General features: G+C 45.7%; 4 protein-coding genes and 1 long non-coding RNA gene across 5 annotated transcripts; 2 read left to right on the forward strand and 3 right to left on the reverse strand.

Annotated features, from left to right (window-relative positions):
* Nucleotides 1-30,696: 30,696 nt before the first annotated feature.
* On the forward strand, nucleotides 30,697-34,148 carry LOC109753779 (uncharacterized). The gene is made up of 2 exons (XM_020312705.4): nucleotides 30,697-31,127; nucleotides 33,885-34,148. Exons 1-2 carry the CDS (start codon nucleotides 30,786-30,788, stop codon nucleotides 34,002-34,004), a joined length of 462 nt encoding a protein of 153 aa, XP_020168294.1. The 5' UTR covers nucleotides 30,697-30,785; the 3' UTR covers nucleotides 34,005-34,148.
* Nucleotides 34,149-37,937: 3,789 nt separating this feature from the next.
* LOC109753765 (uncharacterized) lies at nucleotides 37,938-39,419 on the forward strand. Its single transcript, XM_020312687.3, has one exon. It carries the CDS (start codon nucleotides 38,211-38,213, stop codon nucleotides 39,153-39,155), a length of 945 nt encoding a protein of 314 aa, XP_020168276.1. The 5' UTR covers nucleotides 37,938-38,210; the 3' UTR covers nucleotides 39,156-39,419.
* A 7,456-nt stretch (nucleotides 39,420-46,875) lies between these two features.
* LOC109753743 (probable WRKY transcription factor 3) lies at nucleotides 46,876-52,599 on the reverse strand. The gene is made up of 4 exons (XM_020312666.4): nucleotides 51,969-52,599; nucleotides 50,253-50,914; nucleotides 50,034-50,174; nucleotides 46,876-47,510 (listed from the first exon to the last, which is right to left on the reverse strand). The coding sequence occupies exons 1-4, from the start codon at nucleotides 52,380-52,382 to the stop codon at nucleotides 47,234-47,236; spliced, it is 1,494 nt and encodes a 497-aa protein (XP_020168255.1). The 5' UTR covers nucleotides 52,383-52,599; the 3' UTR covers nucleotides 46,876-47,233.
* Nucleotides 52,600-55,575: 2,976 nt separating this feature from the next.
* Nucleotides 55,576-56,437, reverse strand: LOC141022343 (uncharacterized). The gene is made up of 2 exons (XR_012183628.1): nucleotides 56,062-56,437; nucleotides 55,576-55,982 (listed from the first exon to the last, which is right to left on the reverse strand). It is a non-coding gene; the product is annotated as an uncharacterized lncRNA (long non-coding RNA).
* Nucleotides 56,438-56,767: 330 nt separating this feature from the next.
* On the reverse strand, nucleotides 56,768-58,441 carry LOC120964628 (serine/threonine-protein phosphatase 7 long form homolog). Its single transcript, XM_073498611.1, has 4 exons — nucleotides 58,259-58,441; nucleotides 57,836-58,175; nucleotides 57,327-57,740; nucleotides 56,768-57,240 (listed from the first exon to the last, which is right to left on the reverse strand). Exons 1-4 carry the CDS (start codon nucleotides 58,393-58,395, stop codon nucleotides 56,938-56,940), a joined length of 1,194 nt encoding a protein of 397 aa, XP_073354712.1. The 5' UTR covers nucleotides 58,396-58,441; the 3' UTR covers nucleotides 56,768-56,937.
* Nucleotides 58,442-71,570: the final 13,129 nt, after the last annotated feature.

Genomic DNA, 71,570 nt, shown 5'->3' on the forward strand with positions numbered 1-71,570 from the left:
CCGGGCCACTTCCTCACCAATGGCTTTCCGCCTCTCCTCATTAAACCGCCGGAGAAATTGCTTGATTGGCTTAAATTTTGGATCAATATTAAGAGTGTGCTCAGCGAGTTCTCTCGGTACACCCGGCATGTCAGAAGGTTTCCATGCAAAAATGTCCCGGTTCTCACGGATGAACTCGATGAGCGCGCTTTCCTATTTAGGATCCAGATTGGCACTGATGCTGAACTGCTTGGATGAGTCTCCTGGCACAAAGTCAATAAGCTTAGTCTCATCGGCCGACTTAAATTTCATTACCGGCTCATGCTCCATGGTCGGCTTTTTCAAAGACGTCATATCTGTCGGGTCAACATTATCCTTGTAAAACTTTAATTCCTCTGTCGCACAAACAGATTCAGCGTAAGCAGCGTCACCTTCCTCGCACTCCAAGGCTATCTTTCGGCTGCCATGAACCGTAATGGTCCCATTGTGCCATGAACTTGGCGTAAGCCGGCCGCCCAAATAAAGCATGGTACGGGCTTCTTATTTTGACCACCTCAAAAGTCAGTTTTTTCGCCCTGTAGTTGTACTCATCTCCAAAGGCTACTTCCAGCTCGATCTTACCAACTGGATACGTGGACTTACCGGGCACCACACCATGGAAAACAGTGTTAGACTGGTTGAGGTTTTTATCAGTTAATCCCATACGACGGAAAGTCTCATAATAGAGGATGTTGATGCCACTGCCTCCGTCCATGAGTACCTTAGTGAATTTATACCCACCAACTTGAGGAGGCACCACCAAGGCCAGGTGACCTGGATTATCAACCCGGGGAGGGTGATCTTCCCTACTCCATACAATCGGCTGCTCAGACCATCGCAAGTAACGTGGAACTGTCGGCTCAACCGCGTTTACAGCCCTCTTATGAAGCTTCTGGTCTCGCTTGCACAAATTGGTAATAAATACATGATACTGTCCACTGTTAAGCTGCTTTGGTGGGTCTGGTAACCCCCTGCTGCTGCTGATTACCCTGGCCAGATTGCTGGTTAAAACCACCTTGATTACCTTGAGAATGCTGAAAATTGGAATTTGAACCGCTGCCCGGGCCATGAAAGCCGCCGCCACCTGAGCCGCCGCCCTGCCCATTGTTACCGTTGAACATGTTGGAATTCTTGAAAGCTTTCATGATCGCGCAGTCTTTCCATAGATGAGTGGCCGGCTTCTCCCTAGAGCCATGCCTTGGGCAGGGCTCATTTAACAATTGCTCAAGCGTCGGCCCTAACCCGCCAGACCGGGGAGGCTGTCTCCCCTTACGTCGGTGACTGTTACCCTGCGTGTTGGTGTTGGCCACAAACTCCATACCATCATCGGCCTTACGCTTATTACCTCCCTGACTCGCCGGGTTATGCTGAGGGCCCTTGCCGTTGCCATTCTTCTTTCCCTTCCCTGTCTTTTCCTCATTAGACACGGGATCCTTGGTACTATCAGAGTCGGCGTACTTGACCAGAGCCGCCATCAGCGTACCCATATCGTTGCAATCGCGCTTGAGCCGCCCAAGCTTCATCTTCAGGGGCGCAAAACGACAATTTTGCTCCAACATCAAGACCGCAGAGCCGGCATCCATCTTATCAGACGAATGTATTATCTCTTTGACCCGGCGTACCCAATGGGTTGTAGACTCGCCTTCTTGCTGCTTGCAGTTAGTCAAATCCACAATTGACATAGATTGCCTACATGTATCTTTGAAGTTTTGGATGAACCGGGCTTTTAGCTCTGCCCATGACCCGATGGAATTGGGTGGCATTCCCTTTAACCAAGTGCGAGCAGTCCCATCCAACATCATGGTGAAGTATTTGGCCATTGCCGCTTCGCTGACCTCCAGCAACTCCATAGCCATCTCGTAGCTCTCAATCCATGCCCCGGGCTGTAAATCAGCCGTGTAATTAGGTACCTTCCTAGGTCCTTTGAAATCCTTGGGCAAACGTTCATTACGGAGAGCCGGCACCAGACAAGGGACACCTCCGGTCCTCGTAGCTATGCCCGCCTCGATAGACACCGTCGGATAAACCGAGAGGGGTTGGTAAGCTGTCAGCTGAGCCGCCTGTTCCGCCTCTTGACGTGCTCTATCTTGGTCTACCGCGTTAAAGGCTCCATTATGCACCGGGCCATGGCCAGCTGGCAAGTCACGGCACCGGACGTTACTTGAGCCGGTCGCTGAAACCATGTGTCTGCTATAACTTGGGCTCCGGTTTGGACGAGGAGTTGAATGAATCCTGTCTCGGCTATATGAATATGCCTCCTGTTGTGCCAGAGCCGTCTGAAGAAGTTCTCTGACCCTGCGGGTTTCGACCGCCGTTGGAGAGTCACCCTCGACTGGGAGAGCCGCCAGTCGCGCCGCTGCAGCGATCATGTTTTCCAACGGATTAGAAAAATGACCCGGTGGTATTGGCACGTATTGAGGTAGGGCAGTATTCACACAGGGAGGCCCCATCACTTGCGGCTGAACCGGCGTTCCAGCCCCGGGTGCTGTGATTTCTGGCGGGTTACTGGGCCCTGCACCGGGCGTGTTGAAGAGGTTTCGAGGATCATAAACCGGAGGGAGCCGAGATTGAGCCTTCTGATGCCTCCTTCTCATGATCTCATTGGATGCATTCTGATCCATCGTGAGCCGGAAAGACTGCGCCTGAATCAGTTGAGTCTGGGCGTCCAGAGCCGCCCGTTCTGCAGCCATCCTGATTCCTTTCGCTGCCAGATCTTCCTTGGCTCGCGCTATATCCAGCTTTAACTGTGCCACCTCCGCATCATGTTGAGCTTGATCCGCTGGGACGACCGTGGCGGTTAGCAGGGCAGTCATCTTATCCGTGAGATCCATCAGCACCTGAGCCGGTGAGTGCGCAGGGCCTCCTGCCCCAGCGGCGGAGTTTTGAATAGGTTGCGTGCCGGCCATGAAGATTCCAACCCGACTTGGCGGCTCAAAAGGGTCCGGAATACTGTTGCCATCAGAACGACCCCCGAGCCTGCCGTCTTGAAGCTGATACAACGAGTCCGTCTCACCTGTGGATGATTCATCATCAGAGCAGATGGCCGTCTCATCGCTAGATATAGATCCTTCAGAGAGTCCTCCGTGGATGCATCCCAAGCGGGTCTCGCACGCTGAGCCATCTCGATGAGGTCGGTGCCGATGTCCGGCTCAGGGCCCGGCTCGCCGATCTTGCCAATGAAAACGTGGATTCCGCCGAAGGGGACCCGGTACCCGTACTCGATTGAGCCGGCGTCGGGGCCCCAGCCTGCGTCGTTGATGTAGAGCTTGCCGCGACGACTCTTGGTCATCCGGCCCACAGCGTATCCCTTGAGCCCTTCCAAGCTGCCCTTCAAGAACTCAAATCCACCGTGCGCTGGCCCCACGGTGGGCGCCAACTGTCGTGGAATAGTCACGGCAGATGTCCTCGTGCAAGGACTTAGTCGTGGAGCCATCACAACTAGGAAGCTTAAAGGGGTTAAACGGGACAAAGGACACGAGGATTATACTGGTTCGGCCCCTTACGGTGAAGGTAAAATCCTACTCCAGTTGAGGTGGAATTACTTAGGGTTTCGATGACCAGGGAGCTAAACCGCTATGCCTGGCTATCGATCTGATCTTACTTGTCCTGAACCGCCGCTGGGTTGTCCCTTTATATAGAGAGGTTAACGCCCAGCAGCTCTCAGAGTCCCGGCCGGCTTATAAAAAGTGTCCGGCTCGGACTCTTAACTATTCTTGCCTTACACTACAAGTCATGCCTTAACGGCGGTTTATCACTACGGGCCTTAAGCCGCCTCTAGGCCTTAGGCCCATTACCGAACCGCCATCCTCAAGCTTGATATTGGGCTTCATGTGATGATCATCATGACATAACCCGGCCCCTCCTGGGCGGGTGACTCCAGTAGTTATATCCCCAACAGAAGTTGTTGGACGAACCGGAGTAAGCTGTCGGGCCGCGTGCTGCGCCACTAACTCGGCCTCCCGACGTGCCCTAGCACGATCCACCATGTCCTGAGCATCAACACTGCCACCCGCCGGGTTATGGCCATGAGGCAGATTACGATTCTGCGCACTGCTTGATACGGTCGGTTCATCCATATGCCTGTTGTAACTCCGGCTTGGGCGGGGAGTGGAATGAATCCTCTCGCGGCTGTATGAATAAGCCTGCTGGTGAGTCAAGGCTGTCTGAAGGAGCTCTCTAGCCCGTCGTGTCTCGACCGCTACTGGGGACTCGCCTTCGATCGGGAGAGCTGCCAATCATGAAGCGGCGACAACAATGTTATCCAACGGGTTAGAGTAATGACTCGATGGTGTTGGGACGTGCTGCGACAAGACGTTGTTCTGACGTGGCGGATCCATCGGACGCGGCTGAACCGGCGCCCCTGTTCCAGGTGCCTCCGTCCGGTTTACCATTGGCTGATTACTGGTTCCTGCTCCTGGTGTGTTGAAGAGATCCCTTGCCTCATAAACCGGAGGCAGGTGAGATCGATACCTCCTCCTCATGACATCGTTTGACGCGCTCTGATCCAACATAAGCCGGTAAGCATGTTGTCGGTGTCAAAACCGGTGGATCTCGGGTAGGAGGTCCCGAACTGTGCATCTAGGATCGATGGTAACAGGAGACGGGGGACACGATGTTTACCCAGGTTCGGGCCCTCTCTATGGAGGTAATACCCTACTTCCTGCTTGATTGACCTTGATGAATATGAGTATTACAAGAGTTGATCTACCACGAGATCGTAATGACTAAACCCTAGAAGTCTAGCCTGTATGACTATGGTAATGTGTATATCCTTTCCGGACTAACCCCTCCGGTTTATATAGACACCGGGGGGGTCTAGGGTTTACATAGAGTCGGTTACATAAGAAGGAATCTTCGGTCGCCAAGCTTGCCTTCCACGCCAAGTAGAGTCCAATCCGGACACGGGTACAGTCTTCGGCCTTCATGTCTTCACAGCCCATCAGTCCGGCCCATGGATAACAGTCCGGACGCCCGAGGACCCCTTAGTCCAGGACTCCCTCAGTAGCCCCTGAACCTGGCTTCAATGACGAGGAGTCCGGCGCGCAGATTGTCTCCGGCATTGCAAGGCGGGTTCCCCTTTCCGAACTCCAAGATAGTCTTCAGATGTATTGATTGTATGTGGACTGGTGTACACAACTGCAGTGGGTATAATGTTTTACGAGTTCAACCTCCCGACAACCTTTCGATAATATGATATTACACCTGCCTCGGCCATTGTTTGCGAACCTCTTTAGATGGCCCATCGCCCTACGTCCCAAGACGCGATTTTATTGGCATGTCTTATCCAAACGGAGATCATGGCTCCCTTTTTTAAGGGATTCCTGTCAACCCGGACGTGGGTAACCCAACCATCGCTTGGGTACAACTCCTGGGAGATAAGCAAGTTTCGAGGCCCAGGAGGAGACATTTGATATTTGCAGCCTTTATATAGGGGTACAGACCCGTCCTTTTCCTTCACGCTTGCTTCTTCCTCAGACCCTGCTATCCCGGGTTTTAGTTGCCCCAAGCCCCAATTATGTCCGGATCTAGCCATCAAGGCCGGTGGGTAGCTTCTTCTGTCACGGAGGAAGATATTGCAAAGCTTCGGGCGGCAAGCTATTTGACCGCGGAAATCCATCATCGGCTTCCTGCCGAGGGGCAGGTTATTCCCACCCCCAAATCCGGCGAGAGGGTCGTGTTCGTGTCCCACTTCCTTCGCGGGTTAGGGTTTGCACTTAACCCTTTCGTCCGGGGGCTCATGTTCTATTACGGGCTAGATTTTCATGATCTGGCCCCGGACTCTATTCTTCTTATCTCGGCGTTTATCGTCACGTGTGAAGCCTTCCTCCGGACTCCCCCGCACTTCGGCTTGTGGCTCAAGACCTTCGATGTGAAGCCGCAGATGATAGAGGGGGAGCAGGCCGAGTGTGGTGGTGCTTCAATGAGCAAGCTTGCCGGCGCCGTCTGGCTGAAAGGATCCTTCGCCAAATCTTCCGATCAGTGGCAGCAGGGGTGGTTCTATATTACCGAGCCCCATGGTTCCAAGTGGGCAACGGTGCCCGCATTCCGATCCAGCGCTCCAATTCAACTTGCATCGTGGATTAACAAGGGGATGGATTGGGGATCAACGAATGATGTGTGAACTCTGCAGAGCCGCATCCGAAGCCTTATTGAGAAGGGCATCGACATAGCCAACGTTGTTCAAGTAATGCTAGTTCGTCGGACCCTGCCGTGTCAGCGATGGCCTCTCCGCCTGTGGGAGTTCAATCCAGAAGGGCCGCAAACTCTTCAACACTTCTTCGGCACTACGCACGAAGGAATGTGGAGATTATTCTTTGGGAAACGAAGGCAATGGCCGGACACCACCGAAGATGTCGGCCTAGACTGTAACCATCCGGACACCCCGGCGAGTTCCCTTTTACCGAATACCTTATAGTCAGATACTCAGTGGATAGATACCAACAGTATCATCCTTTTTTCAGGGCTGGATAAAGAAGGTGGAGCGGATTAGGTGTCCGGCTCCCCTTCCCGAAGACCCAGCTACTCCCGTGTTAACCAGGATGCTGGCCTCGGCGCCATACCAGGCACCAGCAAGGGAGGGTGAGGAGACCCAAGAGGACCTTGGTTCCAGAGGTAAGTCGGACACTGAGTCCGGGGAAATCGACCTTTCCTCGCCCGAAGACGGAGGCGGAAAAGGACCCAGTATCCCTTCTCCAAGCAGGAGAAACAGGGGCGCCTCCGAAGATTGGGAGGGGCGGTCTTCCAAAAAGGGCAAGATACCGCCGTCGAGCGGCTTGGGTTTGGAGAGAGACGTCGTTGAACAGCTCCAACAAGGGGACAAGCCCTTGACCAAACCGTAAGAGAATCCGAAGTACTTTGATAGGGTCCCGCTCCAATGTCATTGCCGAAGATATACGTAATGCATTTATGCATTTTTACAGGTCGGCACGGAATTTTTCTGGGCAATCCTCTTCTTCGGGGAGTCTCCTCCCATAGATGATGGAGAGCAAGACGCCTCCTCGAACCTCCTCGCCCACTAAGGTGGATGACTCTGAAGTGTCCTCGCGGAGGGTCCCTTTAGATCAGGGGACAAAAGAGGCGGTACCCGAAGGCGGACCTCCGACCATCCGAGATTCCGGGGCCGATGATAATAGGGGCCCCGGACTGTCTGGTTCACAACCGACAGTAATTTTGGAGGCTGGTGAACAGATTCCTTCAAAGGATGATTGTGCTTTTGGAGCAGCTTCCGGAGACCCGGGGACTCCGGATATGTTGCAGGACATGTTGCGGAATGCATCCGTCTCGGGGGGACAGCGTACCTTGATGGGTACAGTGATTGAAAAGGTTTCGTCCGCGAAGAGCGGATTAAATGAAGCCTTCATGAGCCTACTTAAAGGCTTCGAGGTTTGTGACATAATGTTTTTCAGCTATGTTTCATTTGCAAAGATGCGCCTGTGTATAGGTAGTAGCCCCTGAGACTCAGGTTGTCTTCCATTAGGAAGCAAACAGAGGATCGAAAATGATCGTTTTGAGGACTAACCCGATGAGCTTGAACACAGGCTGCTTCCCCCTTGGCCACTTCCCGGACTATGGAAATTGCCGAGCTACAGCGGAAGCTTGACGTGGCAGGGGATGATCTTGCATTAATCAATACGCGTCTTGACGAGTCGCAAGGTATGTATTCGGGGTAATCCTCATACATTGTTTGTGGTATAAGCATGATGCTGAGATTTAGATGCAGGAATATACATGGCTGCAGATGGTGCTGCCGCCGTTGAAGTTCTTCGAGCGGAGCTGGCCCGGGCCAAGGAGCAGGCCCGCCGTAGCAATGCTGCTGCCAAAAAGGCATCGGTTGAATTAAAGGCCGAACAAGATGCACGGTGCCAAGGTGAAGAGAAGATATCCACGCTGACACTCGAGCTGGAGAATGCTACTGGGCGCTGCGAATTTCTGGAGAAGGAGAATAAAGCCTTGACGGCTGAACTGGACAAGGCCTGACAGGAGGCGAGGGAAGCGCGATCAGAATCCAGAGCGATCCATGAGGAGGTTCGGCAGGCGAAGGAGATTGTGGCTGGAAAGCCTTTTCTGCTGCAAATTAAGTTTGGTGACCCGGACTATGCTCAACTTAACCAAGTGTGGAGTTCTCCGGACGAGTATTTGGACTTGCCGAAGAGTTCTTTCGATGCGGCGCGGTATTACCAAGCGCGAGATGGATATGCAACGGAGAAGCTTTTTTGGTCGCAGTTTGGCGCGTCAAAGCGCCCTCTGCTGCTCAATGAACAGATGTCCCAATGGGCTGAACTTCATAGGATATCCGGTGCTGCCATGAAGGATGTTGTAATCCGGTTGTGGCCAACCGAGCCTGCTCCGAATAGCTATTTCGGTTTGGTGCAGAGGCTTGTTGACGCGGTGCCGCGTATCGACGCTGTGAAGCGGTCAACGTGCATCGAGGGTGCATGGATGGCCTTCGCCCGAGTCAAGACGTTCTGGGGGAAGATGAAGGCCATCGATGTTGCGACGAAGAGTCCACCCAAAGGCAAGGACCGTCCGGAACCGGAGCATTATTTTGAAGACGTCCTAGAGGCCGCCCGCTTGATAGAGGGTCAGTGCTCGAAAGACATAATGTTCGAGTGAGATGTATGGGAATTGTAAAAGACAATTTCATAGTTAATCTATTTTTATGTTTTGCTTGAAAGCTTGAATTCCTCCTGTGCGGCCGTTTTAATATAATCTGAAAGTTTTCCAGTCGTCGGCTTCAACCCCCTCGTAGGAAGTACGGGGGTGTTCGGAAAAGCATTTAATCACTCTTTATCCAACGTCTTGGTCCATGAAGGAGGTGATTATGCGGCGAACCAGGCAATCGGACTATAGGGCGTTAACACTTTCACTTAGCCATAGGAGTTTTATTGTGGGGCTACGACATAGCCCCTAGTATGTATGCGGCATAGGGTGCCTTACATTTTTGATCTTGAAAAAGATCCCTCGTGTTACACGGAGAATCGCTAAAGATTCCAAGAAATCGTCAAGTGGTTGACCAGCTCTCGCTGCATCATGACAGTCAGATTTTCGGCTTTCTCTACTGAGGTGCTCATCCGGTTTAGACCAGGGCACAATCGCAGTAGTTCTCCCTTTACTACCCTAGCCGATAGAGCGGAACGTAGGGTAGCAAGCACAGGAGCCGGGCAACCCAACTATTGACCCAAGACAATGATTCGGAGCTGATGCATATAAGGCCAAACTTGCGACGCTGAAGTGCGCTGTAGAGCTATTCGGGATTTTGCTGGCAACTCATTTGTTCCCATACCGAGCCCCTAGCAGGTTATGCCAGGGTATACTTGTGAGGCAAACGTGGCAGCCGTATTCCGTGGCGAGACAACACGGATGATTAGTTCGGATATGTTTTACTGGGAACTGAGCGGTATGCCAATGATTACTTATGATATATATAAAAGCCATCCTCCCGGCTATTTGACATGCTCGGGGTTGGAGGCGGAGGAACAGGCATAGTACAGGCTCGATAAATAGAGAGTGCGGTCTACAAAAATTTATTTTGGACCTCCTGTCGCACGTCTGCGCCGCCCGTCCTCGGTGGGGGGAATCCTTGATGGAAATAGCCCCTTAGGTGAATATACGGATCCGGACTCCGATAGAGCCAGTTCCGACGTTTATCCTGTTCGTCACCTGTTTTTAAAGGATAGCCAAGGAAGAAAAAATAAAAGGGAAAATAAATAAAAAAATGTTACTAGGGTGTTTGCAGGGTTGTCCGTATTGTGCTTCCGCCAATGCCCATGGTATCTTGAGTGCGTAATGATGTATGGGCGGTACAAATTTTGTGGGTGTACGAAGTGGGTGGCGGAAGCCGGGTTGCTATTTCCGTTCTGGGAGTAGTTGATCCTCCGGTGGAGATTGCTTCTTACCCCTGGTGCTTTGTTGGTGAACCTTTCCGTCATCCTTGTTGTCTGGCGGCCTCCTTCCCCTGTGTTCGGCGTTGAGCTTGCCGGCCTGCTTAAGGACCCAGCAGTTTCTGTTAGTATGATTGGCTGGTTTATCGGGGTAGCCATGAATCTGGCAGGGTCGGTCCAATATCCTGTCCAAGTTGGATGGTTCGTCGCGATTCGCCTTGAATGGCTTCTTCCACTGACCGGGCTTGGGATTGCTGAATCCGGCGTTGACCGCTGCATCGCGTGATCTTTCGTTATCATTGCGGCTGTTGTATTTGCTTCGTCGTGGCTTGCCGTTGCCGTCTCGGATTTCGGAAGTGCCCGGGTCGCTGGCGCTGTTGCTTCTGCGAGCGAGCCAGCTGTCTTCCCCCGCGCAAAAGCGGGTCATCAGAGCAGTGAGGGCTTTCATGGATTTAGGTCCTTCTTGGCCGAGCTGGCGTGTCAGCCATTCGTCCCGGATGCTGTGTCTGAAGGCCGCAAGGGCTTCCGCGTCCGACAGTCGACGATTTGGTTCTTTTTGACTAAGAACCGAGTCCAGAGCTCCCTGGCTGACTCTCCGGGCTGCTGGACAATGTGGCTTAGGTCATCGGCATCAAGTGGCCGAACATATGTTCCTTGGAAGTTGCCAAGGAAGGTTTCTTCCAAGTCCTCCCAGCTGCCTATGGAATTTTCAGGCAGGCTATTTAACCAGTGCCGAGCTGGCCCTTTTAGCTTTAGTGGGAGGTATTTAATGGCATGGAGGTCGTCTCCACGGGCCATGTGTATGTGGAGAATAAAATCTTCTATCCATACTGAGGGATCGGTTGTTCCGTCGTATGGTTCAATATTGACGGGTTTGAATCCCTTGGGGAATTCATGATTCATTACTTCATCAGTGAAGCAAAGAGGGTGTGCAGCACCTCTATGTTGGTCCACAATGTGACGTGACTCCGAAGGAGTCCATTTGTGGTTTTCGGCTCGGGCGTGGCTAGGTTTGTCACATCCGAATAGGTAGCCGTCGTCATCTGTCGGGACATGCCCTCACGATCCGTAGATCGATCTTGCGTGTCCTGCTCTACTCTCCAAATCCCGTCGAAGGTCGTCTGTACAACCATGAGCTGTGTTACTCTTGCCTTTACGCGCGAGGTAGGGTGGTCTGGAGTTCGGCTTGAGTTGCCTCTTTATCCGGACCGGATTGTCGTCGACCTGCCCCAGGTTGCGATAATGGTATGGGCTCCAACGCATGACGACAGGTATGGGTCGAATATTCATACCACAATTAAGAAGAATTACATTGAAATTATGCCAAGTAGCACTCCGCATCAAAAAAATTGTTTTCATCATTTACCTACTCGAGGACGAGCATGAATTAAGCTTGGGGATGCTTGATACGTCTCCAACGTATCTATAATTTTTGATTGCTCCATGCTATATTATCTATTGTTTTGGACAATATTGGGCTTTATTATCCACTTTTATATTATTTTTGGGACTAACCTATTAACCGGAGGCCCAGCCCAGAATTTTTGTTTTTTTGCCTATTTCAGAGTTTCGCAGAAAAAGAATATCAAACGGAGTCCAAACGGAAACCTTCGGGAGCGTGATTTTTGGAACGAACATGATCCAGGAGACTTGGACCCTATGTAAGAGAAGCTTCCAGGAGGCCACGAGGTAGGGGGGCGCGCCCACCCCCCCCCCCCCGGGCGCGCCCTCCACCCTCGTGGGCCCCATGTTGCTGCACCGACGTACTTCTTCCTCCTATATATACCTACGTACCCCCAAACGATCAGAGACGGAGCCAAAAACCTAATTCCACCGCCGCAACCTTCTGTACCCACGAGATCCCATCTTGGGGCCTGTTCCGGAGCTCGGCCGGAGGGGGCATCCATCACGGAGGGCTTCTACATCAACACCATAGCCTCTCCGATGAAGTGTGACTAGTTTACCTCAGACCTTCGGGTCCATAGTTAGTAGCTAGATGGCTTCTTCTCTCTTTTTGGATCTCAATACAATGTTCTCCCCCTCTCTCGTGGAGATCTATTCGATGTAATCTTCTTTTTGCGGTGTGTTTGTTGAGACCGATGAATTGTGGGTTTACGATCAAGATTATCTATGAACAATATTTGAAACTTCTCTGAATTCTTTTATGTATGATTGGTTATCTTTGCAAGTCTCTTCGAATTATCAGTTTGGTTTGGCCTACTGGATTGATCTTTCTTGCAATGGGAGAAGTGCTTAGCTTTGGGTTCAATCTTGCGGTGTCCTTTCCCAGTGACAGTAGGGGCAGCAAGGCACGTATTGTATTGTTGCCATCGAGGATAACAAGATGGGGTTTTTATCATATTGCATGAATTTATCCCTCTACATCATGTCATCTTGCTTAAGGCGTTACTCTGTTTTCATGAACTTAATACTCTAGATGCATGCTGGATAGCGGTCGATGAGTGGAGTAGTAGTAGTAGATGCAGGCAGGAGTCGGTCTACTTGTCTCAGACGTGATGCCTATATACATGATCATACCTAGATATTCTCATAACTATGCTCAATTCTGTCAATTGCTCAACAGTAATTCATTCACCCACCGTAAAATACTTATGCTCTTGAGAGAAGCCACTAGTGAAACCTATGGTCCCCGGGTCTATCTTCATCATATTAATCTTCCAACACTTTGTTATTGCCTTTGCTTTTTACTTTGCTTTTATTTTACTTTGCATCTTTATCACAAAAATATTATCCTATCAGATCTCACTCTCGTAAGTGACCGTGAAGGGATTGACAACCCCTTATCGTTGGTTGCGAGGATTTATTTGTATTGTGCAGGTGCGAGGGACTCACGCGTAGCCTCCTACTGGATTGATACCTTGGTTCTCAAAAACTGAGGGAAATACTTACGCTACTTTGTTGCATCACCCTTTCCTTTCAAGGGAAAACCAACGCAGTGCTCAAGAGGTAGCAAGAAGGATTTCTGGCGCCGTTGCCAGGGAGGTCTACGCAAAAGTCAACATACCAAGTACCCATCACAATCCCTTATCTCCCGCATTACGTTATTTGACATTTGCCTCTCGTTTTCCTCTCCCCCACTTCACCCTTGCCGTTTTATTCGCCCTCTCATTTTCGTTCGCCCCTTTTTCGCTTGCTTTTTGTTTGCTCGTGTGTTGGATTGCTTGCTTGTCACGATGGCTCAAGATAATACCAAATTGTGTGACTTTACCAATACCAACAATAATGATTTCCTTAGCACTCCGATTGCTCCTCTTACCAATACTGAATCTTGTGAAATCAATGCTGCTTTGTTGGATCTTGTCATGAAAGATCTATTCGCTGGCCTTCCTAGTGAAGATTCCGCTACTCATCTAAATAGCTTCATTGATTTGTGTTATATGCAAAAGAAGAAAGATGTTGATAATGATATTGTTAAATTGAAGCTATTTCCTTTTTCGCTTAGAGTTCGTGCTAAAGCTTGGTTTTCGTCTTTGCCTAAAAATAGTATTGATTCTTGGAACAAGTGCAAATATGCCTTTATCTCTAAGTATTTTCCTCCCGCTAAGATCATCTCTCTTAGAAACGATATTATGAATTTTAAGCAACTTGATCATGAACATGTTGCACAAGCTTGGGAGAGGATGAAATTAATTATAATTGCCCTACTCATGGTTTGAATTTTTGGATGATTATACAAAACTTTTATGCCGGATTGAATTTTGCTTCTAGAAATCTTTTAGATTCGGCCGCGGGAGGCACTTTTATGGAAATCACTTTAGGAGAAGCTACTAAACTCCTAGATGATATTATGGTTAATTATTCTCAATGGCACACTGAAAGATCTACTAATAAAAAAGTGCATGCGATAGAAGAAATTAATGTTTTGAGTGGAAAGATGGATGAACTTATGAAATTATTTGCTAGTAAGAGTGTTTCTTCTGATCCTAATGATATGCCTTTCTCTACTTTGATTGAGAATAATAATGAATCTATGGATGTGAATTTTGTTGGTAGGAATAATTTTGGTAACAACGCGTATAAAGGAAACTTTAATCCTAGGCCTTATCCTAGCAATTCCTCTAATAATTATGGTAATTCCTACAACAATTCTTATGGAAATTTTAATAAGATGCCCTCTGAATTTGAGACTAGTGTTAAAGAGTTTATGAATTCGCAAAAGAATTTCAATGCTTTGCTTGAAGAGAAATTGCTTAAAGTTGATGAATGGGCTAGGAACGTTGATAGAATTTCTCTTGAAGTTGATTCTTTAAAGCTTAGATCTATTCCTCCTAAGCATGATATCAATGAGTCTCTCAAAGCCATGAGAATTTCCATTGATGAGTGCAAAGAAAGAACCGCTAGGATGCGTGCTAAGAAAGATTGCTTTATGAAAGCGTGTTCTTCAAATTTCTATGAAAATAAAGATGAAGATCTAAAAGTTATTGATCTGTCCCCTATTAAATCTTTGTTTTGCAATATGAATCTTGATAATGATGGGACTGAATATGATCCACCTTTACCTAGAAGGCGTGCCAAGAATTCGGAGTTTTTAGATCTTGATGCTAAAATTGATAAAAGTGGGATTGAAGAAATCAAAACCCTAGATGTTGCTAAACCCACTATTTTGGATTTCAAGGAATTTAATTATGAAAATTGCTCTTTGATTGATTGTATTTCCTTGTTACAATCCGTGCTAAATTCTGCTCATGCTTATAGTCAAAATAAAGCGTTTACTAAACATATCGTTGATGCCTTGATGCAATCTTATGAAGAAAAGCTTGAGTTGGAAGTCTCTATCCCTAGAAAAATTTATTATGAGTGGGAACCAACTATTAAAATTAAGATTAAGGATCATGAGTTCTATGCTTTATGTGATTTGGGTGCTAGTGTTTCCACTATTCCCAAAACTTTGTGCGATTTACTAGATTTCCGCGATTTTGATGATTGCTCTCTAAACTTGCACCTTGCGGATTCCACTATTAAGATACCTATGGGAAGAATTAATGATGTTCCTATTGTTGCAAATAGTAATTATGTGCCCGTAGACTTTATCGTTCTTGATATAGATTGCAATCCTTCATGTCCTATTATTCTTGGTAGGCCTTTTCTTAGAACGATTGGTGCAATTATTGATATGAACGAAGGGAATATTAGATTCCAATTTCCATTAAAGAAAGGCATGGAACACTTCCCTAGGAAGAAAAAAAAATTGCCATATGAATCTATCATGAGAGCCACTTATGGATTGCCTACCAAAGATGGCAATACCTAGATCTATCCTTGCTTTTATGCCTAGCTAGGGGCGTTAAACGATAGCGCTTGTTGGGAGGCAACCCAATTTTATTTTTAGTTTTTTTTGCTTTTGCTTTTGTTTAGGAATAAATATTTGATCTAGCCTCTGGTTAGATGTGTTTTTATGGTTTAATTAGTGTTTGTGCCAAGTTAAACCTATAGGATCTTCTTGGATGATAGTTATTTGACCTTGCAGAAATTTCCAGAAACTTTCTGTTCACGAAAATAATTGTTAAAAATCACCAGAACGTGATAAAATAGTGATTCCAATTGCTCCTGATCAAGAAACAAATTTCCTAGGTCTTCCTATTTTGGCTGATTTTTTGGAGTTACAGAAGTTTGCGTTAGTTACAGATTACTACAGACTGTTCTGTTTTTGACAGATTCTGTTTTTCGTGTGTTGTTTGCTTATTTTGATGAATCTATGGCTAGTAAAATAGTTTATAAACCATAGAGAAGTTGGAATACAGTAGGTTTAACACCAATATAAATAAAGAATGAGTTCATTACAGTAACTTGAAGTGGTCTTTTGTTTTCTTTCGCTAACAGAGCTCACGAGATTTCTGTTGAGTTTTGTGTTGTGAAGTTTTCAAGTTTTGGGTGAAAGATTTTGATGGCTTATGGAACAAGGAGTGGCAAGAGCCTAAGCTTGGGGATGCCCATGGCACCCCCAAGATAATGTAAGGACACCAAAAAGCCAAAGCTTGGGGATGCCCTGGAAGGCATCCCCTCTTTCGTCTACTTCCATCGGTAACTTTACTTGGAGCTATATTTGTATTCACCACATGATATGTGTTTTGCTTGGACCGTCTTGTATGATTTGAGTATTTGATTTTTATTTTACCACAATCATCCTTGCTGTACACACCTTTTGAGAGAGCCATACATGGTTTGGAAATTATTAGAATACTCTTTGTGCTTCACTTATATCTTTTGAGTTATATAGTTTTGCTCTAGTACTTCACTTATATCTACTAGAGCACGGTGGTGGATTTGTTTTATAGAAACCATTGATCTCTCATGCTTCACTTAGATTATTTTGAGAGTCTTAAATAGCATGGTAATTTGCTTAAATAATCCTAATATGCTAGGTATTCAAGATTAGTAAAAACTTTCTTATGAGTGTGTTGAATACTAAGAGAAGTTTGATGCTTGATGATTGTTTTGAGATATGGAGGTAATAATATCAAAGTCGTGCTAGTTGAGTAGTTGTGAATTTGAGAAATTCTTGTGTTGAAGTTTGCAAGTCCCATAGCATGCACGTATGGTAAACGTTATGTAACAAATTTGAAACATGAGGTGTTCTTTGATTGTCCCCCTTATGAGTGGCGGTCGGGGACGAGCGATGGTCTTTTCCTACCAATCTATCCCCCTAGGAGCATGCGCGTAGTGATTGGTTTTGATGACTTGTAGATTTTTGCAATAAGTATGTGAGTTCTTTATGACTAATGTTGAGTCCATGGATTATACGCACTCTCACCCTTCCATCATTGCTAGCCTCTTCGGTACCGTGCATTGCCCTTTCTCACATTGAGAGTTGGTGCAAACTTCGCCGGTGCATCCAAACCCCGTGATATGATACGCTCTTTCACACATAAACCTCCTTATATCCTCCTCAAAACAGCCACCATACCTACCTATTATGGCATTTCCATAGCCATTCCGAGATATATTGCCATGCAACTTTCCACCATTCCGTTTGTCATGACACATTCATCATTGTCATATTTCTTAGCATGATCATGTAGTTGACATAGTATTTATGGTCAAGCCACCATTCATAATTCTTTCATACATGTCACTCTTGATTCATTGCATATCCCGGTACACCGCCGGAGGCATTCATATAGAGTCATACTTTTTTCTAGTATCGAGTTGTAATCTTTGAATTGTAAATAAATAGAAGTGTGATGATCATCATTTAATAGAGCATTGTCCCCAAAAAAAAGAGAGAAAGGCCCAAAAAAAGAAATAAAAAGGGGCAATGCTACTATCCTTTTTTTCACACTTGTGCTTCAAAGTAGCACCATAATCTTCATGATAGAGAGTCTTTTGTTTTGTCACTTTCATATACTAGTGGGAATTTTTCATTATAGAACTTGGCTTGTATATTCCAACAATGGGCCTCCTCAAGTGCCCTAGGTCTTCATGAGCAAGCAAGTTGGATGCACACCCACTTAGTTTCTTTTGTTGAGCTTTCATACATTTATAGCTCTAGTGCATCCGTTGCATGGCAATCCCTACTCCTTGCATTAACATCAATCGATGGGCATCTCCATAGCTCATTGATTAGCCTCGTTGATGTGAGACTTTCTCCTTTTTTGTCTTCTCCACATAACCCCCATCATTATACTCTATTCCACCCATAGTGCTATGTCCATGGCTCGCGCTCATATATTGCGTGAAAGTTTATAGGTTTGAGATTACTAAAGTATGAAACAATTGCTTGGCTTGTCATCGGGGTTGTGCATGATGAGAGCATTCTTGTGTGACGAAAATGGAGCATGACTAAACTATATGATTTTGTAGGGATGAACTTTCTTTGGCCATGTTATTTTGAGAAGACATAATTGCTTAGTTAGTATGCTTGAAGTATTATTATTTTTTATGTCAATATGAACTTTTATCTTGAATCTTTCGGATCTGAATATTCATACCACAATTAAGAAGAATTACATTGAAATTATGCCAAGTAGCACTCCGCATCAAAAATTCTGTTTTTATCATTTACCTACTCGAGGACGATCAGGAATTAAGCTTGGGGATGCTTGATACGTCTCCAACGTATCTATAATTTTTGATTGCTCCCTGCTATATTATCTACTGTTTTGGACAATATTGGGCTTTATTATCCACTTTTATATTATTTTTGGGACTAACCTATTAACCGGAGGCCCAGCCCAGAATTGCTGTTTTTTTGCCTATTTCAGAGTTTCGCAGAAAAAGAATATCAAACGGAGTCCAAACGGAATGAAACCTTCGGGAGCGTGATTTTTGGAACGAACATGATCCAGGAGACTTGGACCCTACGTAAGAGAAGCTTCCAGGAGGCCACGAGGTAGGGGGGCGCGCCCACCCCCCCCCCCCCCCAGGGCGCGCCCTCCACCCTCGTGGGCCCCATGTTGCTGCACCGACGTACTTCTTCCTCCTATATATACCTACGGACCCCCAAACGATCAGAGACGGAGCCAAAAACCTAATTCCACCGCCGCAACCTTCTGTACCCACGAGATCCCATCTTGGGGCCTGTTCCGGAGCTCCGCCGGAGGGGGCATCCATCACGAAGGGCTTCTACATCAACACCATAGCCTCTCCGATGAAGTGTGAGTAGTTTACCTCAGACCTTCGGGTCCATAGTTAGTAGCTAGATGGCTTCTTCTCTCTTTTTGGATCTCAATAGAATGTTCTCCCCCTCTCTCGTGGAGATCTATTCGATGTAATCTTCTTTTTGCGGTGTGTTTGTTGAGACCGATGAATTGTGGGTTTATGATCAAGATTATCTATGAACAATATTTGAATCTTCTATGAATTCTTTTATGTATGATTGGTTATCTTTGCAAGTCTCTTCGAATTATCAGTTTGGTTTGGCCTACTGGATTTATCTTTCTTGCAATGGGAGAAGTGCTTAGCTTTGGGTTCAATCTTGCGGTGTCCTTTCCCAGTGACAGTAGGGGCAGCAAGGCACGTATTGTATTGTTGCCATCGAGGATAACAAGATGGGTTTTTTATCATATTGCATGAATTTATCCCTCTACATCATGTCATCTTGCTTAAGGCGTTACTCTGTTTTCATGAACTTAATACTCTAGATGCATGCTGGATAGCGGTCGATGAGTGGAGTAGTAGTAGTAGATGCAGGCAGGAGTCGGTCTACTTGTCTCGGACGTGATGCCTATATACATGATCATACCTAGATATTATCATAACTATGCTCGATTCTGTCAATTGCTCAACAGTAATTCGTTCACCCACCGTAAGATACTTATGCTCTTGAGAGAAGCCACTAGTGAAACCTATGGTCCCCGGGTCTATCTTCATCATATTAATCTTCCAACACTTTGTTATTGCTTTTGCTTTTATTTTACTTTGCATCTTTATCACAAAAATACCAAAAATATTATCCTATCATATCTATCAGATCTCACTCTCGTAAGTGACCGTGAAGGGATTGACAACCCCTTATCGCGTTGGTTGCGAGGATTTATTTGTATTGTGCAGGTGCGAGGGACTCGCGCGTAGCCTCCTACTGGATTGATACCTTAGTTCTCAAAAACTGAGGGAAATACTTATGCTACTTTGCTGCATCACCCTTTCCTCTTCAAGGGAACACCAACGCAGTGCTCAAGAGATAGCACTGAATTCGAAGATCGATAACCGATCCAACTCGGTATCCGCAGACATACGTGGTTTGGAATTTATTGCCGAAAACGAGTCCGGAATTCCGTTGACGCAGAAATTGCAGGGTGTTGAGTCCGTGTGCGGCTCTAATACCACGGATTCTGTGGCCTCAGACAGTACGATCTGCTCCGGATCTAAGGTCGTTGCAGCAACAGGAACCATCTCCTGGATGTGATCCGATGACAGATTTAAGTCATGTTCATCGGAGCGAGGAGGAGCGATTGTCGCGGTCTCGAACCCATTGAAGATCAAGTCTCCACGGATATCCGCGACGTAGTTCAAGCTTCCAAATCTGACCTGATGGCCAGGGGCGTAGCTGTCGACCTGCTCCAGATGGCCAAGCGAGTTGGCCCGCAGTACGAAGCCGCCGAAGACAAAAATCTGTCCGGGGAGGAAGGTTCCTCCTTGGACTGTGTCATTATCGATGATTGAAGGGGCCATCAAACCTTTTGTCGACGGCACAGTGGAACTCTCAATGAAAGCACCAATGTCGGTGTCAAAACCGGCAGATCTCGGGTAGGGGGTCCCGAACTGTGCGTCTAGGATCGATGGTAACAGGAGACAGGGGACACGGTGTTTACCCAGGTTCGGGCCCTCTCTATGGAGGTAATACCCTACTTCCTGCTTGATTGACCTTGATGAATATGAGTATTACAAGAGTTGATCTACCACGAGATCGTAATGACTAAACCCTAGAAGTCTAGCCTGAATGACTATGGTAATGTGTATATCCTTTCCGGACTAACCCCTCCGGTTTATATAGACACCGGGGGGATCTAGGGTTTACATAGAGCCGGTTACAGAAGAAGGAATCTTCGGTCGCCAAGCTTGCCTTCCACGCCAAGTAGAGTCCAATCCGGACACGGGTACAGTCTTCGGCCTTCATGTCTTCACAGCCCATCAGTCCGGCCCATGGATAACAGGCCGGACGCCCGAGGACCCCTTAGTCCAGGACTCCCTCATCTGCGCCTCTAACTCGGCCCGCTCTACGGCCATCCTGGTATCCTCAGCTGCCAGGTCTGCCTTGGCCTGAGTTATCTGACCTTTCACCTTTGCAATTTCCGTGTTATGCTCATCCTGATTCGTCGGATTAACTTCTACTAGCAAAGTTGCCGACGCATCAAACAAGTCGGACAAAACTTGAGCCGGCGGTCGCGCAGGGCCTCCTGCCTCGGCTGCTGTCGCCACTACTGATCCGGAAATCATTGCCGCTGCGGTTGAAGAGTGGTGCGCCGGCTGTGTACCGGCCATGAAGATCGCAACCCGGCTTGGCGGATCGAAGGGGTCCGGAATACTGTCACCATCGGAACAGCCCCCAATCCGGCCATCTTGCAACTGGTACAATGACTCGGTCTCTCCGTCGATGGCTCGTCATCAGAGTAAACGACGGTCTCACCACCAGATGCCGATCTAACCTCAGATTCTGCTCCGTGGATGACTCCCACGAAGGCACGCTTCATGGCAGGTGTCGGTTCAATATCCGGCATATCTCGTAGTAGGGGTCCTAAGCTAGGCGTCTTGGAGCGATGGTAACATGGACATGGGGTTTTTACCCAGCTTCAGGCTCTCTTGATGAGATAATACCCTACATGCTGCTTTTGATTGTTTTCATATGGGTGTAGTACAGAGTACATTATCTACCACGAGATAGTAGTAATGAATATGAGATCGTCTATTGACTAGCCTGGGCTCGGTTTATATAAGACACCGGAGGCCTAGGGTTTAGGAGAGTCCTTGTCTTGGGCGTCAAGTCTTGTGGAGTCTTCCTTGTATGCGGCAGGGGTTGTCCGAACTGGCCCATGAGTATGCGGCCATGGGGTCCTCGGCCCAATCTAACTGATCGGGAGACGACGTGGTGAGTACCCCCTAGTCCAGGACACCGTCAGTAGGCCCCTGAACCGGTCTTCAAGTTGGGGACGCTCCTCGATTCTTCCGAACTGTTCTTCATCTTCGGTCGTCGGTCTTGAAAACTGGTTCAACAAATCTTCCCATCTTCGATCTTGAGGATCGCCAAAGTGCATCCGAAGAGTTTACACGTCGGGTATCCGAGGAGCCCCCTTAAGTTTATGGCCTTTATCAATGCCTTGTTATTTTCACGCCCACTTCGGGTTTGAAGTTGTCCCCATGTGGCGGTGTCCTCTTGCATCCGAGCTCCAACGCCGGACTGCATTTGAGGTATCTTTTGCAGCCGAGCACCAACGCCGGACTGTATCCGAGCTCCAACGCCGGACTGGATCCAAATTTCAACGCCGGAGAGTATCCGAGCTCCAACGCCGGACTATATCCGAGGTGTCATAGATCACCTTGGCTCAAAAAATTCGAAGGAGTTTAGCCGAGCTTAATGCCAGAAATGCCCTCTACGGAGCCAACCACTGGCGTCCGAGCTTTATGCCGGACTTCTTCCGGGGTGTCTATTGTAGTCGAGCACCAACGCTGGACTGTACCCGAGGTAGTACACCACCTCGTGCATGGGCTGATTTTTATGAATTTAATCTTGAATTTGTGCAATGTAATCTCTGCTGAGATGTATAGCCAGTAGCCCTCAAGGTGCGTGTTGGCCTAATATCCGAGATGCACCTGAAGGGAAAAAAATCAAACCGCTGACCCTAGTAGCCCCTGAGACTCAGGTCGATTCATAAAATCAGCCTGAGGATCAATTCCCAGCTCGGCAGCATATTTAGGAATAGAAACGCGGTGTGCAAAGTCCTCGCGACTCAGGTTGGGTGTGGCCGACCAACCTGAGGATAATGATCTCCTCGAAAACTATATTGCACTTTAAATTTTCTGCATTGGATTGTCAATGCAGTAGCCTCCGAGACACTAGTCGGGTGGCAACACCAGATCAGGGGATCGATGTACCCCTTTAATATTTGTAAAAAATAAGCACGAAGCCCAATAGCCCCCGAGCCTTAATGTGGGCATGGGTGGCCGAATTAAGGATCGATATCCAAAGTAAAATCACAAATTATGTGTAATGATTCTATGTATCCAAATACTTTTCATCATCAATGCTCGGATCCGCATTGTACAAAACTTTGTTGACCGACCATCGGCTTCCACCTCCTTGGTCAGTAGCCGAGGAGTGTTTGTCCTACTTTATAAAGCCTTTACAAGGGCAAAGATTTACGACAAACAAGGCAATCCGGTCATACGGTTTTATAAACAAAGGTACGCAGAGAGATATGTTGTATTACTATCTAATGCAAGAAACATCTTCCAAAGAAAATAGTCCCGCTATCGGTTCCTTCCTTTGGGTTGTCATGCCAACCATGATCATGAAACCTCACCTCCGATCAATGCAGGAGAAAAATATTGAGGATTTAGTGCGGGGAAAGTTCCCGAATTCTATGGTATTAATGAACCAAAAAATTTCACTTCCATCGTTGCCGACCAATGTGATACTTTAAGATTGCTAGCTTTCGGCTTCACCCAGTCTGAGGTACTAACTCGGATGACCCGGCAGTAACGATCACAGAGGCGCTCCCTTTACCGCCTAGCCGAACAATCGGGAACATAGGGGTAAGCACAGGAGCCAGGCAACCCAGCTTGGCCAAAATCTTAAGTCAAATTGATGGCTTTATAACGATGATTGCGGAAGGCGGCCCTCGTATATTAAATACAAACGCTGATGATATGTTTATTTTGACTCCGTTGCGACCGTTTATCAGTTGAAAGTGGCCCATCATCGGCTTCTACCCCTTTGTAGATACTACGCTGGGTGTTTCCGCAATAACAAGACAACCCTTAGCCGACGTCTCGGTGCCCGAAGGTGGTTGTGTTAGCGGAAACGAGGCAATCAGATATGCGGGCTTTATAACTTTCACTTAGTCATAGGAGCTTAAAGTTGGGAGGCCAATTACTAGCCCCCGGTTAGTGTTCGGCGACAGCCTAGGTCAAGCCGTAAACACTTCGGCCAATGTTATGAACGACCCGTCATTTAACACAGTCATCGGATCGCTGACCAGTTTACGCTTATTGTGACAGTCAGTTTTCGGCTTTCTCCACTGAGGTGCTTAACCATGCGAGCTGGAAGCACAATCGCAGTGGTTCTCCTTTTGCACACCTAGCCGAACAAAGCGGAACGTAGGCGGTAAGCACAGGAGCCGGGCAACCCAACTATTGACCGAAGACACAATTCGAAACCAATGCATATATAGCAATATCCGAGAATGTTTTTGCCGAATCTCTAAAGGTGTCCGGCGTTGCACTGCGAGACTTATGTTGGAAACACATAAATTGTTTAAAAGTGCCATAGGCTTGGAAACCCAAAAAACCTCAGGAAAAACTTGACGTCCGAACTAGATCAAGTGTTCGGTGCCAATCCAAAAAATTGGTCTTAGAGAAAAAAAAAGTTCTTCTGTCATGCTAACATGACGCGTCCTATCTCAAGACGTCAAGCGGGTCAGTCTTCGGCTTCAACCTCCCTATCCTAAAGGCGTGGTGTTTCTCGTTAGGCCAGTTCAGCGAACTAAAACTCGAGCGGTTTGAGAGAAAAAATATCAGGCTACCCGGCTATTGACCACACACTCGCGTCGAAAAAGGGAGTGATAGAAAAAGACTTTACAACGGCTAAGAAGAAAACACTGATTATAAAATGGCTCATGTAAATTTAAGAGCCCCCAAGTGACTTCGGTAGAAGAATTTTATGTATAATGATTGTATGTACCGAAGTACTTATATCATATCTATGTTCACCCGAACTTTAAACGCGTCTTAACCGACCGTCGGCTTCTCCCTCTTCGGTCAAGGACCAAAAAGTGTTATGTACTCCACCTGTCGAGAATATCAACGGTGTTTCCGATAACCAGGCAATCAGGCCATAAGACTATAACAGACAAAGCGCACTCAAGGAACTTATGCTATATTACTGACGAAGTGTAAGAAGCATCTTCGGAGAAAATAGTACCCCCACCGATACCTTTCTTCGGTGCTCATTGCTACTATGAGACTTATGCAATAGATTTTTTTTATTCATGAGTTCCGTTGTGTGCCGACCATAATTGAAAACAATAAGAGTGCTAGCTCTCGGCTTCACCCAGTCTGAGGTCCGGCTCGGATGACCCGATCGTGACAATCGCAGAGGTGCTCCCTTTACTCCCTAGCCGAACAATCGGGAACGTAGGGGTAAGCATAGGAGCAAGGCAACCCAGCTTGCGGAACACTTAAGTCAACATGGTTCATATTGTGGCGTAATACACAAACAAGGAACGAAGCCATACAAGTATAATCATATGCAAGAGAAAAGGCTTCATAAAGGAAGCCCCCAAGTAAACGGGGTATTTGAATTTGTGTGTCACAAACAAAGTTTTGACAGGGAAGTTTTTCACAAGCAGTCTTTTTGCCAAAAAAAAAGTATAATGCTTGGTCGAGTCGAACATAAATTTAAAATTTAAAATTTTGAGCATGAGAGTGACTTAGCTGGTTAATGTGTTCGGCATTGATGATGCAGTCCGGGCTTGATGCGGGACAAGATTCCCGCCCCCAAGCTGGCCCCGAGGCGGCCGAGCGGAGAGCTGGGCACTCCGAAGTGGCGGCACAGCACGACCGCTGCGGAGAGGTGAAGCTTCCAGTTTAGCGGAGGTGATGAAGCAGGTCGGCAGGGTGATGCCGAAATCCCCGGCCGAGTAGGTTAATGAAGCGGCGACGCGGGGTTGCCAACACAGGGCAGCGCGCCAATGCGATGACACAATTAGGTTGTGGACGTCGGCACGCCGAGGTGACAGTGCGGGCCAGTCTAAGTCAATTGCACAGGGACGCGCGTTGAGGCGACGCCATGACTTGCGGGATGAGGATATCGACTTGCCAAGGTGTTAGCGTGGCCCAGCCTAAATAGATTACCTGCACCCACAAAGTAGTGCAAGCCAAATAATAATAATAATAAAACGAATACGACCCGCGCCGAAGTAAGATCAAGAGCACGGGGACGTCGACGCGGGTCAGAGGTCATCGGCTAGAGCGAAAGTCTGATTGTGAACCGTCAGCGCCAATAACCTGCGCGCAAAATTATACCTTTTGCCAGTACAAAGGTCTTCGGCAGTACTTATCTGCACGAACAATTTTATTAGGAGGGGAAAAAAACTAATTGCTCGTACTGATTAAAGCAATCGTGTTATCATTTGGATAATCTCTTGTGATTTGCACGTCTTGCGCCTGCTGCGGCAGTGCCAAGGGCACTGTATGCTTTAATTGCAAGTGTGTTTGGAGGTCCTTATCTTCACGTTAGTGCTGTGGCAATGCAAACAAAAACATATGTTGCCTCTATTGCGTGGACAATGGCAGTCCTGGCACTTGCACGTGGGACATGCATAGGGGACAGGTAGTTAGCCAAAAGCATAGACAACCTCGTGATTAAATAATAAAGAAAATAGAACTAGGACCGGATCACTTTCCAGCAAATCTGAATTCTTGTCGGCCCCGCACACTGTTCGGCACAGGCAGGGTCTCCTCGCTGGATTACCATAGTTCGGATTTTTGGCAGGTCCCATGAATTGCTGTCCAGCCAGCGTACGAACCTGGCCCTTCGAAGCTGCCATCTAAGAACTTGAAACCATCGTGCGATAGCCCCACGGTGGGCGCCAACTGTCGTGGTTTTGTCACGGCAGATGTCCTAGTGAAAGGACTTAGTCGTGGAGCCATCGCGACGGGTTAGCTTAAAGGGGTTAAAGCGGAAAAAGGATGCAAGGAGTTTATACAGGTTCGGCCCCTTGTGGTGAAGGTAAAGGCCTAATCCAGTTGTTGTGGAATTGCTAGGGTTTCGATGACCAGGGAGCGAATCCGCTATGCCTGGCTCTCGAGTTGTTGTTTGTTGTCCCTAAACCGCCGCCGGGTCGTCCCTTTATATACACAGGTTGACGCCCGGCGGTTTACAGAATCCCGAGGCCGGCTCATACACGTGTCCGGCTCGGTTTCTATCCTTTCTTATCTTACAACACAAGTTACATATGATATGGCGGTTTATGTCTACAAACCCTAATCCGCCTTTGGGCCCTGGGCCTTCGTAAAGCGCCACACTCCTTGTCTTCATGGGCTTCAAATATAAGTAACTTATTATGGGGATAACCCGACCTCTCCTGGCCGGTTTACACCCAGTAGTAATATCCCCAACACAGGGGGAACGCAGGCCGGCTTGGGTGTCATGGGATGTGATGACACGTCCGAAACACTTAGGCGGGCTAGGCTTCAGGGATCTTGAGATTTTCAACCTATCATTGTTGGCTCGTCAGGCTTGGAGACTCTTGCAAGAACCGATGAGTTTGAGTGCAAGAATACTGAAGGATGCATACTACCCTGACAGGACGATCCTTAACGCGGAGTTGGGGTCTAGACCGTCTCAGATATGGCGAGCTATACTGGAGGGACTGGATTTGTTAAAGCAGGGAATCATTCGCCGGATTGGTAATGGTCAAACAACGGAGATATGGAGCGATAACTGGATACCGAAGGAGATGACGCCACGGCCCATCACGTCACTGGTTGTCAATCCTCCTAGGTATGTTTCGGAGTTGCTCACCCCGGCAACAACCTCGTGGAATGAGGCTCTAGTCCGGACTATTTTCCTGCCCATAGATGTTGATGCTATCTTGAAGATCCCGGTATGTACGCGTAATATAGAGGATTTTGGGGCTTGGTATCCGGACAAGAAAGGCAAGTTCAGTGTTAGCTCAGTCTATAAGTTTTTGCTTAAGACAAAGATGCAGAGGGAGGAGTGGCTGAACGGAAGTAGCGGATCATCTCACACTGACAAAGATGAAAAAGCTTGGACATCCTTGTGGAAACTTAAAATCCCGTCGAAGGTGAGGATCTTCCTTTGGAGGCTTGCTCATCATTCACTCCCCACAACGGATGTCTTGAAGAGACGAAATATGTCAGATCGAGATGTATGCCCGCTCTGTGGATGTGAGGATTCATGGCGCCATGCGTTGGTTGCATGCACGATGTCTTGTTGCGTGTGGGCGCTTTCGGATGAAAATCTGGTGTCACTCATGTCTGAGAATGAGGAATCCAACGCAAGAATATGGCTGTTTGAACTCAATGAGAAGATGGACCATGCTAGCTTTACAAGGATGGTCATCACGCTGTGGTCCATATGGTATGCCAGGAGAAAGGCTATCTATGAATCGATTTTTCAGAGCCCTCAACATATGGCGTCTTTTATCAATAACTACATTGACGAGTTGGGACATATGAGCGCTGGAGGAGTGCATGAAGGTACTCCTATTGCTGCACCACCGCGACCGAAGAGGTGGATTCCTCCACCAAGAGGCATCGCGAAGATTAACATTGACGGGGCTGTGGTGCGATGACGGAGAGGCGGGGCAGTTGCAGCCCTATGCCGCGACCAGGATGGACATTATTTGGGGTCATCGGCGGCGGTTTACTATGGGATCACTGATCCCTTAACTTTGGAGACTTATGCATGCCGCGAGGCCCTTGCTTTGGCGGATGACCTGGGACAACAGAAGATTTGCGTGGCATCGGACTGCCAAGAGGTGGTAAATGACATCAACAGGGGAATAGGAGGCCCCAATGTTGCGTTGGTACATGAAATAATGAACCACTGTAATAGCTTTATTTCTTGCTCTTTTGTTTTCGAGCGTAGGAACTTCAATTATGAAGCTCACAATCTCGCCAAGATTGCTTGTAACCTAGACATAGATAGACATGTTTGGTTGGGCACCCCCCCATGACCCAAATCTTGTACCTATGACAATTGCTCTTGAGTAAATAAAGCAGGCGAGATTTCTAAAAAAAAGCACCACCACTCGACGCGCGCGGGGGGTGGGGGGCGCTACAGGCCCAAAACCTTCTACCCTATGGGGGGTGCCCGGGGCACCTCATCTTGTCATTTTGTTGCTCATTTCTCTTAGGCCGAAGTGTGTCTTAATATATCATAAGATCATTTACAAGTCATGTAGACACCGATATGACAAAACTAAAAAGACACAAGATCAGTAGCAGTGGCGGAGCTTCGTAGAAACTATTGGGGCCAAGGACAAAACATGAGTGTTTGGTGTGCAAATTGCTAAAAATATTCTCATCTAAGCCATCCTAAAAAATTTCTTCAGAGTTTGGTCCAAAGCTCGGGGCAGCAGCCCCCCGCCCTCAACATAGCTCTGCCAGTGATCACTAGCCTTTGCACAAAGGAACACCAATTAAGAAAGAAAATTACAATAAAGACCGAAGAATTCCTTGAGCTTGACATCAACGCTCATCACCTACCTCCGGCACCACCACAACAACAACCAAAGGAAAATGACAGCACCTCCTCATCCGAGCTGGACGTGGATCCATCGCTGGTATGCAGTTTTGCGGACCTCCAAGGTGGCTCACCAAAGGCGGAGCTATTGTCGTTGAACGAATCAGACCGACAACACCCCAGACACGCCATCGAACTCCAGATCTGGCACCACCGCACGACTCAGATGCAGAGGAGGAAACCATACTTGCAAGCCACCAGCCATAAATCCAGCACACGGTTCGTCTTCCAGATGTCGCTGATGCTGATCACTATCTACATCTGTTCCTTGATTACCTCCCACGCTTCGCGTCGTCGCAACGGCGAAGCCCGAGGACATAAGTCCACCCTAGGATGTCGCCCCCGCCATGACAACTCCACTTGGAGGGGCTAGTTCCAAAATCCATCACCGACAATAGAGTTGATTGCCTCGTCAGGGGAAGAAATGGAGCTTCTTTATTCAGCACCACCACCACCGAAGCCAAGATGTCGAACGACCCAAAACCTAAGCCACTAGGGGCCTAAATCCTAAAGCTACCAGATCTACACGCGCGGGATCCGGCGACCCCCCCCCCCCTCACCACTGACGATCGAAAGGTTGTCGCCAGAGGGGAGTTGTCGGAGGATGGTGCCGAAAAATCGACCTCTCCTAGCGGCTGGTAGGGTTCCAATCGCCTGGCACCCAAGAGGAAAACGCTTCGCTGTAAGTTTTTGTTCAACTAAAAACTGCGAAAAATTGAAAGGCACGCAACCATCTATGGAATTCCCTATTTGACGTATTAAGGCTATCCGCAGGAATAATGCTAGACCTACAAAAGCTTTCGGTGAGTTTACGTGGTGACTAGGAAACCAGTTGACCTAGCTATGAGAGCATCTACAGTCGGATGTCTCAAACCACCCTATACGTCCGGGTGGACGGCCCGGTCACTGACCGGTAAAAAAAACTTAATCTAGGAGGATTCCTCATATCCAACCCAAATCTAGGGTGGATATGAGGAGGCTCGACCACGCCAGAACCGACCGGCCGGACCCACCTCAAATTGCACCAAATTGACAAAAGCCAGCCAAATCCATCGCCCTCCTCTCGCGTATGTCCCCTATTTTCCTTGTCCGAGTAGTCTGACAGAGCTAAATCCGGTAGATCTTGGATAGAGGGGTTGAACTAAGGGTATTGAGGCGATGGTAACACGGACTCAAGTTTTTACCCAGGTTCGGGCTCCTCGGGGAGATAAAACCCTACGTCCTACTTGTGTTTTATTGCTTTTGGGTGGAGTATAAAGTACAGATGATCTACCTCGAGAATGTTATGTGTTCTCTACGAGCACTGCCCCTTGGTTTATATAGGTACCAGGGTAAGGGGTACACCTAAGTCGGCTATGTATAAAGAGGACAAATTGTAGACGACTTCTAATTATCTTGGAGTACACGACAAGTTTTTGGGGAGTCTTCCTTTCATACGCCATGGGCTGCTGTCGACGTGCCCCACTGGTAAACCGACATGGGGTCCTTGGTCCGGCCCACCAAACCGGGAGATGACGTGTTGAGAGTTCCCTAATCAGGACATCGTCAATAGCCCTGCGCCGGTCTTCAAGTCTGAACACATCTCAGCCCATCCAGACTGTTCTTACTCTTGGGTCGTCGTTCTTGAAACAGATTCAACGAGTCCTCCTTTCGGAGACAACCTATAAAACGGCGGTTTTGTGTAATTTGCTCTCCGCGGGCGCTATTGATTTATCCTACCGTTGCCTCCCACGAAGCGGATAAGGTTTTCAAACGCACGCGCTTGCGCCAATACCAGCCGTCCGACCACTCCCCCCTTGCCCATCCGACGGCTGACGCGCACCCCACCCGTTCTACTAGTCCACCGAGGCCTCTCACTCGCACCTCATCACTTCACCACCACCACAAACCCTATCCCCATTAACCCGCTCCAAAAACCCTGAGCTGCGCACCCACCGGCGATGTCGGCGACGGCCATCCGCTCCGGCGAGCTCCTCGCTTTTCCCGCCGCGCTGAGGCGTGGCCTGCCCGTGGCTTCTGCCTCGGTGGTCGCGTTCCGGTTGAGGGCGCCAGTGGCCGGGCGCGTGGCGGTCAGGGTTGTCGCGGCGGCGGCGGAGGGGGCAGGGGCGGAGGCGGAGGCGGAAGGGAAGCCGAAGCCGAAGAAGAAGAGGGCAGCGAGCGGGATCATGAAGCCTAAGCCGATTTCTCCGGAGCTAAGGGAGTTTGTCGGAGGCGCGGCGGAGCTGCCCCGGACAGAGGCGCTCAAGATCATCTGGGCGCACATCAAGGGAAACAACCTCCAGGTAAGCCACTCCCTCCTCCTCTCTACTTCCTTGATATTTAATTCCATTTTAGGCTTTTAGGTGTAAATGGCACTGTAGGTATGAATATGATAGTTTTGTGCCTGCAACTTCGATGTTATTTAACGGTATGTTTCATGGAGTGCTGTTTGTGTATCTAGTTTCATGGTTTGTGGATGAAGGTATTTTCAATATCTCGGTTGGATTTGTAGCCTCAGTAATTTGCTGGTTCTTTTTCCTGAAATGTATTGAATTCATGCACCAGCCAGTTGCTCCAAAAGTCCGAACTAATGGACAGAGGCGTGCAATATATTTCAACACGTCTTGAACTCAAGACCTCTTGGCTCGGATACCATATTGAATTCATGCACCAGCCAATTGCTCCAAAAGTCCGAACTGATGGACAGAGGCGGGCAATATATTTCAACAAAATGTTGTATAGCAAAAAGCAGGATGAGAAACTAATGTTCTATGGTCAAGTGAATAATAGGAGGGGCTTGGGTGAGGGTCTGTTTGGGACTATTGAGTATGGACCACCCATGTTGTATGTTGCGATGGGCTCAGATTTCAATCCTGTGCTGGCGGGAAATTTGGGGTATTTGTCTGTTTTGTTCAATTTAGGGATGACCATGCAAGCACTGAATTTGGGAATAAGCTCATCGTCTGGTTATGTCGTTGGCCAGCGCCCTTGTTTAAATGTGTAGGATTGACCTCAAAATGATGCAAATCTTCTGAACATAAATGCTGACTGTGGTCAGGGTTTAAACTTGACTGTGGAAGTTACTCAGTCCCCATCCTATTTTTTTCCGATAAAGGACAGTTTTATTATCTCATAATATAGCATCAAGCGGATACAAAGCATGATGAGCAGCACCTGGCCAATGCATAGCTAAGATGCACACAGCCAAAACTAACAGTTCCCATCCTAATGACCAGAGTCTTTGGAAGTTCGAAATTTATTTAGGTCTCGTAAAAAAATGACGAATTTTGACGAAAGATATAAATTTGGTTTGAATTTGTCCTGTCTGTATTATGACGAATTTCAGTGAAATATTAAACCCTGGCTGTAATATGGAAAGACATGAAGTACTCCTTGGTATCCATGATTAGAGTTATGCGCAGAGTAAATAGAACTGGAGGGAGTATGTGCTATTGGAGAGGTTCAAAGGTGCACTCTGATATGTATGTGAATTACAAGGCTGGCACTTCTCTTTCATATTTACATAGAAACTGCTAAGGATTACTAGTGCACAAGCACATCTGGTACATGAGAAATACCCACGGTCCACATGAGGTATAAAATTTGAAATATGCATCTGCAGAAAATTGATTTCATGCACACACACCTGCAGCAAGATTATTAAAGAAATGTCCCAAAATGAGGAACCTGTGCATGTAAGACCTTGGAATGTGGTACATTGCCCCACTTGGTTACCTTATAGGCCTGACTACTAAGCACCTTGCACATAGGTAGCTCAGTTGCAGACAGCATGCTTGTGACTGGGCATTTGATTGAGCCAAAAATATTTGTGAACTTCTGTTACAAAATGAGGCAGTCATATTACTTTGGAAACTAGTGATAACAGAAAGAATTGCAATATTATTTTATTTGTGTTACAAAATAAGGGACCCTAGTTTATCATACAGACTGTATTGCAGTACAACATTATTCAGCCCTCTTGATTAACTATTAACCTATCAGCAAACAGAGAAGTAAAACAGAGTGCTTGTAGAAAATTTACACCACACCACTGTATCCGTATGTCTTGCCAATCTTGTAAAGATATGCCATATGCACAGATGTAGTTTACATAGAAGGCACATAATATTCTTAAGGAAACCACCTCATTAATGCAAGCTTTAACTTAAAAGCTTGAACCTCCCAATCTCAGTGCTGTATGAATCATTATAACTGCCCACGCACACACATATTCAAACACAGGGCCCATATTAATAACTGCCTGGACCACAAGCCAAAGATGCTATTGCTGTGAACGTGCTTACTGAACATCCATTGCTAGTAACTTTAAGTTCTGATGTGGCCTTCAATCTTGTATAATTTTATGGCCTGCATAAAAAAAAATACCCTCAGTTGCCAGTGTTCTTGTAACTATTTGTGTACTTACCTGTTGTGGATGCATTCGGGGGGAAGACCTGCATGTTAGTTATTCTTTATCATTAGCTTGTCCCTGGATTATCTGTTAGTTACTTAAGATCTTTAGTTTAACAAAACAAGTTGCCACCGTTGTGCGTTCAACCTTCCAGGTTCTTTCTTGATCAGTTCACCCGCACTCACAAATTCCCTAGTTCATAGCATTACCTATTTGGATCCAAATGCTGCTTATGTATTACTTACCTTTGTGGATTGAAATGTGGTATATGTACTAATAGCACCGGAACCCAAAATTAAATATTGTCTGCTGTGGAAGAGGTTATACTGTATTGTCCCATAAGAAGATAAACTAGTTATTGAATTATTTTTTATATAAGACCATTTTTGTCGTGTTCATTGTTCAGTAAGAGACTACAGTGGTACTAAAAAAAGAAATTGGCTGCTGCTAAAAAAGAACATACTAAGATAATTGGCTGTCATAGTTCTAGTTAATGCATTTGTTGTTGCTCATAGGCCCTTGCATTTTTTCATTCTGCGGTGCAGCTTTTTTGGCACAGACAATGTTAATGGCTTAACCTTGCAAACAATACCTTCTGTTTTCATACAACAGTTATTTTTTTTCTGAATTCATGTGTTTCTGCAACCAGGATCCCGAGAACAAGAAGATAATAGTCTGCGATGAGAAACTGAAGAAGATATTTGGAGGGCGTGACCGTGTTGGGTTTCTTGAGATCTCTGGGCTCCTCAATCCCCATTTCCAGAAATGATAGGGTTTATGTAGATGTTGCACTTTTTCTGTATTAGCTAAGACAGTTGTATCAGCATATTTAGCTGAACCTGGTATGGAGGGTCCGTAATTCTGGTTTGAGAATGGTACGTCTAGTATTTGCAGTAAATGGCTTTGCTGGTTTTTGGCTCGTGATTTATATTCCGTTCATCCTTTGTGTTTACGTCCTTTATTAGACCTGAATGGTGGATCGTCCCGTTCTCCCCAATCTCTGTATGCTGCTTACCCTTTTTTAGACTGCAGCCGGGAGCCGAACAATGATCTATGATAGCCAGGGCCTACAGCAAGGACCTTAAGGTATATTGTATGATTCATCCTTTCCCTTTTGGGTCGCTGATGACTGCGCTGCTGAAACTGTCGGCTGGCATCGCTGATCTATGATTGTATCTGAGACTCTGCTTTGGCAGGATAGGAAGGATACCCAGGACCGTTTCTTGGCACAGGTTTCAAACTGAGATCAAGCCTGCCCCGGGAGAGAGAACTCCGTGCTTGAGGTGGACGCCAACAGCCCGTCGCATTCTCAAGTTGCTCACTCCGTTCTGGGCATGTGGATGACAGGACAGGCGAACTGCTTCACATGCTCCGTCCAGCTTGTGCTTCTCAACAACTTCCATGGTACCCAGATCAAATCCTGCTTGCAGAGGGTACCAGACAGAGGCTGGCCGTTTGTCAAGGGTAAGTGGCCCTTCTACTTTTCATATAGGTTGGTGTGCTTAGACAAGTCACCTCCCCTCGTCGACAACAATTAACAAACCTCTCTTACATTACATGTCCTGCTGCTCGCCCAACAAATTAACAGTAAAAGTTACTTGTCATCCTTGTCTCTTGGGAAATCTGGAAGGGCTCGGGTCTTTCGCAACACTGTGGATCCGGTTGGGGTGTTAGTGGCCAAGATAAAAGAGGAATGCTCACTTTGAAGTTTTGCTGGTGCAAAGCATTTGTGTAATATAATGTCTAGCGATGGGAAGGAGGGCCATGACTTAGGGACGCGCTTGTCTAAAATGTAGGGTGTGTTACAAAAGTACCCCACCGATTTGAACTAGCAGCCCTTTCGATTCAGGGTTAGACGAGGGATTTCGTGTGTCGGGATTTGGTAGCTGGAGGGAGTTTTCGCGCGTGTTGTAATTTCGGGATAGCAAGGCGCGGGTTGTGAAAGCGCGAGTTTTGGGAGTATGATATCTGAATTTTCGGGATATAACAAGGCGCGGGTTGAATTTTAGGGACAAGCCTAACGTGTAATATTGTAATTCGTATTTTAGCCTTGGGCCATGAACTCTAAACTTGTCTCTTAATCAATGAAAATGGCTCTTTTGCCTAGGTTAAAAAAAACATGGCGCCCACATCTGGGAAAACGCTCGTCCTTTATCTGTCGTTGAAACGTTATTATTATGGAGGCTTACTTAGGCTCAAATGATTAGCGGCTGGGTGAATGAAATAATGGATGCGCCAAAGTGATTTTAGTATATGATTCTCTCGTCCTTTATTATCTAAAAGAGGAAGAGATATTGCTTGATCCACCATAGCATAGTGCTGCCGCGCGATTAAACTAGTGATTAGTGCGTGTGCGCGGATGAGCGCGTGGACGCAGAAGACCACATGTCGGTGAACGGTGGTCGCGTAGGAGTTAAACAAAGTTGGTGGTCACCTTTTGGCAGTACGTATGATGTGGCAGTTGAGAAAGACCGGTCACTAGCTTCTACTCCCTCCTTCTCAAAATAATTCCAAAATAAGTGATTAATTTTAATTTTATACTAAATCAGCAACACTTGCTTTAACACCGAGGGAGTACTTATACTTTATAAAAGGATACATATATGCTATTCTAGTAGTACATGGCAGTGCAGGTACCATGGCAACAGTCCCATGCAGTCTACCTCGACTGGACCTAGTGCGCGAGATCAGTGGCATTTTCCAGGGGCACTATCAACTCACTAAACTACGAGTAGCTCAGTAAGTTAGTCACAATTCAGGTAAGTGTGAATTGGGGTGCGATTGGATCGTCGTTTCATGGACGATTAGAGCATCTTCAAAAGGCGCCCAAAATCTACTCCGCACGCTAAAATTTAGGGTATTTTGAACGCCGGACAGCTCTAACAAAAACTGTAAAATAATGCGCGTGCAAAAAGAAGGTTGGGCACACGCTAAAAAACGCTATCGCATGCTGCAAATTTGAGGCGTCGGATTGCGCACGCTTCACAGTTTACACTACGTGTTTTTTTGGCATCTGGTAAACCAATGTTGGGTCCGGCGCGCTAAAAGTGCTACAGTGATGCTCTAAAATTATTTGATGGCGAGAAACTTTTATGCGCCTGTTGGAGATGCTCTTACAGATGTAAAATATTTAGGTGGAAAAGAAAAGTAATACGTGCTTCTCCAAAACAGCCGCTTGGTTGATTGTTCCGGCCTCACCCCTTTAAAATCAGGGGATGATTAGATTAAAAAAAAAAGACAGCCGTAGGATGAAGTGAGAGCAAAAGCCGGATTCTTTTTTTGCCTTACACATCTCCTTCTTTCCACTGAATTTTGTGGGTACCCAATTTAATACGGATGAAAGAGATTACGGGTGAAAACTAAATATGGTGGAGAAATGACGGACCAAGCTCAGCCTTGGTTGTGATACCAACTCTTCTTAGCTACTTTTTTTCTTAATTAATAACGGAAAGTAGTGTCACTGTAGCATGGACATCGGCGATGAATCATGGCAGCATGTGCTGTCCTGGTGCTTATGCTAGTCTACACCAAAATCCTCTCTACAGTATATTTATCTCTACGACGTACACTATATATGATGATGGTTCGCATGACCCGCGATTCGTGTTTTATAGGGTATTTGTGGTTTGTATAACCAGATATAGGGATTTGTCGTATTTCACTTGTAGCAAAAGCGTATGGTCTCATGATGTAGCAGCTGCGCAGGAGTATCTGGATCCTAGTGGTCGTTACAAAATAGAACGATGACTCTACGGAAGGAGAGCTCAAACTCTTTTCTTTTAATACTTCCTCCGTTCTTAAATGTAAGTCTTTGTATAGGTTCTACTCCCTCCGTTCCTAAATATTTGTTTTTTTAGGCATTTCAAATGACTATCACATACGGATGTATGTAGACATATTTTAGAGTGTAAATTCACTCATTTTACTCCGTATGTAGTCACTTGTTGAAATGCCTAGAAAGACAAGTATTTAGGAACGGAGGGAGTAATATATACTACATATGAAGCAAAATGATTGAATTTACACCAAAAGACGTCTATATACATCTATATGTAGTCCATATTGAAATCTTTAAAAAGACTTATATTTAGAAGCGGAGGGAGTACATTGCAATCGCAATTTTTTTTCGATGTAAAAAGATGCTCACATACACTCTCCCGATCTACGCATGAACCCTCACATTATCTGTCCCTATTAGCACCTTCAAGATACTATGTTGAAAGAGCTCAAACCTATTGGTACAAGTGTGTTACGTAGATTGCCATACGAGCAGATGTAACTTTATCCTCTTTCCGTTTTGAGATTGTAAACGCTCGGAAGTTGGTTATGTATATTTGCTCTTGGTCCATTGGTTCATTTACCTAATCAACATGGTGGGGTAAACAGCTTTAGGGCTAGAGGCGGGAGGTGCTGTAATTCGAAATGAGCCTAACTACACTCACCAAGAAAGAGGCTAGAATGCGACATTTGATTTGTATTTCTGTGCTTGGAACCCACTCCAACATTTTCTTTCATTTGGGGGCATTTCGATCAGGGTACTTGTAAAATGGATGATTCACTTTGCTCCATGCCATTGTATACATATAATTCGTTTTAAAATAAGTGTTGTGGTTTTAGTTCAAAGGGAGACATAAGAAACCCTCTGCCGACTTAGAATTAGCAAAACCTTTATTATCATATACTTAAATCATATCCTGGATTGCAGGAGTTGTTGGAGCAGCAGGTGGGGCAATATCACATCCTACCCAACATGCAGCAGGAGAGGAATGATACAAGATGTCTGCCACATTCTCGCTGCCCCGGCCTCCTCTCTAATAAAACCTAAAAACCCAACGCCTCTCCACATTCAAACGCTCGAACCAAACCAGTCCGAGAGTCCAAACCCCTCCACTCCACGGACACTACCATCTCAACAGAAAAGTTGAGAGCAAAGTTGAAAGCAATCAAAGACCATCGGCGAGGAGCCGGCGCGGCAATGGGGAGCGCGACCAAGATCATGAGGGCGGCGCTCCACGCCTTCTTCTCGCACTACCACCCGGCGGCCTCCGCGGCGGCGCTGCTCGCGCTTCCATTCTCCGCCGCCGCGCTCCTCTCCCGCTCGCCCGCGGCGTCCCTCCTCCCGCCGCTCTCCCTCCGCCTCCGCCGCGTCCTCGTCGCCGCGGGGTTCCCGCCGGCGTCCCAGCTCCTCTTCCTCCTCAACCACAAGCTGTCGCAGTCCGTCTTCTCCTTCCTCGCCACCCTGCCCTTCTCCCTCTCCTTCCTGCTCCTCGCCAAGGCCTGCGCCGTGCGCGCCGTGCAGGCGCCCCCGCCGCCGCAGAAGCAGCGCCACCACGAGCTGTCAGCGCTTCCCGCGTCGTGCCACCGCTACCCGGCGATGGCGCGGACGCAGCTCGCCAACTTCGCGGCGCTCCTGCTCGCCAACGCGGCCGTGTTCGCCGCGCTGCTCGCGGCCTTCAATGCCGCGGAGGCGCTGCGGCTGGGCTCCGACGGCAGGGCCGTGCTGGCGCTCTCGGCCGTGGGCGTCATCGTCTACTCCGTCGCGCTCGCCAACGCCGCCGCCGTCTGCAACCTCGCCACCGTCGTCGCGGCCGCCGAGGGCCGGGGCGGCTGCCACGCGGTCCTCAAGGCGCTGCTGCTCGTCCGGGGCGACGCCGCCACCGCCGTCGCCGTGGCGCTGCCGGCCAGCCTCGCCACCACCGCCGTGGAGGGGCTGTTCCAGCTCAGAGTCATGAAGCTGTACATGATCGACGGCAGGATAAGCTCGGCCATGGTTTGCGAAGGGCTCCTGATTGCCTACATTCACTCCATGATCTGTGTTCTTGACACCGTCATCACCTTCATGGTCTACCAGACCTGCAAGGCCACCCACTATTCTCGTGATCTGTTGGAGTTGGAAGAGAAAGGGGATTTAATTGCCTGATGAATATCTTAAGAGTCTTACTTAATCACTAGAGAGCCTGGAGCACAAACCTCTCCTGCATGATGATGGTGATGCTCATTGCTATTTTTTTTTTAAATCTAGTTTTTTTATCCTTTTGTTAATGCTGGTTCTGGGGACATAGGTGCTGTTAGTATAATTAGGAAGGTGCATCAGGTCCATTAGATGGCTAAGGAGGTCAATCTGTAAATAATTGGAAAACTGGGGTTACCATAAAGATTTGTTATCCATCAGACTTTGGTTAAACTAAGCATGTCATTTGGTTGCTAATATTATTAAGGTAGTTAAGTTGTTCAGCTGCTTTTCACATACCTGAAGCAAGCAGTATCTCAGCCGGTTGGTCAAGAAAGAATGTTATTTCTGTCTAGATGAAACAATCTGCAATCTGGCAGCTTTCCACCATGAATTATCAAAGTACAAACATGTGCTGAATTTATGCCGTGTCTTGACATTTTTAGAACACATATTTGTTTTTTTTTCTTTTTAAACACTCCAGCGCCTGCAGCTACCTGTATTGTCTGTGAGGGATAAGAATAAGATCCACATCCTGACACTGCCACCCAAAGTCGCCAACAGTTTTTGGGTCACTTTGTAGTAAGATCCTGACCCTACCATTTCAAGTACTTCCTGCCTTGATTCCAAAGCAAAGCAACAGGCCAAGCATGCATACTATCTACTTCAACACTACACATCCACATCAACTTGGCTGGCCTGGCCTGGTGGTGAGTGAGTTGTAAAAAAAACTCAATGATATGTACTAGCAGCTTTTTGGTAACTTTTTTCTCGAGGCCCCAGTCCAATCCAATGCATGCTCTCAGTCTCAGATCTGGGAAATATGGTAACTGCCACTTGCCATATGCAGATTCCCAGTGCCACAATGCTACAAAGACATCTTCCAATAGAAGGACCTTGGACTTTAGGTACCATTGGAGCACAGGGTTGGGCCTGGGGACTAGGCTACATTAACAAACGGTGACACTAAAAGTTAGTACTCCCTCCGTTTCTTTTTACTCCGCATATAATATTTGGTCAAAGTCAAACTACACAAAGTTTGACCAAATTTATATATAAAAAGATGAACATCTACAATATTGAAACTATATAGTATGAAAATACATTTCGTGGTGCATTTGATAATGTTGATTTCATATTGTCAATGTTTATATTTTTTTAATATAAATTTAGTCAAATTTTACAAAGCTTGACTTTGACCAAACCTTATATGCAGACTAAAAAAACAGTGGGAGTAGTAGGTCATACAGTACTAATAAAATAGCTGAGCTTTTGGAATGACCAATGGGAGGTGACTGTGTTCACCTCACATTTAATTATGTTAGTACTTAATTTGATGCTGAAGCACAATCGGGGAAATACGATCACGCGTTGTTAAACCGTCCATTTATGATCGGTGAGAAAATGGTTCCCGCACAAATGAACATAATTTTGTCTGTCCACAGACGGAACAAATTACAAATATGGCTGAATCTTCTGTTTGCTAGCACTAGCAATTCTCGTGCACGATCTTGGCCTTTTCAAATATGAACTTTCCTTCCTTGTACTTGTAGGATTCTTCATAGGCTCTCTCGTATTTCCATCCAAGCACCTCGAGGCAATCATGGCAATGGATATCGGCCACCGTGTGAAGCCGGTCATGAGCTGCCTGTCCTCCTTGGCCCCGGTAGCGACGTTCATGGCGCGAGAGAAGAGCAATGCGCGGCCATTCCTCCCCTAGAACAGCCAACGAGTAAAGGAGTATATTATTACAGTATAAATTAGAGTCCCAACATTTCTAAGTTGCTACTGATTAAACTCTGTCCAATCTTGATCCCTAACGCAGGACAAAGTCAAACAGTGAGGGGGAGAAAGCATGATACCAGCGGTACACCGGTCGCCCGACCAATTCCGCCGTTTCATGCAACTAATCAGATTCACGCAACTATCTATTTTTTTAACATAGTACAGATGCAATCGCTTATATATACGCGCACACACTCATCCCTGTTAGAAGGGAGAGAGGGAGATGGTGAAATCGTTGGTGTATTGATTGAGGCTCGTGGACATATATATATATATATATATATATATATATATATATATATATATATATATATATATATATATATATATGTGAGATATAATTATTTTGGAGTACAAGGCAAGGTAGAATAATATCCTACGCTATCCTAGCTTTTCTAATAATTACGATACTCAACATCCCCCGCAATCACAACGGTAGCGACGCAGACGGTGAGACTGGAGAAGAATCTGAAGGTAAGCCGACGGACACCCCCCACAGTCGTAACGGTCGATGCGTCGCGGAAGTCGTGACTGGAGTGGAAACCGATGAGTTTGCTCAAGCAAGGCGGTAGCCCTTTGTGCCGATGTCAATGTAGCCGAGAGCGTAGGGTGGTGTAGCCATTGTTGAGGTAGCCGTGTGAGGGACGCCGTGGTCGATGTCGAGTCAGGGTGGCCGGTGTCGAGGTAGTCGCCGTGGACCGGGAAGAAGAGCGGCGGCGGCGGCTAGGTCAGAAGTGCGACGACGGTGCTCGAAGTAGGCGGCGAAAAACCCGACAGCTTGACGAAGACCGGCGCGGACAGTGGCGTTCCCGCGCCTAGGGAGGCGGCACAACGCATAGCATGTAGAAGTCGACGCGCGGGGGCGGTGGAGTGGACCGCGCGCCGTGATGCTACGGCCCGAAGGGGCGACGCAGCGGCAACGTGCGGGGCGGGCCAACGGCGGGGAAGACCTCAGGGCGGTTGCAGGGACCGCGTGTCACGCTCGCTACGGCCCGACGCAGCGGCATCGCGAGAGTTGGTGCAGCCTCGGTGACGGCCTGGAGCAGACGGCCTCGGGGCGGCGGTTGACCGCGGGCCGCGGCACTACGGCCCGAAAGGGCGACGCAGCGGCAGCGGGTTGGTGCAACCACGGGAACGGCCTCAGGGCGGCGGCAGGGGCCACATGCCGCGGCGCTACGGCACGAAGGGGCGACACAGTGGCGGCGCGGATCGATGCAGCCATGAGAAGAACCGCAGGACGGCGGCACTACGGTCCAACGAAGCGACGCAGCGGCAATTCATTGCTCGATCGATGAAGGGTGCGATGTACTCGAGGGCGATCTTCATGAGAACTTGCGGCGCTGCGCGTATATGGTTGATCAGACCATACACACGTTGGACAGACATGTCGATCCGTTCACACGCGTACGTGCAGTGAAAATCCATGCACAGGCATGTTACGAACCAATCATCAAGTGCAGCCGGGTGCATCAAGTGCCAATGGCCAACACGGTGCCATGCGACATGCACGAGCGACCATGCACCCCATCGGGCTACTGCTACGCCGGACGCCAGCGCGCTGCAGCCAACGCACGCATGCGGGACGCGAACCAGCCGCGCCAGGTACCCTTGGGCCAGTGCAAGCGTACGTGAGCGGCCGCCCCGCGAGCACTAACCGGTTGACGAAGATGAAGACGTCTGCAGAGTAGATGCGCGTTGATGACCACGGATGGCGGCGGGCGACTCAACCCGATCTTAGATTGAAAGACCAAAAAGTAGGCGCTGATCAAGTGACCAACGAGAGAGAAAATCCGGATCAAAGGATCGGGAAAAAAGACTCTCTAGGGCAGCAGATCAACACGATCGGCGGACGAACCCTAGGTACAGGCGGCGCGGCCCACGGCGGTGGTCATGAAGGCCGACTGCCCCGGGAGCGGCGCGGGTGCGGAAGCGGCTAGGGTTTAGGATCGAGGTAAGGCTGATACCATGTTAGAAGGGAGAGAGGGAGATGGTGGAATCGTTGTTGTATTGCTTGAGACTCGTGGACATATATATAGGAGTACATGATTATTTTGGAGTACAGGGCAAGGTAAAATAATATCTTATGCTATCCTAGCTTTTCTAGTAATCATGATACTCAACAACCCCTATGAACACACACACGCACACCCTGCCCTGTGAGCACTTTCGAGAGACAAATTCGGCATATCATCTTAAGATTTTACAAAGTCACCGACCGAGGGTGCATCGCCGAAAATCTTAAAATAGATCCAGAATAAATGCGAACACCAGGACTTGAACCCTGGTGGGCTGGAAATATCACTGTCCACCTAACTATCCAACCACAGGCTAGTTCACGATTCACAGAATTATATAGAAATCTAACAAGTGAGGCGCCGCACAACCAAGGAAAACCAGGTCGAATTTCACAAGAAGGAACCCGAGATCAAGAAGCCAGGTATCGAATCAAAACAAATAAAATGAAACGTCACCTAGAAGTGATTCAACTAGTGCCGGGCGGACGAACAAAGACGACGGATCAATCAATCAATCAATCGGACACAAAACAAGGGAACAGATTTGAGGGGCCAAAAGGAGAAAAGCAAGGTTTTCTTTGGTTTTGATTTGTAAGAATTTTGTAGGAGAGGTTCTTCAAAGAAAAAATTCTTTGAAGTTCTTTGGTTTGTAGGAATGGATCATTTCTAAATAGGACAGAAATCAATCCTTCAAATTTCAAATGAAGAAAAAACTTTAACCTAGACTCAATAAAAAAAATATATCCTATATATCAAATAAGATATTTTTTCCTTATATAAGAATTGACATACGTGTCATCCCACTTTTTTTATTTTTCTATTCCTGTGCCATTACAATCTTATGAACCAAAGGAGGCATAAGAGATGGCGAACGAAACCAAACTCAGCACAAAAACCAGGCAGCAGGAATGTTGGTGTTGCTGCCTGATGTAAAGGCTGGCCCGGTTGGGTTTTTAAAACTATGCTTGTACTAGGACTTAAGACATTGCCCCAGATTCCAACTAATCAGATGGATTGGCTACTAGAGTGCCCTTCAAGTGAGTTCCAGATGTGACAGGGTAGTAGTACACCTAGCAGCTAGAAATGGACAATGGACATGATATACTTTTAGTAAGCGACACTACACTTTGATTTCCAACAGAAATTTGGAAAAGGTCCTACCTTGGAATTTGAAGATTCTATCATGCACAAATCCTACTACTTAGAGCATCTTCTAACTGATTCCTTATAATCCTTTGTAGGAGTGTATTTATTCCTCTAAAAAAGTGTGGTTTCTAACCGATCCCCTTAAATCCTTAAAAAAATCAACACAAATTCGTTTGTTTTTTGGCCGTTGAGTTAAACTTCACTGCTCAATTGTTTTATTAAACGACATCTTGGTCGCATACTTTGATAGTTCTTCTTTCTTTTTTTTGCGGGTGTACTTTGATAGTTCTTCGCTAAGAGAACCAATCCAAAGAAGACTACAAGAAAAATTACACACTTCAATAGAAACATTGCATCCTCTCTAGTCTACATTGTTCCTTTTCTCTATTGACTTCTCGAGTTTGCACACTTCTTTCTTCGTTGCCTCCTCAAACTTGGACATTGCATCCTCTCTAGTCTCATCTCTAGCAACTAGTGCACCAACAACTTGGACATCGCATCCTCTCTAGTCTCATCTCTAGCAACTAGTGCACCAACATCTAGCAGATTTCTGGCTATTAATAGGTCAATGTACTCTTCTTTCCAATACCAAAACTTGCATCCGTCCTACATACAATTTTAAGCAAACAATGAGATTTAACTTGCGACGAATCCTAGAACAATTGTACATAATGGCACTCACTCCGTCCTCTCACACTTGTAGAAAACCCCCGCCGCCAACAATGACACACTTGATGACTGATGGAGGCTCGCCAACGAGCTGGTGAGCGAGGGTTGAGCTCGGCCGACGGGCTCGCGTGGCTGTGCTGACAGTCGGTCGATGGGTTAGATGTGAGCGTCAAGAGGAGGAGGACATACCGAGAGATGGCACGAAGCGGTCGAGGTGTATGCGCGGTTCGTCCCTATCGAATCCCTCCAAAATGCGACGGCCCCGAGGACTGGGTGCGTCGAATTCGGCGACAGGCGTAGATCCGTTGATTTTGGCGCTGACGACGAGAAGCGATTGAATCGAGATGGGGGAGGAGCGCGGTGGGTGCTACGAGGGGACGGGGGTGGCCAGCGGAGGCAAGTAGGGCGACGGATGCGGCGCGGGTGGGGAGGGTGCGACCGAGGGGAGGGATTTTTTTTACTTCGCAGGTGGGTGGCCGAGTATATTTAAGAGTTAGGGCGGATGTGGAGTAATTTTTTTACTCCTCTAAACATTATAAGGGTTCGGTTAGGTTCAGTTTAGAGAAGGAAAGCCATTTTTTTTAGGGCTTAGGTGATACACTATATGTTTTTTTTGGAAACGGAGAAAAAAGCTTTTATTTTTACTCCCTCTATTTTTTAGTCTGCATATAAAATATGTCTGAAGTCACACTACACACCTTTAGCAATACTAGTAAATGTGTACGTGCAATGCACGTTGATATCGGATAATATATTAATTACACGTAAATATTAGGTAGGATATTATTTGCGTATTAAATATGTGATTAGTATTGGCATTAATATTTGATATGATATTAACTGCACACTAAATGTGTTGAGCGCTCACCATTGGAGCAGCCTAAGTCATTGTATTGACCTGATTTGATGGCCGGGATTTGTTAGATCTGCCCCTTTGGGTCTTTTTATATTGGTATAGATATAGATAGATATAAGTTGATATTTTTCAATATAAATTTGGTAAAATTTTGCATAATCTGACTTCAAACAAATCTTATATGCGGAGTAAAAAGAAAACGGATGGAATAGTTTGGAGCCGGATCTCTGTTGTAGTGTATAGCCGGAGAGAGGAAGTGTTTAGCCAAAGTAAACTTGACATTGCCCCGGATTCTAACTACCCAGATGGATTTGCTACCTAGATTGCCCTTCAAGTGAGTTCCAGATGTGACAGGGTAGCAGGTACACATACCAGCTAGGAATGGACATGATATACTTTTAGTAAGTGAGACTACACTTTGATTTCCAACAGAAATTTGGAAACGGTCCTAGCTTGGAACTTGAAGATTCTATCACGCACGAATCCTACTGCTTGAAGATTCTATCACGCACGAATCCTACAGCTTCTCTCTCTTTTTTTTTCATTTTTGAAACGGAGGCAAAAGTTTTTATGTTTTACTTTGGAGTCGGATGTCTGTTGTTCGTGTATAGCCGCCGGAGAGAGGAAGCGTTTAGCCAAAGTAAACTTTAGCGTGAAGCATGGTTGAGAAAGCCAAATGAATAAAATAAGCAATTAGACACCACTGCCTACGGCAGGGTAAAATGTCATTCATGGAGGAGGGTATGAGCTGATGTTTCTTCCCAACGGTTCAACATCAACCAAACCAGATGGTACTACGTGCGTGAGATTCTGAGTAGATGCAGCAGCGCCAGGCTAGGACTTTCTGGCCGATATTGACAGCGATGTGCCTCACATTTCCAATGCCAAACAGCGATATGCTTTGAAATATCCCACATAGCAATTGCCTTTTGATCAGGCCACGAAAAAGAGAAAAAGTGCCCAAGTTGAGAATAAAAAGGCGGAGGGGAGCACCTCATATGATTGCCGGACAAGAGAATTTCTGCAACAGATTCAGAGCCTGTCTACAGGTAGCACCTTCAGCTAGACAGTGAGCCTGAAATAACTTCTTTTTTTTTATTACAACAAACATATATACTCCCTCCGTTCGGAATTACTTGTCGCAGAAATGGATGTATCTAGACGTATTTTAGTTCTAGATACATCCATTTTAGCGACAAGTAATTCCGAACGGAGGGAGTAGAAAGAAAGCATATCTGTACATTCACTTCTCCTTTTAATCTTATTACAAATACAAACAAGAACATGTTGGGGAATATATAAAGTTACAAAGCAAGCATGTATACAACTGACCCATCTACAAATCATAAACAAGTATAACTAGCTGGTATGTATTATACTGCATTTGCGTCAATTTTGGCAATTCCATTTTTGCTGTGTCGTGTGAGAAATTGAAATTCCTTGTATCTGTGGGAAAAACTGCAAATGATGCTACCGTTGTAGTATTTGACAGCATGAATGTTTGGAGCGATATGAATTCATGCAATCCTTTGCCAGAATAAATTCACCGCGACAACTCAGTAGCGAGGGTCCACAGTCTATTCTTCCCTTTTAAACTGCAAGACCCCGATCTGCCCCTGTTTAATGTTGCCAAGGTCTGTTCCTGTATGCGAAGCTTGATTGCTAGACATGCTATTAGGCCCTTTCTGTTGTGACCGGTTGGAATTTCCTCCATTCTGGTTGCTGCCTCTACCAACCGGTGGTTCGTGGTTATGTTTTCCTTCATAAGTTGTGATGACAGCCTTTGGGTCTGACGAGGCCCTCTCAATGTGCTTCCTAACATTGCACCCAGCAAACGTGCACTTGTAATAACTCCTATAATTAGAGAGAGAGTGAGATCATGTAGGTTAAACATGAAAAAGGTAAAGCACTAACCACATGCATTGCATGTAAACTGAGTATGGAGCTAGCCTATGACCAAATGGTCCGATTAAGTCAACAGGAAGCGCATAAACAGGAAAGTATTTTCTACACAAATGATTATGCTTCAGACACAATTGTACATTTGGATGCAGTGATGTTGTTTCGCCTTTCGGGAAAATGTCATTTCACAAAACTAGAGTAAGTCATGAGGATGTTCCTTTCACTTTTGAGTGTCTTCTGTTATCCACTACTCCCTCCGTTCCTAAATATTTGTCTTTCTAGACATTTCAAATGACTACCACATACGGATGTATGTAGACATATTTTAGAGTGTAGATTCACTCAGTTTGCTCCGTATGTAGTCACTTGTTGAAATGCCTAGAAAGACAAGTATTTAGGAACGGAGGGAGTACATCAATGAACAGCGACTTCTACTATATTTGCTTTCTCTCTTCACTTTTGTTATCTACCTTTTGCGCAGCTACAGTTGTTCTTTTTTGGGGGGTATACGAGCATTTATAGCACATATTTCACGAGCTATATTTCTGATCATCTCAAAGTGAGGGATGATGATCTTGAGTAAAGCTCAGGTCTTTCCATGATATCATTCTATTGGAGATATCACAGAAATGCCAAATAATTCATCGAAGCAATTAGGATTATTTTGCAATTTAAGTAACAAACTGACACCTACTCCCTCCGTTTCTAAATATAAGTCTTTTTAGATATTTCTATATGGACTACATAGATATGTATATAGACATACTCCCTCCGTCCGGAAATACTTGTCATCAAAATGGATAAAAGGAGGTGTATCTAGACGTATTTTAGTTCTAGATACATCTCTTTTTATCCATTTTGATGACAAGTATTTTCGGACGGAGGGAGTACTTTAGAGTGTAGATTAACTCATTTTGCTCCGTATGTAGTCTATATTGGAATCTCTAAAAAGACTTATATTTCGGAACGGAGGGAGTAGTATGGATGCAATAGCATGGGCCAGACAGATAAGAAAACTTATGATTCAGTATTTAGTGAAATATAATTGTGTCAGAGGTTATGCCCTGAGTACAATACGAATGTTGGAAAACAATGGCAGTGCTTCTACTCAGGAGAGCCATGAGTATGATGAAACCTACGAGCTCAGCAGGATAATACCAACCATATCAAATTTGGTAAAAGCCTGACACTGGCCCAGGTTTTGACCAAGCAAGTTCTTTACACTCCCCCCAAATACTGCAGTTGACAGGATAAACTCCGGTCTATCTTTTATTTTGGTTCAGCTGACTCCCCAAAAGCTTCAATACCATTTACTTAACCCCCTAGCTATGTTTTAGACCTATGGTGTTGCTAACATAGACGAACGGAACATAGTGTGCCTGCACAGCAGCCATGTGGCCAATTTTTACCACGTAACATCACACGTAGACAATGAAATCATCAACTGCAGCAGTGTAGCGTCAATTTGAACTCATGTCCTACAACTCTGGCAGACTGCGACCACCCCCTTCCTTCTATTCTGAAGATGCTCCAGCGGATGTAAGGCCCCACACCACTGCCAAACTGGTCGCTGCAGCACAAGAGGGATGTGGGAGGAGAGACGAGAATAGATGGTGCCGCATGGACTTCGAAATGGTGATGTGAACGTAGCATTGCACATGACCTCTTTCTCTTATGTACACATTGCACTCCTTTTTATCTTTTTCTCTTATGTACACATTGCTGATGTAGCATTGCATAACCTGTTTTTTTTATTTTAACATTTCTGGCTATAGCCATTTTAGATATCGACCGCATCAGAAGTCTATTCTAGTGATGTGCCTTCAGGTAATACCTAGTGAAAACGACTAAGGAATCATGCTACATGAAATGAGGTATGAATTCTTGCTTTAGTGAAGTTAACTTGTGTCCCATACCTTCCGACCTGTTTGGGTAAATGAAGAATGCAAGGTTGGACAAGAATAAATAACCTAAAATTTCTGAAGGCATGCATCGGATCATATATAATACTCCATTGCAAAATACTTGTCGTGGTTTTTGTCGTGGTACAGAGGGAGTAGTGAATATAGGTGATGAATCTATACCAATATAAAAAGACCCAAAGGAGCAAATTCAACTAATCTTGGCCATCAAATCATGTCAATCCAACGACACCTAGACTGCTCCAATGGCGAGCGCTCAACATGTTTAGCGTGCAATTAATATTATACCAAATATAGCACTAACCACATAATTAATACACAAATAATATCATCCCTAATCTCCGCGTGCAATCAATATACTACCTAATATTAACGTGCATTGCATGTACACATTTACTAGTACCTCAAATAACAGAACACGTGAAGTTGAATTAGGGACTTAGGGTGCATGGCCCATGGGTTGTGATTTTTCTTTTTGACTAAAGTGGGACGTGATTTATGGGCTATATGTTATTTCAGTAAACAACTAACAGTGGGAAGTGTAAGGAAAAACCTTGGATGAGGATTTCCTTTGACCACCTTCTGCCCATACTTGCGCCATCTATAACCATCATCCAAAAGGTCAACCTCACTGGTTGTTTGTACAATGATCTTAGACTCTGTCAGGGCCTTCTGTGAAGAAATTTGTATATTCCTACACAATGGAAGAATTAATTTTTATAACGCAACTATCTAATCAAAGAGTGGAGTGGTAATTGTCAGCTAAAGGCACCTTCTTTTGCAGTCATTCTCTCTATCATCAACTTCATTTGGCCGAGATTCACCATCATCCTTATCATCTCCATCACTTAGACCAGATAATTGCTCAGACATTCCATATACAGCTTCCTGATCTCTCCTAACACCTGACAAACCAGATGCTGTGTCATTGGATTGTTCATTTTGCTCGGCTGCTGAAGAGCTGCCATCTTTTGCCCGCTTATTTGGTGGACGTTGGTGATTGTGTTTTCCCTTATATATTATTTCAGATATATGGCCATCTTCTGCGTGCTCTACTTTTTTCTTCACAGGACAACTGGGATGAGTACATTTGTAGTAGCTCCTTGGGCAATCACTGCCCTTCACCACCTTCTGACCATACTTCCGCCAATTATAGCCATCATCAGCAGGCTTATCAACTGGGGCAGGAACTTGGTACCTGTGAGAAGCCTCAGCAGATTGGAAGGCTGCATGCTCATTGTTCGATATGGTTGTCGCCATCTCTGACATCTCAGCCACATTGGCTGCAGAGCTCATATTCTGTAGAGCTCCAGATGATGTTGCAGCTGCTGAAAACGATGGCTGTTCAGTGTGATCGAACATTCTGTGTGGAGAATGGCTTGCTTGGGCTGTGACTTGGGCAAGAGCCTGTTGATGCGACATGCCGAAACCCCCCTGTAAAATTAAGTAAAATATCAATTTTTTTGATTGACAACTAAAACTGATACTCCAGACTTGAGGAAAGTGCAGAATGAAATGATATAAGAGTTGACTGTTCTTCATGATGAAATGGTGAATTATATATCATGCTGATAGTGAATGTGCTAAAATTGAGAACTTGTACAAAAAAAGCTAAAATTTGAAGTACACAACGTCCAAGTGGAACAACTACACTCAACCCGTGTCAGCCATTGTGAACAATGAACACTAAATATATGAAGTACCCGTGCTACGACAATGGTTCTACTCTCCAAGAAAAATGGGCGATTAATATAATCACTGGAAGGATCCTATCAGTTACCAACAGGTTAGGACCATCAAAAGTTAGAAGCTAACGATGACGTCTCACCGGGACTTTGTCTTGTCCCATCGGTATCAAGTATCAACCTATGATGCCAACTTGTAATTGCATCATACTGGGGATAGGCTAGTAGTACAATTATTGATACTGGCACAGAAATGTGACGAATCATTATCTCTCATTTGCAGGTTAAGGTTCTTCATTGCACCAGAGTGCCGCAGATATAAGGTAAAGTACCTTTATGCATTATCTATATGGGGCAGATAAGTAAACTGCATGTTGCCACCTCACCAAAAGTAGTAGAGCAAATGTAAAATTGTAACATCTAGAAGCTCCAGATTCCCTAATACATACTACTCCCTCCATCCCATAATATAATATCGTTTTTCAAGCTATGTTAGCTTAAAAAATGATCTTATATTGTGGGACGGAGGTAGTAGTATCTTAAAACACCATGGAAGATGAGTACAGAATTCTCAGATTTGCACTCACGTCATGACAGAAGAAATGAACGGGAAGCTTAACGAACCGACGACGCCGATCAAGGTCGAATTAACAGCTCTACAAGGCAATGAACGGGAAACATGCTTTACGACTTGGTACAATCTAAGAACCTGCTGTAGTGATGGCCATTAGCCTCGGAGAGGGAGGAACCAAGAGCTAAAAATCCAATCTCGGCAGCAAAAGTGTATGAACTGGAGTAGGTACCATGGCCGGCGAGAAGATTAGGCCGGGGGAGTCGAAAAAGCCGGAGGGGCTGAGGCCGGGAGGCACGGTGAAAACAGCTGCGCCGGCCGGCGGTGCCACAGACAGCGCCGGCCCTGCCCTGGCGACCCCGCCTCTCCCTCTCTCCTGCTGCTGCTGCTGCTGCTGATGCGGAGGCGGTTGCGAGAGGGAGCCGATGAGGAGCTGGGTGAAGCTGGTGGGCCCCGCGCCAGACGAGGCACCACTGCCGCCGCCGCCGCCGCCGGCGTCGGCGTCGGCGTCGGAGGGGAAGAGCGCGGAGGCGAGGGTGAGCGGGCCGGGGCTGGCGTCGCCGGTGCCGGAGAAGAGCGACTCCCCGGTGGAGCGCGGGGGCAGGGACAGACGCGGGCGCGGCGGCGGGGGCGGGCGCGCGGACATGGTCGCGGGAGCCGAGAGAGAGAGAGAGAGAGAGAGAGAGAGAGAAACGGAAGGGATTGATTTGATCCCCGTCTTGGTTCCTGGCGTTGACTTCGGTTGGAGGCTCTGGTTTTGTGCTACCCTTGACCTTTTTGTTCCTCAAGGAAGAGACGGAGGGAAATTGGATTTTTTGTTCTTTGTTTCGCGCCCTTCACAAAAAAAATTGTGGGAGCTCAAGCTATCAAGTCAAAAAAAAATGTCTAAGCTTGTTTCTCTCCATTCTTCGGTGATTTTGCTTTTGACACATAATTTTTAAGTTTTCGCACAAAAAGCAACACAGTTATGTCCTGCCTTACGACCAAAAGTGAAAGGATTAAACATGCAAAACAATATGAGTTCTTCTTTTTCTTCGAGAAAACACAATAAACATCATGCCTCGATGCAATAGACACGACACATTGCGCGGCGCCTTGTAAGCTAATTTTTTTTAAATAATACATTTTTTTTAAATTACAGAAATAATACGTAAAAAAAGATTTTTCAAAAATAATACACCATCGGCCTACTGCAGGCCGACAGAGCCCAGTCGGCCCACAGCAGGCCGACTGGAGGCCCATCAGTTTGCTGTTGGCCGATTGGGCTGTCGGCCAGCAGATTCAAGCCCAGTCGGCCTGCAGTTGGCCGACAGGGCCCAGTCGGCCTGCAGTAGACCGATAGGCCTGTAGTGGGCCGACTATGCTCAGTTGGCCTGCTGTGGGCCGACTGGTGCATGCCTATTTTTAATAATACACGCGAATATTTTTTTAAAGTATATATTTTAACACGTTATGAATACATGGTAACATTTCTTCAAATACATTTTTAATGGAAATACCTTTTTTTTAAACCACACAACATTTTTTAAAATGCTTTTCTGAAATTTTCACAAACTTTTTTTAGAAACACGCGAATATTTTCTCAAAATGTCATGATCCATCTAAACATTTGTTAACCCACGTGATATGTGAGTATATTGATTGTAATATCATCTTATATTATGGGATGAAGGGAGTACCATTTTGTAGAATGTCATGGATATTTTTTGGAAACACGAGAATATTTCCAGCAAAGGTGACGTACATTCATTTAGTGGCACGAACCATTTCTTATCATATTTTCCAAAAAAATTGCATGCATTTTTTGAAAGGCGGGAACCTTTTTCCATTGTGATGAACATTTGTTTTGAAAGTTATCGACATTTCCAAACTGCGCTTTTCCCGCCATCTATTTCCCGCCACCCATTTCCCGCCATTCATTTCCCGCCACCCATTTCCCGCCAAACAATTTCCCGCCACCCGTTTCCCGTCACCCGTTTCCCGCCACCCGTTTCCCGCCACCCGTTTCCCTCCAACCTTTCCCGCCATTTTCTCGTCTCTATCTATAAAACCCCCTTCAGACGGAGCTGGATAAGCATTGCAGTGTAGTGTAGTTGAGATGTCCCATTATCCTTTCGATCGTAGTTTTCACCCTGGGATGAGCAGGACTCTTCTGAGGCTAGCTACCGATTTCAGGATGGATAATAGGATAGTTCCATGGGACGAACTCACCGGTAGTGACACCATAATGAATGAGTTGGCTCACCAATTACGTAGTTCTGGGTGGCCTGAAAGGACCTATGAGGAGGTACGTAAAGAACTTCTTAGGTTGCATGACAGGTGGAAGAAGGTAGTGGTGCCGAAGAGTGAAACTTTCAGAAGGATTGCAGCAAATAATCCATGTTTATGGACTGAGGAGAGCGAGGACGAAGATGATATCTTCATGCCGCCGCTTTCGGGTTCTGCATCGTCGAAGGGCAAGAGTTCTTCATCATCGAAGGGCAAGGTTTCTGCATCATCGAAGGGCAAGAGTTCATCATCATCGAAGGGCAAGGTTTCTGCATCGTCGAAGGGCAAGCGTTCTTCATCGTCGAAGGGCAAGAGTTCTGCATCGATCGAGGATGACGATGATGACTTCATGTAGTTTTTATGCTGTATGTTGTGAGTTCAGTTACGTGCCATTTAATTTGGATGTAGTTCTATCTAGTTGTTTGTAATGTCTTGTTGTATGAATATTATGTTCTATCTAAATATGATCTTGTAGAGTAGGCATATGTCTCGTACATAAGTACATAGTCATTTGTCTCATACATAGAATAGACATAAGTTCTCACGCAGAAATAGATGGTAATGTCTCTACTGATACATAGGACCGGCAATGACGACGTCTGGCCTGCCGGGGAGGCGGATCTCGAATGACAAATGCATCACATATAACTCGGTTTCCTGTAGCAATGCAACTGAACAACCCTTTTCCATTCCCATTCGCTCAACATTTCTTGAATCTTGCCATCATCAGTTATGTCAATCAATTTTCTTTCCCCAGGGCCATCTGAATGCTTCCTGTTGACGTAGTACACAAAATCGTCTTCCTTCAACCCTTGCTTCAACATGAATTTAGTATTCAACCAATCAAAAGTGAGGTTCACTTCACTAACTTGCACAACACTTGGAAACAAGCCTTGGACATGAACAATAGGGCTAAGCACCCACTGAGTACTCTCAGCCATCTGCAACACACAAATCGCATTGAGTACGTACCCTACCCCTTAATATCCCCACTAACAAATATTAGACATGTCTATATATTACGAAGCTATATATTACAGAATATTTGCCGTAGCAACTAGAAATATTGACAGATTAATTAGTTGACATCTAAATATATTAACAAAAACTACCGGAGCACGTACGAAAAATAAAATGTGGGCTTAAATATACCCTTGAAGCGTGCGTGCGAAGGATGAAGGACGAACGGCGGCCACCAAACTGCCGGTGCTCCGGCTCGAACGAAGAACGACGAACAACAGCTTCACCTCCACCACAGTGCTCCAATTTACCACCAGCACACTGCAATGCTTATGCAGCTCCGTCTGAAGGGGGTTTTATAGGTAGAGAGGAGAAAATGGCGGGAAAGAACGGCTGCGATATGGCGGGAAACGGGTGGCGGGAAAAAGTTGGCGCGAACATATGGCGGGAAAAAGTTGGCACGAACATATGACGATGATGACTTCATGTAGTTTTTATGCTGTATGTTGTGAGTTCAGTTACGTACCATTTAATTTAGATGTAGTTCTATCTATTTGCTTGCAATGTCTCGTTGTATGAATATTATGTTCTATCTACATATGATCTTGTAGTTCCGATAACAGAGTACTAAAATAGAGTAGGCATATGTCTCGTACATAAGTACATAGTCATTTGTCTCATACATAGAATAGACATAAGTCTTACACAGAAATAGATGGTAATGTCTCTACTGATACAGATACATAGAAGCGTCAGTGACGACGTCTGGCCTGGCGGGGAGGCGGATCTGGAATCGGGGACCATCCCAACCTGTCGGGTGCCCTAACGTGACGAGGAGGAATCTCAGACTCTCCCTGGTCATGCTGTGTATCCTGTGTGGGGCCTGGTGGAGGAGTCGAAAACATGTTCATCCACTGGGTGTGCTGCGACATCTGAGCCTGTATGTTGTCCTCGGGATGTTGATCACTCCCCCACGTATCATGTGATGCCGACATAGACGCCTGATATCCATAGGCCCCTACGCGATGGAACGGTTCATCATGAAGAATGAGGTCGCGTCAATTAATATTGAAAACAATAAATATGAAGACACATACCTGCTGGGTGTGACGTCTGCTCTGGCTGAAACACGAAACTGGACGAGGGACCGTGCTGCTGTGGCTGTGGAGAAAACACGAAGCTTGATGAGGGACCATGTTGCTGTGGCTGTGGAGAAAACACGAAGCTCGACGTGGGACCATAGTGCTGCGGGTGCCATGTAGAACTGCCAGGTTGGTCAGGACGGGGTGGCCTGGTTGTCGGCTGATGTGCTAGGCGTGGACGGGGTTGATGTCGTTGCATGGAGTGACGCGGCTGCTCCTGCTCGTGCTGAACAACATCGGTTCTCCGGGTGCACGTGATAGCCTCGTACACAGTCCGTATCTTATTCTGAATTCTTTCCAAGAAGGGCTGTACCACTGGACGATGTTGAAGAAGAGGTCCCGACGATAGTGATCGTCCAAAGGTGGTCACGTCGTCGTACAGTTCGCGTGTCAAGATAGCCTGCAAATTTCCATGACGATTAATAATGTCTGTCTCTTGCACGTCAAAGTATGTGACAACATTACGTAAAGAAAAAATATCTTACCGCGTACTGCCTAGAGCCCGAAGTATCATAGCTCGGGTACATATCCGACGGAGTAGGATCCGGTAACTCTCTGGGTGGGAGTACTCAACAATGCGTAACCGTGTTCCGGTCATGTAGCGCCGCAAATAGAGATTGAATTCATTGAGATCGAAATTGTGATTCTCGTGCCATAGATTTGTGTTTGCCGTCTCCCATTCTATAACATACGGCTCTAGTCTAACTAGCCAGTCAGCAGTTGTCCTGTTCATGCCCTTCCTTGTCGTCCTAAAATTGTGGTGTGTGTTCAACAATTACCTAAAGCTTCGAATGGAGTACTATGAAAGAAAATGCAACATTGAAAAACTGGTTAATACCTGTGGATGTGTGCTGGCACCGGGTTCTCTATAAGGGGAGGTAGCTCCAACTGCAGAAGACCAAATTGCCTCATAACCCTCTGTTGTGCCATCTCCTCGACGAAGACATCGAAGATGATCTTCGATTTTGTCATCCAGTAATCTCGGTCCCTTGTGCATAGCACAGACATACCAGCAGGGTATCTCGCTTGTATGGCTGCTTCCGTGTAGGGCTGCCAGATGACCCCGGTGTACGCATCGAACTGCTCGTTCAATGCTGTGTACGCCTTCCTGGTCTGATCACTAGCAAAGCGTCTCTGCAGAGAATAAAAGTTAGTAGCCGCTCGCATCGATCGATCTCTTGTGCAGAAAAAGTTGCATTAAACTACAACACGGTGCATACCTTGCGACGAGTCCAACACAGACCGAAAGTAGGCATGTCGATGCCCTCAACATCAAACATGGCGTCTATAGGCTCATGAACCCGTACATCTGGTCGCCCTATAGAGAACCTCTCCCACGACCACAGCTGTAGGAATAGAGGGCATCCAAGAAGGGCTGGCTTTCTCGATGTAAGCTGGCAACCGTTGCACATACCTCGGTATGTAGCCGCTAACACCGCCGAACCCCAACTCCTCTGTCTGATCTGATCCGCCGTCTGAGCGCTCGCTATCTCGAGTACCATAGGGATGTAGAGGGCGCTAATAGTGGTGACATGGTTCTCCGTGAACATCACCTTGCCGAAAAGCCACAGTAAGTAGGCCTCGAGGCTCCGAGTGATCTGTTCCGCAGTCAAGGGCGCCCGGAAGTTCTGGATCTGCATTAAGCGAAGAGAAAGTTTTAGTAAGCCGCAATTATTTTCTGGTCAACTTTATGCGCGATAACTTGAAGAGAATAGGTAGGGGAAATTACCCGGAAATTTAGCAACCACTCATACTTAGGTCCGTGATGCTCCCATACCGGATCGGGAGCATCCGGAAAAACACCGTGAAAACGTTCTGTAAGAGCTCGCTCCCAACCAGCCGGTGCGTCCAACGGTCCTACGGCATGACCTGCCAACGGTAGTCCGAGCAAAAGTGACACATCCTCCAGAGTAGGAGCCATCTCTCCCCATCTGAAGTGAAACGTGTGGGTCTCTGGCCTCCAACGGTCCACTAAGCAGCTCAGCAAATACCCATCGATGGCGACGCGTTTCTCACCCGGGATAGACTCAACCAGACGCGCGAAAGGTAAAAGGCCGGCCCATTTCAACCTTCATCAGAGAACTTTTCAGTTACTGTCTCCCATTTCAACCATTAATATGCATGGCAGTGTGCAAATTAATAAAGCACGTACCGCTGAAGCCATCCTGAGTGTATCTTCCAGTTTTCCTTAGGAGTGCGAGTGACGAGAGGCTCAAGCTTGCGCTCATACCATATCGCACCACGATGACCCTTATCAATGTCCCCATTCAGCAACCACAATCCCGACATTCCTGCACTTACAAAATTCAGAACAAAGTGCCACACTTAATAAAAATTCATAACATAGTGGCACACTTAATAAAAATTCATAACATAGTGCCACACTTAATAAAAATTCATAACATAGTGCCAGACTTAATAAAAATTCATAACATAGTGCCACACTTAATAAAAATTCAGAACATAGTGGCACACTTAATAAAAAATCATAACATAGTGGCACACTTAATAAAAATTCATAACATAGTGGCACTCTTAATAAAAATTCAGAACATAGTGTCACACTTAATAAAAATTCAGAACATAGTGCCACACTTAATACAAATTTCAGAACATAGTGCCACAGCACACTTAATATAAATTCAGAACAAACTAGTGCTAGCTTAGCTTCTTCCTCTCGCCCTTACTCCTCTACTACCTCTACCTCCTCTTCTTCCCCGGTTGCCTCGTCCACGCCCAGTGACGAAAGTGGGACAATTAGTGTCCCTATGGCCAAATTCATTGCATAGAATGCATTGCCTAGTCGGCCTCCTGCTTCAGATTCATCTATATCATTTCGGATGCGCTGACACTGCCGTCTGCCTCTACTTGTACGCATATGCTCTGGGTTTGGAATGTAACGCCTATCGGCGGGGTTGACGCTGTTGAAATTACCCATTGATCGAAAACCCATCAGCTCACCTGTCCAGGTATTGAGGACAGCCTCTTTCAGAAAATATGGAGACACAAACGATATTGCGTCCATTCCAAGCTGCCCGCAAGCAGCAAGTACATGTGAGCAAGGTAGGTGAAGCAATTTCGGTTTATTGCATGTGCACTCACACGTTGGCCAGGCTTCATTGCCAATTTTCACCTCATGCGTCCTCAACTCATTTGCACATCCGAATTTGTTGTTGGCTAAGCGGACCTCAAACCTTCTTTCTTGATTACCGATGGCGACTACAGTGTGTGACCTAGCTTTTTGCATCTTGTTGTCCATGTACTTCGTGACTCTTTCACAGTACCGTGTATTTGGGTTGTTCAAGATATGCTGCTCTGCTATTTGACGTCTGTCTCTGAAATACTTGACGGTGCCATAGAAAATACCCTCAACGATGGCTGTAAGTGGCAATGCCCGGTTTCCTCTGAGGACAAAGTTGTATGTTTCCGCGAGGTTCGTTGTCATGACACCGTACCTTGCTCCATGTGTGTCATGTAGCAAAGACCACCTCTCCAGAGGCTCATGCTCTATCCACTGCTCGAAGGTTTTAATCGACCTCCCGAGCCTTCTCCTAGTACCAGGTGGGTCAAAGCCTGGCAGGTCACATAGCCCAACAACCTCCTCCTCCACGGCCGCTGTTCCTGTTGCCAACTGTGCAGCTACTGCTTCAACATGTGCCCTCACCGCTGCATCTCTTGCAGCTTTCCTGTCCCTCACGTGTCTCTGCGTGCACACATTAAGTCTGTCGCGTATCAAATTGTACTTCCATAACTGGTTCTGCTTGCAGAGTTTTTTGAATAGATTCATCAGGTTCTTATTTCTAAACTGCGAGAAGAAATTAGCCCCGAGATGGCGCATGCACCAACGGCTCTGCAAGTCCTGCCATGGAACTTGTTCCTCAGGGCCTGGGTTTGTCAGTGTCCTTATCGCACTGAGTATACCTGCATGCCTGTCATGAAGGATGCACACATTCGGCTTCTCCTTGACAACTGATATTTTCAACTGCCTGAAGAACCATGTCCAACTTTCAATGTTCTCACTCTCCACAAAAGCAAATGCCAGTGGGACGACTTGATTTTGGCCGTCTTGACCTATGGCTGTCAGTATCTGACCCTTGTACTTGCCTGTGAGAAAAGTACCGTCAACGCATATCACCGGTCGGCAATGCCTGAAAGCTTCGATGCATACACCGAAAGAGAAGAAGAGACGATGCAAAACCCTCACAGTTGGGAACTCTGGCATGAACATGTCTTGGATATCGATATAGGTGCCTGGATTCCGCTGCTGCAGGGTGTGGAGGAGGTGGACAACAGAGTCATATGCATCAAAATAAGAACCAAATCTCCTCTCAAGCGCTGCATGCTTAGCCCTCCAAGCCTTGCCATAAGAAATTCTGTACTTCAACCTGGCGAACACTTTTGTCTGCACTGCCTTCACTTCCATAGCTTTGCCTTGCACTATCTCATCGTAAAACAGTCGAGCAATAAGCGTGGATGAAAGGTTGGCATGATCTTGAGGGATGCAGGGAATAAGACAAGTGTGATTAACTAAGTCACTTATCACCCAACTTGTGCCATTCTTAGGGAGAAAGCCGTGCACCCTTGCGGGACAATCTGCATTCTTGCATGCCATTGTGAGGAATTTCTGACTGGACACCTCAGCTTTGAAAACCCTTTGCGTGGACATTGCCCAATTAATTATTGCATCCTTCAGGGCTTGCTTGTTCGGATACATAGCACCCGTCGCAATATTGTTCTGGTGATATTGCCAGGCTGAATCATGTCCATCATTCACGGTCATTGCAGATGATAAGTCATGATTCCACCATGCAGGATTCGGGACCTCCTTTGCATTTTCTTCTTCATCTGACTCGTCAGAATCATCGGCATGACCCCTTTCAACATCGGTGTCTTCTTCTTCCATCTGGTTCTGCATGTGCCCATCTACCTCGTCAGCGTCCACCTCGCCATTGTAATCACCATCGGCATTTCCTCCTTCTACCTGACTACTCTGCCCTGGTTCATAACCATAAGCATTTCCTCCTTCTACCTGACTGCTCTGTCCTTGGTCGTAACCATAAGCATTTCCTCCTTCTACATGACTGCTCTGTCCTTCGTAGCCACCCTCCCCTTCATGTGCAGCGACCTCCTTCACGACGGGAAGCACTAAAGCAACAGGATTGCATCCCCTTCGTTCACAACCTTGTAACCACCGCACCCAATCGGAGTCTCCCTCTATTGGCCTCAAATAAAAGTAAATTTTTGAACTTGACCGTGTCCACAATGCATGAACACCGACGGTGTGTGTTTCAGTATCAAGACCTAAACTTGCCGCAATCCATTCTTTCAACTGACTAACATACCATGTTTGTGGTGCGCTGATTGCAACCTCTATGTGAGTAAATTCACTCAGATCTGCTCCCAACTCATTTGTTTGGACAGTACCAGGACCATAGTAAAATCTCAACTTCACTACATCGGACATCTCGACTCACCTATTTTTTTTCAACATATAAATACAAGTATTAGACATGTCTATATATATATTACCAGGACCATAGTAAATAATATAATAAATAGGCCCATGTTTACTAATAATAAATAAGCCTCAAATAATAATAATAATATAACCGACAAATATGATAATTCAGTTTATTTGAATTATATGGCCATGTTGATGTATTTTTTTATTTTAATCCATGTTAAAATAATTTAGAAAAAGGCATGCGTCTTATTTCTACGATCATGTAAAATTCTTCCTTGCTAAGAAGTTTTTTTGTTAAACTACAGCGTGGCCGTTTAAAAAAAAGTGTGGCATTGCTTGTTATGTGTTAAACTTTAGAAAATACGCATAATAAAGGTTAGCGGGTAATCCGCTTCATATTCGCATCGGGTACGGACTGAAACGTTTTTTAACATGTAGTTCTACTTTTCCTATTTTTTGCTTGCTTATTAACTTTTTATTATGTTTCCAACTCTTCAAAAAAAAACTTCTTATTCGTTTTTTAACATGTAATATTATTCGTTTTGCTATGCACATGCCGACCCCAACTCTTCAAACTCTATTTTTTAACATCGTTTTTTAAATTTTTATTATGTTTCCAACTCTATTTTTTAACATCGTTTTTTAACATGTAATATTATTCGTTTTGCTATGCACATGCCGACCCCAACTCTTCAAAAAAAAACTTGTCTCTTCTTTCCAACTTTTTATTCATGTTTCCAACTTCTTATCCCGCACCTGTGTACGTGTCAAGTATTAAGCAACAACTTATTATCCCACTAACAACTAATACAATTCACACACCTACAACTATATTACGAATAATCGCACACAAATTTATTTTCACATCAAACGAAGCGTGCGTGCGAACGAATAATATTTACGTATACTACCGGGGCAAATAACAATATTTCCGTATATTACCGGGCCAAAAAACAATAATCGCACACAAATATTTACGTATACTACCGCGGCAAATAACAATATTTACGTATAATCCCGGAGCACCTACAAAAATAAAATGAGGGCTGAAATATACCCTTGAAGCGTGCGTGCGAACGAAGAACGAAGAACGAAGAACCACGAACGAAGAACGACGAACGACGAATGACGAACGACGAACGACGAACGACGAACGACCTCCACCACCACCACCTCCACCACCTCCAGCACCTCCACCACCTCCACCACCACCACCACCTCACCACCCCAACTGCCCCAACGACGAACACTGCCCCAACTTCACCACCACCACCTCCACCAAAATGCTCACCACGACCACCACGAGCTACCCCGTCAGTAGATCGACACCTCTTTTCGCTGCCCTAAATGAGTTGAACCCATTCACGGTGCCAAAATCGCGAAAATGTAGCTCATTTAGGTGTACAAATGTGTGCCATTTTTCTGTAGAGAGAGGAGGAGGAAGAACACAGCAGAATGAGCCACGGGAGAAGAATAATGGAGGAAGGAGAGGATATGGGCGGGCAGGGAGAAGAAATAATGCAGGAAAGAGAGAAGGAGAGGATAAGGGCGGGCTGGCCAGCGCGCGTCAGGTCGGCCGCACCCTGTCGGCCACCAGGTGGCCGATCGGCGGGCGGGACGCCGACAGGGGCGCACCACGCCGACAGGCCGCTGCCTCCCCCCTCGCGACGTGGCACGACCAACCGCACGACGCCGCGTGGCTGCCCGGCCTGCAGTCGGCCTCCTGATAGCCGATCGGCCTGCTGTGGGCCGACTGGGCTCAGTCGGCCTGCAGTGGGCCGACGGTGTATTATTCTTGCAAATTCTTTTTTCTGCGTATTATTTCTGTAATTTAAAAAAAATATATTATTTAAAAAAATTTAGCGCCTTGTAACATGTCATGCAATAAAGAATCAGGGCAAAAACGGCCCTAGAAGACTTCAGGCCGGTCTACTTAGACGAACAACTAGAAAGGTGACGCACAACTGGGCCGTAACACAATCTGTATCTCTTTGTGCCATAACGCTTTTCGAGGACTTCATTGTATGACATGAAAAATAGTCCTGATTACTTCTCAATTAGTTTGACATACCACTTTGAATGGCAGCAACAGTTCAACTCTAGATCTTTGGCGCATGTCACAACACCATCTATGCCTAACCTAGCCTGTAGTATTTTATAAAAATAAAAATACTGGCAAGGTAAAAATCATTTATTGGAGAGCACTTCATGAACTGATCCCGTTGAAGTGCATTTTGGCGATAAACATATTGGAACCGATGGACAATGTCTAATATGTCATGAAGAGGCCGAAGACATCTTCCATTTCTTGTTCAATTGTGGTTGAGCAATAGAAATGTGGTGTCTTCTTGGTATATCACGTATTATCATAGATGTTGTGAATTGTATAGATCTGGTTTTGTGGTGGTGGAATATCAACCTAGGTTACCTAATTCGTCTCTGCTGCATATGCCTAGCATCAGACTGAGTGAAGGAATAACCGCCACATTTGGTATTTTTGAGGGTTTTGTGCTAATGTCCAGCGTGCACAATCTCATGGTTTCGAGAGTAGCTCTTCGCCTAGATCAAGTTTAGAAGAACCCCCCATTAGAATTCATTTAAAAATGTTGGTGCATCTTTTGATGAGGACATCAATACCATTGTTACACCCAGAGCCCCTGCTACTATACATACTGGACCAATTACTAGAGCTCGTGCACGCCAATTAAATTACCAGGTACTTTCCTTTCTTAGTAATGATTTTAATGTTCATGAGAATATGATGCTGCCTAAATTGGATATATTTGTTTTGCTTACAAATGAAAGGCCTAGCTTGGAGAAGGATGAACATTGAAGCAAGAACAAGCATGGAGATGATGGCATGCGCAAGGGAAATAAGAACGGAGTTTCAAGTGATGATTTCAGAACTTTGAAGCCACCGTAATGAATGCATGAAGTCATGAACGAAATATACAAGATGCCACTTTGCAAATTTCGTCCAGAGGCTATTATAGGTGCCGCGTCACCTTATTATTGGGCCAGACCCATGTAATTTCGAAATACATAAGTATAGGATGTTTTTAGAGTCCGTATGTGTGGGGAAACAAGAGATATGGTTGGTTTCGGACCCCTCCCCCAAGGGCCACGAAATTACCCCCTCTTCCTCCATATATACATCACTTAGGGCGTCATTTAGACTTTGGGTTTTGTTTAGATTAAAAGTTCGTCATAGCTGCAACTTCGCGTACTTCGTTTGTGTTCAACGACAAGACAAAGACATCACAGAACCCCACCTTGATCAAAAAAACTTTCATCTTATATTCGCAATATCCAGATTGTAATCTTAGTTTCTTGCTTGTTCTTCATTTGCTTACAGGAAATAGACCCTCGTGGTCAGGTTGATCATGCTCCGGCGTGGTTGATAACCCCTCAGAAGTTGGTTTAGCGATTGTTAAGGCGCGACGTCTCGCACGTTCGTTGTCGGATCGTCAAGGTTGACTCCCATAGAAAACGACAACTATCTCATCGAAACATCGGGACACCCTCGCCTCTATCAAGTGGTATTAGATTTCCAGGTTGCTCGGTGAGATTTTACAGTTTTTCATAGTTTAGATCGAGTCTGTTCTTGATACCTACAGTCCATGAAAAAGCCAAAAAAAGGGTTAGTTCATCATATCCGAACCAATCTGAGTCTTTGCATAATCTTTTTAGGGTTTTTGCTTTGTTGAATTTGCGGTTGCATCGTCGTGTCTAGTTGTTGGTCTTAGCGTCTAGTCCTTTAGAGTTTCGAGTTCTGTCACAGTTTCTCACGCCGCCGCCGCACCATTCATCGCTACTACCATATACCACCACCGCTGCCATATACCACCACCGCTACCATATCCTACCACCATATATCCACTACCAATCCGAGTTCTTTTCATATTAGGTTTATTTTCGAGATCCATCTATTCTCCGATTCGTGTTTCCTTGCCTGAGTAGGTTTTGAAAAAAAAAGTCTGGAGACCCCGGGCAGTTTTTAGGCCAAAATTTCAGCGACCGAAAATATTTTTTCCCTATCCTGTTTTTAGGTCCCAAGGAGCGTTTTGAGACACTCGCCATCATAGTGATTTTTTGTCGCACTTCGTCGTCGCTGCTCTGATTTCCAAAAAAATAGTCAATTTTTTGTGTGCATATCATGTTATTTTCACTTGGGAAGAGTTTTGAGACACTCGCCATTATAGTGATTTTTCGCAAAAAAAAACGAGCCCAAAAAAATTTCCTAGAGTGGGCTTTTCCCTTGTCTCTGTGCAGTGTCGTGATTTTGTTTTGTAGGCTCGCGTCTCTAGTACGGTCTAGCCTAGGACCAGCTGATACATCTCCAATGTATCTATAATTTATGAAGTATTCATGTTGTTTTATTATCATTCTTGGATGTTTTACAATCATTTTATAGCAACTTTATATCATTTTTGGGACTAACGTATTAACCCAGTGCCCAGTGCTAGTTGCTGTTTTTTGCTTGTTTTTTACATCGCAGGAAATCAATATCAAACGGAGTCCAAACACCGTGAAACTTCTTGGAGATTTTTGATGGACCAGAACATCCAAGATGGGCCAGAGCAGCACCTGGGGGTGCCCCGAGGGGGGCACAACCCACCAGGGCACGCCTGGGGGCCCAGGCGCGCCCAGGTGGGTTGTGCCCACCTCGGTGGCCTCCCGCACCCCCTCTTTACCCTATAAATTCACAAATATTCTAAAAACCCTCGGGGTTAACCTAGATCATAAGTTCCACGGCCGCAAGGCTCTGTAGCCACCTAAAACCAATCTAGACCCCGTTCCGGCACTCTGCCGAAGGGGGGAATCATCTCCGGTGGCCATCTTCATTATCCCGGCGGCCACCACGATTAGGAGGTTTTGTACCAGGTGCTATGTGTTTAATCTCTCTCTCTCTCTGGTGTTCTTGAGATGTCACAATCTTGATGTATCATGGGCTTTGTTAATATAATCGGATCATATGGCGTTTTCCCCTCTCTATCTTGTTGTGATGAATTGAGTTTTTCCCTTTGAGATTTCGTTGTTATCAGATTGAATACTTTTATGGATTTGAGAACACTTGATATATGTCTTGCAATTGAATACTCGTGGTGACAATGGGGTATCGTATTGATTTACTTGATATATGTTTTGGCACTCAACTCGCGGATTCCCGAGGTGACATTGGGGTAATCTATGCATAGGGGTTGATGCACATTCTTGTCTTTGTTTCTCCGGTAGAAATCTTGGGGCACTCTTTGAAGTTCTTTGTGTTGGATTGAGTATTATGAATATGAATTTGCTATGGTGTTATTTCAGTACGAACTCTAGGATAGATCGAACGGAAAGAATAGCTTTGTGTTATTTTAGTACGAACTCTTGAATAGATCGAACGGAAAGAATAGCTTTGAGGTTGTTTCGTACCCTACAAACAATTTATTCTTATGTTCTCCGCTAGAAGGAACTTTGGAGTGATTCTTCATCGCACTTTGAGGGATGGTTATATGATCCAATTATATTAGCATTGTTGAGAGGTTGCACTAGTGTAAATACGAACCCTAGGCCTCATTTTCAAGCATTGCAATACCGTTTTTGTGCCCGTTTACTATTTGCTACCTTGCTGTTTTTATTTATTCAGATTATAAAAATATATTTCTACCATCAATATTACACTTTTATCACCATCTCTTCGCCGAACTAGTGCACCTATACAATTTTCCATTGTATTGGGTGTGTTGGGGACACAAGAGATTTCTTGTATTTGGTTGCAGGGTTGTTTGAGAGAGACCATCTTCATCCTACACCTCCCACAGATTGATAAACCTTAGGTCATCCACTTGAGGGAAAATTGCTACTGTCCTACAAAACTCTGAGCTTGGAGGCCCAACACGAGTCTACAAGAATAAAGTTGCGTAGTAGACATCACCAACACAGTAGCGTCGTTGAGCGTTTTCTCAACTTTGCATATCTGAATTGATTATTGCTGACCCTTTTTGCAACCATATTATAAGCCTTCCCAGCTCCACATACATCTACGTCGTGCGTTTGACTCTCCCTGGTAATCGGTCTATCCAAGCTTTGAGAGTTTTGACTACAACGGTTGCCGATCACCACCTTCTGCTTGGTAAGAACTGGTAAGAATTTATGAGATTCGCTTGACGGATTTGTGACTTTCCACAACACCACAACCACTTCCTAGTAGTCTATAGGATCATATTATTGTGTTTTTCTCTTCCTGCTAACCATGGCAGGATCACAAGCTGACGAGACTGACTAGGAGAACCTGACGAACAAAGAGTTACATGATAAGTCAGCAAATGATGAGTGGATAGGTGGAAGATGTGCTAAATAGATTTGAAGAGGCCATGGAGAAGATAGATGGCACTGAGAAGGCATTCGAAACAAAGCTCGATAACAAGTTTAATGAATTGCTCGCGCGTCTTCCAGAACCACCGCCCGCTGCACCTGTCGCACCTCTACGGCAACAACAACAACATCGCCTTCCAAATCAAGTGAGACGAGCACTGCGCGTTCCTGATACATCTCTGTCGTATCTATAATTTTTGATTGTTTCGTGCCAACATTCTACAACTTTCATATACTTTTGGCAACTTTTTATACTATTTTTGGGACTAACATATTGATCCAGTGCCAGTTCCTGTTTGTTGGATGTTTTTTGTTTCGCAGAATACCCATATCAAACAGAGTCCAAACGGGATAAAAACTTACGGATATTATTTTTGGAATATATGTGATTTTTGGGAAAAAGAATCAACGCGAGACGATGCCCGAGGGGCCCACAAGGTCGGGAGGCGCGCCCCTGGTCCTTGTGGCCACCCCATAAGGCAGTTGGTGCCCTTCTTCTGGTGCAAGAAAGCTAATATCTGAATAAAAATCGTGTTAAAATTTCAGCCCAATCGGAGTTACGGATCTCCGGGAATTTAAGAAACGGTGAAAGGCAAAATCTGGGAGCGTGGAAATAAGAAGGAAACAGAGAGAGATCCAATCTCGGAGGGGCTCCCGCCCCTCCGCCGCCATGGAAGCCAAGACCAGAGGGGAAACCCTTCTCCCATCTAGGGGGAAGGTCAAGGAATAAGAGAAGTAGGGGGCTCTCTCCCCCTCTCTCCCGGTGGCGCCGGAACGCCGCCGGGGCCATCATCGTGACAATGATCTACACCAACAACTTCACCGTCGTCATCACCAACTCTCTCCCCCTCTATGCAGCGGTGTAATGCCCCTTCTCCCCGCTGTAATCTCTACTTGAACATGGTGCTCAACGCTATATATTATTTTCCAATGATGTATGGCTATCCTATGATGCTTGGGTAGATCCGTTTTGTCCTATGGGTTCATTGATGATCGTGATTGGTTTGAGTTGTATGTTTTATTATTGGTGCTATCCTATGGTGCTCTCTGTGTCGCGCAAGCGTGAGGGATCCCCGCTGTAGGGTTTGCAATATGTTCATGATTTGCTTATGGTGGGTGGCGTGAGTGACAGAAGCCCATACCTGAGTAAGTAGGTTGTTTGCGTATGGGAATAAAGAGGACTTGATACTTTAATGCTATGGTTGGGTTTTACCTTAACGATCTTTAGTAGTTGCGGATGCTTGCTAGAGTTCCAATCATAAGTGCATATGATCCGAGAAGAGAAAGTATGTTAGCTTATGCCTCTCCCTCATATAAAATTGCAATAATGATTACCGGTCTAGTTACCGATTGCCTAGGGACAAATAATTTTCTTGTGACAAAAAGCTCTCTACTAAAACTAACTTAGTTGTGTCTATATCTAAACATCCCCTAGATGTTATTTATGTGCTCTTTATTATCTTGCAAACCTATCTCTTGACACCTACAAAGTACTTCTAGTTTCATACTTGTTCTAGGTAAAGCGGACGTCAAGCATGCGTAGAGTTGTATCGATGGTCGATAGAACTTGAGGGAATATTTGTTCTACCCTTAGCTCCTCGTTGGGTTCGACACTCTTATTTATCGAGAAAGGCTACAACTGATCCCCTATACTTGTGGGTTATCAAGACCTTTTTCTGGCGCCGTTGCCGGGGAGCAATAGCGTGGGGTGAATATTCTCCTGTGTGCTTGTTTGTTTTATCAGTAAGTAGATTTTATTTGTTGTTCTAAGTTGTTCTCTATCTTTAGTTATGGATATGGAACACGAAATACCAAAAAAATTAGGTGTACTTGCTACTCATGGAGATGGGGAACCTCCTAAAACCCTCGATGCTCATTATGTGAAAGATATTATGCACTACTTTAATAATCCTGAGAAAACCCCATTCAATTATGTAATGGGAGACACGTTGGATCAACATGAATACTGTAGGGATTATCGCTTGACTCAAAAAGGGAAACTATTATGGGATCAAATTCATATGTCTCATTGGTATGCTCGGCAACTATGCTTGAGATATGATTATACTTGTTGCTCTAGGACGAAGGCTCCACACCTTCCCTTTTCATGCAAATTTAACGATAATGAAACCTTAGCTTCTTATGCTAATGGTATATATGATTACTATGATGTGGAATGAATAGAAGAATTCGTTGCTTTTAAGGGTGCGTATGAAATTGAATCTTTGTTTGAAAAGTACGAAGCTTTTGATGATGATGTTTATAGGCCTGAAATTATGCTATACTTAAATATTGCTATGAGAATTATGAATATAATGCCTATATTGATACATTTATTGAGAAAGTCTCCGCTGTCCAAGAAGAGAATAATATTTTGCAGGAAACTATGGAAGAAGAAATTGATGACACTGTGAGCTCATTAGATGAAAAAGATGACGAGGAGAGCGAAGAACAAAAGGAGGAATAGCGGATTAGCTACCCGTGCCCACCTTCTAATGAGAGTAACTCTTCAACTCATACATTGTTTAATTTTCCTTCATGCTTACCGAAGGATGATTGCTACGATAATTGCTATGATCCCTTTGATTCGTTTGAAATATCCCTTTTTGATGAACTTGATATTTGCTATGCTTATGGCCACGATGCAAATTTAAATTATGCTTATGGAGATGAACTTGCTATGGTTCCTTATGTTAAGAATGAAATTGTTGCGATTGCACCCATGCATGATAGTCCTATTATATCTTTTTGAATTCTCCCAACTACACTATATCGGAGAAGTTTGCGCTTGTTAAGGACTATATTGAGGGGTTGCGTTTTACTATTGCACATGATGATTTTGATGAATATAATATGCATGTGCTTGCTACTCCTACTTGCAATTATTGTGAGAGAGGAACTACATCTCCACCTCTTTATGTTTCCAATACAATAAAATTGCAAGAAACTGTTTATACTATGCATTGGTCTTTACTTTGTGTGCATGAATTGTTCTTTTATGATATGCCGATGCATAGGAAGAGAGTTAGACTTCGTTGTTGCATGATATATATTACTTTGTGCTCACTACTAAATTACAAATCATTGTTAATTAAAATTGGCTTTGATATACCTTGGGATCCGGGTGGATCCATTACTTGAGCATTATATGCCTAGCTTAATGGCTTTAAAGAAAGCGCTGCCAGGGAGACAACCCGGAAGTTTTAGAGAGTCATTTTATTCTGTTGTGTGCTTTTATAAAGTTTAAAAACAAAAAAATATAGAGGGGAACCTAAAACTTTTCCAAAAGAAAAGTGAAAGTGAGAAAGACTAACATCGTTGAAGTGGGGGACGTCCTTGAACTTTGTTCATGCCCATGGAAACTTTGTGAACCTTGATTACAGAAACTTTTCAACAAAAATAATTATCCCCTTGTACAATTCTATTGTATTATAAAAATAATGTGCCAAGATTTGCCTTTAGGATGATTAGATTGCTTGTTTGGTATGTGCGGTGTAAAAACAGAAACTTTGTCTATAGTGCATGATTTTACATTTTTTACTGGAAAGTCAAACGCTTCTGAAACTTCTTGCACAGTAATTATATACAATTTTTTTTATTTTTTCCTAAGTTTTCAAAACTTTTGGAGTTACATAAGTAT

Source organism: Aegilops tauschii, chromosome 5, assembly GCF_002575655.3.
Source record: "Aegilops tauschii subsp. strangulata cultivar AL8/78 chromosome 5, Aet v6.0, whole genome shotgun sequence".
NCBI classification, from domain to species: domain Eukaryota; kingdom Viridiplantae; phylum Streptophyta; class Magnoliopsida; order Poales; family Poaceae; genus Aegilops; species Aegilops tauschii.

Bases quoted from the DNA above. Each gene is read 5' to 3' on its own strand.
- LOC109753779 (XM_020312705.4), top strand. From the start codon at position 30,786: ATGTCGGCGACGGCCATCCGCTCCGGCGAGCTCCTCGCTTTTCCCGCC. The intron at 31,128-33,884 runs GTAAGCCACTCC...TTCTGCAACCAG, and splicing joins TCAAGGGAAACAACCTCCAG to GATCCCGAGAACAAGAAGAT.
- LOC109753765 (XM_020312687.3), top strand. From the start codon at position 38,211: ATGGGGAGCGCGACCAAGATCATGAGGGCGGCGCTCCACGCCTTCTTC.
- LOC109753743 (XM_020312666.4), bottom strand. From the start codon at position 52,382: ATGTCCGCGCGCCCGCCCCCGCCGCCGCGCCCGCGTCTGTCCCTGCCC. The intron at 50,175-50,252 runs GTGCCTTTAGCT...TCCATTGTGTAG, and splicing joins GAGAATGACTGCAAAAGAAG to GAATATACAAATTTCTTCAC. The intron at 47,511-50,033 runs GTTTTTCCTTAC...CTCTAATTATAG, and splicing joins AAAGGAAATCCTCATCCAAG to GAGTTATTACAAGTGCACGT.
- LOC120964628 (XM_073498611.1), bottom strand. From the start codon at position 58,395: ATGTCGGGATTGTGGTTGCTGAATGGGGACATTGATAAGGGTCATCGT. The intron at 57,741-57,835 runs GTAATTTCCCCT...CGCTTAATGCAG, and splicing joins AGTGGTTGCTAAATTTCCGG to ATCCAGAACTTCCGGGCGCC. The intron at 57,241-57,326 runs GTATGCACCGTG...TATTCTCTGCAG, and splicing joins TGTGTTGGACTCGTCGCAAG to AGACGCTTTGCTAGTGATCA.